This window comes from Vanessa atalanta, chromosome 14, assembly GCF_905147765.1.
Source record: "Vanessa atalanta chromosome 14, ilVanAtal1.2, whole genome shotgun sequence".
Classification (NCBI taxonomy): domain Eukaryota; kingdom Metazoa; phylum Arthropoda; class Insecta; order Lepidoptera; family Nymphalidae; genus Vanessa; species Vanessa atalanta.
In genome coordinates, this window is record NC_061884.1 from 9,981,216 (window position 1) to 10,053,304 (window position 72,089).

General features: G+C 31.9%; 2 protein-coding genes across 3 annotated transcripts; one reads left to right on the forward strand and one right to left on the reverse strand.

Annotated features, from left to right (window-relative positions):
* Positions 1-1,403: 1,403 nt before the first annotated feature.
* Positions 1,404-16,546, forward strand: LOC125068649 (insulin-like growth factor 1 receptor). Of its 2 annotated transcripts, XM_047677911.1 has the most exons (9): positions 1,582-1,605; positions 4,784-4,878; positions 5,880-6,007; positions 10,748-10,967; positions 12,274-12,414; positions 13,200-13,405; positions 13,816-13,962; positions 14,054-14,216; positions 14,296-16,546. In XM_047677911.1, the coding sequence occupies exons 3-9, from the start codon at positions 5,985-5,987 to the stop codon at positions 16,144-16,146; spliced, it is 2,751 nt and encodes a 916-aa protein (XP_047533867.1). In that variant the 5' UTR covers positions 1,582-1,605; positions 4,784-4,878; positions 5,880-5,984; the 3' UTR covers positions 16,147-16,546. The 2 variants fall into 2 exon arrangements, with proteins under 2 accessions (XP_047533866.1, XP_047533867.1); XM_047677910.1 differs by lacking the exons at positions 1,582-1,605; positions 4,784-4,878 and adding an exon at positions 1,404-1,545 and having other exon boundaries at positions 5,796-6,007.
* Positions 16,547-47,094: 30,548 nt separating this feature from the next.
* LOC125069010 (odorant receptor 85c-like) lies at positions 47,095-54,776 on the reverse strand. The gene is made up of 9 exons (XM_047678412.1): positions 54,518-54,776; positions 54,082-54,234; positions 53,364-53,552; positions 52,056-52,251; positions 51,438-51,534; positions 50,565-50,669; positions 49,811-49,899; positions 48,053-48,119; positions 47,095-47,160 (listed from the first exon to the last, which is right to left on the reverse strand). The coding sequence occupies exons 1-9, from the start codon at positions 54,774-54,776 to the stop codon at positions 47,095-47,097; spliced, it is 1,221 nt and encodes a 406-aa protein (XP_047534368.1).
* Between the last annotated feature and the right edge of the window lie 17,313 nt (positions 54,777-72,089).

The window sequence follows — 72,089 nt, forward strand, 5'->3', positions numbered from 1 at the left end:
CACCTGATGACGATATATACCTTAGTTACTGTGTGCTATCACCCCCGGGAAACAAGGTATTCCCTTCATACTGGAACATAATAAAACTAAGTATTGCTGTATGGCAGTAGAATATTTTATGACGAGAAGGTATATATCTAGACGAGTTTGTACGAAGCTCCACTATCTCTTATGCAATCAAATGTAATCATATAGGGGCTTAGATTTGTGATTGAAAATATTAAGAAAATATATTCCAATCAAATATTCGTCTATATAAGTAACGTAACAGAAGGTATTGTTTAAAGTATGCACTCAAAACATAGTACATTCAAGCGGGACACAAAATGCAATATTACTTGTTAAGTCCACTTGACCCGCAGGTCCCCTTATACAGGCTGTTTTATTACAGTGCTTGACGATACCACGAAATTCAAAAGAGGCCGTGATAAGAAGCATAATGTAGCAAGTGATGAAACTTAAGGTTTTATTAACACTTTAATAACGGCAGCCTTAATGGATATTAAAACGTCAACCAGATTATCTGACAATTTAAAATTTAAACCCTGACACAAAAGAACATGCTTAACTAAATGTAATTAAAAATGTTTTAGACGCTGAATTAATTCTTACACGACTTTAGTGCCGCAAAGGAGAGCAATGAATTACCCACTTTACTCTTCTCGTAACGCCTTTGACCTCAAGGTTTGAAACGTTTGATTAGACGTTTTTACTTGAAATATGAAACGGAAAATCATAAGCGCCGTGACAGCCGTTGTTAGGCCTAAGATTATTTGCAGATTTCTTTAAATTTTTATTTAGTCTATTAAGATAAAATAATCTTAAAATAAAGTAATTACTTTTATGATGTGGGTGGTTCTCTGACGTGACATTAATCTCTTCTGTTAAAAATGAATAATATTAAAAGAAAAAGTTTAATGTCACTATAACGAATTTTATGACGTTCATCAAGAGAGATAATCTGTTTGTCTGTATTTATTTATTTCTTATATTCTTTTAAAAATATCTTATGTTTATTTAATCTATATTTCATTAAAACGATTTCTCTGAAACCGTATAAAAGAGGTTTTGTTTAATTATTCTTTACACAATTATTTAATAGAAATAAAAATATTTTTATATTGGTTTAAAAATAGAATAAGGTTAAATTAATACTGATAATATTTACAATATACATATACCGATATGATGATAACTTAAGCATACGCCTTATTAAATGAAAATATCATAAATAAAAAAAAAAGTCCGAACGTGAATCATTCAAATTTTGAGTGAAATATCTCGCATCATTCTGTATAAAAATGACCTTTCGAGATCGAGGTCCTAAATTAAGAGTCTATCGAATCTTCATGGGCATAATTAAATAATTTGCACTCATATGGTCAGTTGTAACTGTTGCTTTACTTTGATCGGGCGCAATAATACGGCATTAATTGTTCGATTCACATTTTCCTTGTAGTGTCGATAGTATAATTTATAAACAATAAATAATTAACTTTAAAACTTTCCAGACGATAGTGAAACGGGAACTAAGTGCATAATTCGGTAGTTTAGGAGACTATTTATTACTTATAGACTATTGTCTGTCTGTGTTTTCATTGAAAGGTGTTATTGTTTATTATTGTTATTTTTATATGGTTATTTTTAAAGTGAAAATAATATATTTTGTGATATATCACTAGTTACCTACGATTTTTGTTTACATTATGACTATGAATGTAAATTATTTTTAAAATGAATTCTACATTTTTAAATCACAGAGGGTTATTGTTATGCGTTTTATAAATATATTCCGAAAGTAATTACTACGCGGTACATTGTCGTTTATTTTTCTTATATACATCTGATCTTCGTAACTAATCGATTTGATTTTTTTTATAGCTTAAACCTTTAGGAAGACTATAGACTGTTTATCATCACGGTACGACTTTCGAAAGCGGAGCAGAGTAACTTAACGCGAAGTGACTAAGTGATTAAAACAATAGGAATAGACATCGAAGACCTAAGAGGGACTATGTTTAAACTTACAATTTATTTCGTTCTGTGGAAAGATTATCAGTGATGGATATTAGATGGAATATACCGATACGGAATACCGGAAGGATAACGATCATGTTAATTAAGCAATCAGTAGACCAAGTATAATAAAGTAATCTATACATAAAGAACTAAACTGTCATATTCTCTTAATGTAACTTGTTACGACGCCTTTGCTAGCCGGTGAGATTTTAATGAGCCGTTAATTTAATATTTACTTTAACACTTTTCATATTAGCTTCGCATGTAAGTTGACTGCCTTGTTGCTCTAGAGGCTTATGTGTCTGCAAATCTCAAGGTCAAATCTTCAGGTCGGGTGAATAAAAAGTTAGTGAATTTCTCAGTCAGTTAATTCTTTGAAATTAGTTGACAGAGTGTATTTTAAAAAAATAAAGCAAAGTAACCGTCTGTTAATATTCCATTGTTGGGTTAAAATCTCCTGGATAAGGTTTGGATTAAATTCCACCACGCTGTTCCAATTCGGGTGGATATATACACATGTGGCTGAATATCATTGAAATAAGACACATACAGGTTTCCTCACACTGTTTTCCGTCACCGTTTATCTCGATGTGAATCATAAACACATTACGTACATGTAAAATTAGTGGTGCTTGTTTGAATTTTAACCCGCAAACATCAGTTAATATGCACGCGTTCGAACCACTGAGCCATCTCGGCTCTATTTAGAGTTAACAATGTTTTGTCTAAATTATTTCCGGTCGTATGGGATTTGCCGTCACATTGCGCTGTATAGATGTAATGTAGTGCTCTTGTTTTTACACACACATTTGTGCATAATAATTTGTTCTGCGCAGTTGGCAAGCCACCCTTGAGATAGACGCCATGACTAAAATGACATCGGACACAAAAGGGTATTATCATGTGGATCAAAAAAATACCACAGTAGGTTAGCACGAATATAAAGGAAGTCAATTATAGCCTACTTATTTTATATCGATGAAATTTTCAAATAAATATAATTTGGATTTTAGTACAATAAATAATTAGCATTGATCTAATTTTATAACGGAGCTAGACGGATTTTTTTGTAAAATAGGTTGGCAGACGTTCAAATAGGCCAGTTGATAGTAAGTGGTGATCATTGTCCATAGACATTTCATAGGCACCGTTAAAAAATTTACCATTCCTTATCCAATGCACCATCAAACTTGGGAAGTTAATGTTATACTAGGTTACATGGGTTTATACCGATTACCCCTACCACCAAATAATGTAATGGAAGGATGAAGTAATGGATGGAGAAACTCTTCCCAAACCCTTAAATTAGGGTTCGTTAGGTTCGAGGAGATGTGCACTCCATGACATTGTTAAAGGATTTTTTTAATCATGATTTATTTTATTCAAATAAATGTTCAATATGCTATTTACATAATAATGTCTGAGAGTTATTTATCTTACTTAATGCGTTTGCGTAATGATTAATATATATTTAATCATCGTGATTGGAATTGTACATTTATTTAAAAGTGTTGTCCACAAAAACTTCGTACTAGTAGGTTTTAAGCCTTGTAATAAATTATAATATCATATACTTATAATGTTACTACTAGCGCTGATTCGTATACAATTGAAGTTTAAAATTGCAGTTATAATTTTTATAGTTATATTATTCGCTCCAAAGATTGGTTGTCCGCGACTTTGTTGTATCTTATCTTTAATTTGTATTTTTTTTAATGTTTTTATTACTGGGCAGCATCACAGTTTAAGTTTTAGTTTTTTTTTTTTAATTATTTACTTTAATACAAATACATGTCAAAGGACACTGATCTTTCGTATTTTAGTTTTTTCTTGTACATTTTTCTGACTTCTATAGATTATACTTATAGCTTATTTTTAAAATGTGTTTTTACTATAAAATTATTATTTCACAGTAATTCATGAAAAAATCTGTTATTTTGAACGTACATATGTAGAGACACAATTTTATTTATTTACATAGAGTAACTTTACTCGATCGTGATATATGTTATCCGATTCGAAAATGATATTCAGCTCTTAACCGTTTATAAGTGTTCCCTTAATGGATCGTCTCAACATTATTAGGTATATATTACTATTAAAGTGTGTAAATTATTGTTCTACTTGAATATTAGTTTCCACTCAGAAGCGGAAACTATTTCTTCTATAGGAGTGAATACTACATTCGAATTGATCGGGTAGATATTGAAAGGCCCATAATACCGGTTTTAGGTGATATTTGTATGGAATATTTAGAACAAAAAGATTGAACTCGGCATCACGTATGTATCGTATATAGGTACTATATTATATTATTAAACATTATTAAACAATAATTATTCGACAAGACTTACGAGCCCTATTTAAAGTAACATATTCGTATAATAACATAATAAAATATAATTTCACGTATTTACACAGTCTGTAAGTGCTTTATGTTTTGATAAGGCATACATGGTCAAGCCTGATTTTTGACATACAAAATAGGTAACTTAAAGTCATGTGGCATTTTAAGACCCTGTAAGAATTCCTTCAACAAAAAATGAGTCAATCATATCAACTCACTATGACAAAAATTAATCGTAATTGAAGACCGTTTCTATTTATTTATATCGACTACGATACGATTTCGTTTATATTTCGATACAACTTTTACAGACCCGCCACTGGATCGTTGCGTTTGTAGATTAGGTACTCGGCTGAACGGCAACGATCACGTTGATTCGTACGATTCGATTGCGATTAACTGTCAATTTGTTTGTAGAAATGGAGCGCAGACCTTTACATATGTGTAATCTTGAACGTTACGAACAAGAAGTGAATTTTGTTAAGGAGGCACTAATACACAATTGATACAAGGTAATGTGATATAAGAAACACAAGCAATGTAGGTAAGATAAACACCCAGAGGTATGTCAAACTGTGTCTGCCATATTAAGTCAAGAGAGAATATATATGAGTTGGTTCTATATTTATTCAAAAACAAAACACGTTCATACTTTTTCCGAGATTTCATAACCAAAGGCTTCGTATACATATGTATGTAGCTGTGATAGAGCCTATTGGTCAAAATAAGCGTATTATACCGAATTGTATTGAATTACGAGTACATTTAGAATTTTCAATTAATAGATACTATAAGTTACTACGGAGCTGAACACCTACTGCATTCGGTAACAAGTCTTTATGTTGAGCTCAATGCCCATATTTTCCCTTGACGACCAAAGATTATCAATTCAGTTGTATGCGATTGAAATTAAGAAAAATATTACTCATAAAAATGGGCCTAAGTATAATTATGTCGCGTCCAAAAAAAAAAACTAAAAAACGCGTAGATCTGTGAAAACGCGTTTATTGTATGACCTGTCGTATTGCTGCATCCTGTCATAGCATGGCTTCAAGTGGAACCCACTGTACATAAATTCCAATAGAATTAAAGTTTCTTGAACAACGTCCACGTTGTCCAATCGTGTTAGTGCATAAGAGTGTAATGTAGGTAGACGAAACCAATTCGAATGAAATCGAAAGGCCCGCGAAGCTCCAAGTCAGATCATGACGGAGTTAGTCAAACTCTGTATAAAATATCTGGGTAAATGAAAAAAAGTTTGTTCGCCCTTAACATTCGACCAATTTTGATTTGTCATAAAAGGTTTCAGCATAAAATTACGACTAAAATAAGTTTTTGCCAATTAATAAGTAAATTCATTGCTTCTGCATTGAATTAAGATTTTAATTTGTCAGTCTATTTTCTTTAAGACTTAGACCTTTTGGTTTAGTTTTAGTTCTTAAAATAAATAAAAATATAATTTATACAACAACACTACAAGCGAAATGTGATGTATAATAATGTGTTTTCTAAGTGCCGCAACGTATTTAAGAATTTTCCGACATCTCATGAGAAAACCTCGATCAGCTCGCAAGCAGAAGAAGTATAAAAGATTTGGTGTCAAGAAGCTTAAAGTAACATGGAGAAAATCACGCTGATTTGGTAATACTTTATTTCCTATTTTACCCATTATAATATATCCCTAGAACTTTTCTTGCAATCGATTTTTATATTTTTTACATATTATGATATTCATTAATCCTTATACAAGTACTGTAATAGTAATTAATAAATTTAATTTCACATTTATGTTTATTTTATTAATAAGGCTTTGTTCGACTGTGATACATTTCACACACGACATTCGCAGGGCTGAGAAAGTTTGTTTTAAATTGTAGCTCCTGTATTACATTAAGCTGTTATCACAGTAGCGATTTGCGAGCTAATTCAAAGCATTATCCATATTGCAATTCGTTGCGAACTCACGATAAGGGCGCGTTTTCGCGTCGCTTTGAATTCACTAGCAAATCACCAGTGTGACAATAACCTTACTTACTTTTAATGTATATATACTCCTTATTCTCAAATATGTAAATATACGAGTTAAATATGCTAACATTTAGAAAATATACTGCTCTTTCTTCTGCAAATAAAATATTTTATTTATTATATGTTAATTTAAAAGCTTCGTTTCCTTAAGATTATTGTAGTCGAATTATTTCTTTCAGATTATTACTTCCCTGACTAATTATATTGCAACATCGAAGGTAGTAACTGCTTGCAAACTCAGTAGTTTGACAATAACCTTACTTACATGGTGCCAGTGCATCTCTTACATCCCTGATCAAAGCTTTGTACGTGGACTGCTCTGAGCATTCTTTATTGCCTCAAATAAACACTATCCAACATGTTGATTCGAGATTTCCGCTATTACTATACAGATTTTTATTTTTATATACATATAATTGTTCATTTTTCGCTATTTTCATTGTAATTACCATCAAATTACAACGGAATATTTCAATTTAAGAATGGTTTTGAATAAATTCAATTTTACATACCTTAAAATTACAGAATGTTTTTAGAAACAAATGACTATATATTGTTGAAATATCTCCCAGTTTTTAAATAAAGTAGGCGTTATTTATTATTAAACTGTCTACGTTATATATTTCGGTTTGTATTAAATTTCGACAAAAATATATATTTTAGTATAAAATACGTCATAAGTGATGAAGAAATCAGTGCTAACTTGTGTGACTATGTGTGATTAATAATATAATAACTCTATTTGTCTCTCTGTAACAATAGACCAAATTTTACACGACAAAACCACGAAAAAAAAAATGGTATGAATCGCCGCCTAGCGATGTAAAAAGTCGTATGATTGAGCTGACCCTCTGGGCTATTGTCGTCCCCACTCCTAACTCAAGTGATAAGTTTAAAAGGAGGGGTAAATAGGAATATTATTAATTCCTTTATTAATTTGGGGTATTGCTATAATTCTTTCTTTTTTTAAACTTGTACTACTCATTTTTTTATACGAAGCATTTGACGATTAACCCCTAAAACGCGAGTAAGTCGCAGACTGCAACTAGTTTCAAACATGTTTTTAAAGCAATGAGCTGTATTTCCATATATGTAAAAATGAAAACATATTATGAAAAAAACCAACGGCATAAACTTAATTAACTGAAAATAGATAAACTAACGTTATAATTAACAAAACGTTATCTAAGAAATGTAGAATGCTTCACGTAATGTTTATATGTAGGGGAGAAGTGACATGAAAGAGCCAGTTTACTTAGTTAGCTTAGTTTTAATTAAAAAAAAATGATGTTTTTTTCCCCTGTAGTATATATACCTCACTAAAAAAATTATAAAGAGCAAGAGTTAATATCAAAACATTTTGTTGTACATATTTTAGACGATGTTTAGAAGAGTATCTTTCATTTCAGGCCACACACATATGTACATGGTTGGTTTGGCTTGTTGCGGTCTGAAACATGTAACAAGACCATCTCGATATGTATCATATGTAATTTATCTGATCACAAAAGGGACAAAAGCCAAATTATCAACATTTAATATCTAATTGACGTGAAATCATTGGTTGTATAATCATCATAGGGCTTGAATAATCCTTGACTTTCTATATGGATTTACTGATTTACGAAGCTGTTGTCGAAAGTTTGGAAGTAAATGTAAAGCGGATATAAGTAGTTAAGTGTAATAGTTGTAAGATATATTAGTCAAGAACTGTTATACCTTGTACAAGATAGCTTGATCTTTTTGACATATGTAAATTTTTCTGCTCGACATAACTTTTGCAAAGTGACGATGACGAACGTATTTTTTTCTTAATTTAATGATTTTAAAAATTGTAAAAATATTTTAAAAAATACGTATAATACAAAAGTCTCTAGAGATTCGAGCGTTATACGAAAATTTTAAGTCTTTTTATTGTTTCAAAGTAAAATTTAAATAGAAACACTGAAAATAATAGACACTTGTACAATGTTACATCAGTCGGACGCTAGGGACACGAATAACAGGCAGTAACTGTTATAAATATCGATTCCAAAAAATCATAGTTAAGTTATTGTTACGAGTTTCCTTTAGGTTGGGGGTTTTTTGGCTAATGGTTGGGGTCTCTTTAGCTGGTATAAATCTCTTTAGAAAATCGGGTAAAAAAAAAATTAATTTTAATTTGAATTACGTATTCCGTCGTTCCATCGACTGTTATATATGTTATATTTTCTTTTTCCCATCACTAGCCCGTCTGTCAAAAAGATCAAGCTAACTTGGACAGGGTATAGTAGTGCACAATATAGCTGAGCTTTGAGCAAATCGCTTGAAATATATATATCTCAGATTTGTTAATCTTAATTTTTCTTTTAATTTGGAATGGACTATACAAATATTAATCTTATGTACACGTGCGTATGTTACTTCTAAGCTGCTGGACCGATTTAGATGATTTTTTTGTGCGTTCCTTTGTAACTCCTTTAAATGTAAGGCATTTACATTGAACTTTTCGCGCTGAGATTATTAACAAAATATATTTTTTTAATTCGTACGAAGTCGCGATGGAGCGCTAGTTATATTTTATTCAATAGGTATATTAAGTTCTAAGAAAAATATTTTTAATCATTTTAAAACAAGTATTAATTAGAAGTGTTATCATACTTCCTTTTTCAAATGTCGTTTAAGTCTCTTTATATATTTTATATTTAAGTAGTTACTTAGCTCGTTATCATATTAACACTATGGCGGCTAATTTTAATAAGCTTGCAAATGATAATTTTTTACGTTATAAAATATATTAATTATGTACGTTCGTTCCTGAGTACATACTGTTGCTATCTGAAGCAAAAAATTAATATTCAAAGGTGAATCTATTCTATTTTATAACTATTTTTATATTTTATATGTTAATGGTAGCAGAAATAATTAGGATTATTTAAAAAATATACATATAATATAGAGCCGAGATGGCCCAGTGGTTAGAACTCGTTCATCTTAACCGATGATTTCGGGTTCAAGCCCAGGCAAGCACCACTGAATTCATCTCGTGCTCGGCGGTAAAGGAAAACATCGTGAGGAAACCTGCATGTGTCTAATTTCAACGAAATTCTGCCACATGTGTATTCCACCAACCCGCATTGGAGCAGCGTGTTGGAATATGCTCCACACCTTCTCCTCAAGGGAGAGGAGGCCTTTAGCCCAGCAGTGGGAAATTTACAGGCTGCTACAAAAAAATATTTGCTTAATTTTCAATGTAATAAATGTAAACTTTATATTAAAATAATGAGCAAGACTGAGTGTCTTGAAAGAGATAGTCATTTTTGGTTTACCCAGTGAGGCTTTAAGACGGTAGAGCGGTTCAATTTATAGGATACACGTATCAAAATGGCGTATCAACGTCGGCTGTCAACATTTCACGAGTGACATAATAAATGAATACTTACAGAATCAGACTGCTGGCTTCAAATTAATCTCACTTAAATAAATAAATTTTGTTAATACATTTAAATTTAGTACAAGTTCTATACATTGTCGATCATATTCACCATAAGACTGTTCTTCTTATGTTTGCTTGATGACTATCAAAAGCAACCATATTCGGAAGACAATATCATCTTTTACGCAATATATTTTCATTAAATTCAATAAAGTATTTAATAAATACACTAACCTTCATTTTTTTATGTTCACATCTGTATCTAATAAAAGAAAAAATACGTGTTATGATGAATATTTGCCTAAATTTCAGATTTTAGTTTATTATATAATTAAGAAACGTTGACCAAATATACCTATCCTTCCTGGAGCACGTTATTAGTTTCTATAATAAGAATCCTCAGTTATTTTTATCTTCGTCAATTAAAAAAATTAAGGCTAATTAAAAAAAAAAACAGTTAAATAAGGCATATTACTCAATACAAGATTGTATTAAAGATAACATAAGCGTGGTAGTATTTATTAATTTCTAGATAGGATATATAACATTTATTAATAAATAAATAACAAATTTAATTGTTCTTTACTGACTTACTCTGTAATTAAAATGTTTGAATAGATAATATATAGTTAATAATAACTATTGACTTTCTTACCGGTTATTTTCAGTGGGATCTACTTTCTGAACCGGTGGTTAATTAAACACTGTAACATGTCGATTCAAAAGTGCTTTGATCCTACTTGAATAAATAATATTTCGATTTTGATTTATCGTTAGTTTACACACACACATATATATATATTTACATACATATATTGTTTTTAACATAAACAATATAAATAAAAAAAATTAGTTTTAGGTATATCTAAAAGGTGTTTCTACCTATGCTAGATTTCTTCCTTAATTAATATAACTAAAAAAATCTTTTGTATCCCCAGGTTAATAATAAGTAGTTCGATAGCCTCTATGTCATGCGGCCTCAACAATCAAGATCCGATAGAGTACCATGGACTATGCGTGAACATGTTCTTAAATCACATTGAGAAACTGAAGAAGTTGGAGAATTGTACCATCGTAGTCGGTGATCTAAAAATTTCACTTCTAGAAAGAACGAAACCAGAAGACTTTAAGAACCTCACATTTCCTAAATTGAAAGAGGTTGGTATGGATACAATAATTAATATGATTTTTCTTGCCGGTTCTTCTCGGTAGAATCAGCTTTCCGAATCGGTGGCAGCTTCACTTAATATAGTTTGTTAAATGACGATACAAAAGTGCTTATAAAAGCCTACTTGAATAAAGAGTATTTTGATTTTGTTATTTGTCTGATATTTCGAGCGTATTCAAAATTATACGTCAATTCCTTGATTGAAATAAAATAATATGACATATTATTTTGAAGAGGAAAGGGTTCCATAATAATTGTTATAAGCTATGATGAAAACAAATTCAAATTAAACTTTTTCCGATCTTATTAAACTTTCCAACCCTTAAATGTTTTTTTTTTGTAAGTGAATAAGTGACTGCAGAATTGTAAAACATTCTAGCAATTAAATTAATATTGGTATAATTACAAATTAAAAGTTATTTTAAATTGTTTTACTTCAAAACTAATTTGAATACAATGTTTTAAAGTACTATTGTTCTTAATAAATATCAAACAATAAGTAACAAAACATTGTTTACAAAGTAAGACTTTCATAATTGACTCAAGAATGGCTACTTGTTATTGTAGCCAATTTCTTAGAAATATATTCAAATATAATATTAACAAAAGTTCCATCAATAAGTATGAATATAATTTCTTAATCGCTTCGATGAAAATTGCGGATCCGGAGGTCATAGATTCCCGAGTGTTTAGGTCTAAGGGAAAGTAAATTCAGCTGTTGGTTCTGCTGTACATCTCATCTGTCAGTTTGATTTTTGTTGATATTTCTAAGAAATTGGGCATAAGGTATTATGCTTGGTGACACACTAGTGCTTGTCATGTCTCACGTGCTAGTTGAATAGTTTTGAAGATTAGCTGTCGTGCCTGAAATCCGGTCAGGACTTGATAAAAGGCTTTATTCAATTCTCCCCAATATAACTCACTGACTACAATATTTTGTAATTGATTTTTGCTGTGTACCAAGTTTAGTCAAATATAACTTGTGTATTTTGCTGGTGCTACAAGGGTGCTCATATGCTATGCTATGCTATACAAACAATAATGCTTTGTCCTATTATGTACTGTTACAGAATATATTTTTTAACTGTTATTTATTTAATTTATTTTACGAGTACCGACGTCAAAAACATGGTATTGATTCAACAAAGTAAATAATTGATGATTGAATATATGAATCAATAAAATTTGTGTTTACGTATATGAAAAACTCAAATTGTCTAGTGCAATATTTATTCACCTGCTTTTTACCTCGATGAATATTTTTACAAGCTATTATTAATATTTTTTATCCTTCAGGTTACAGGATACCTGGTTGTTTATCGAGTTGCCGGTTTGGAAACACTAAGCAATTTGTTACCAAATTTAGCGAGGATACGAGGGAACACACTTTTGTATAACTATGCTTTAATCGTGTATGATGTAGAACTTTTAAGAGAGGTGGGTTTATTTTGCGTACTGAATGTTATATTTATTTTTAATTATTTTTAATGAATCAACACTTAAAGTGCCAGAAATAAAACAGATACAAAGCATTGTCAAAATAGGTTTATTCCAGAAAGTGCTTTGTCAAATACACCTAAGATGAACCACAAATATATTTTTATGATTGTATATGGTCTTAATGATAATATACAATAAGAAAAGCAAATAACTCCTCATCTAAATATATTAATTAAAATAATATGAGATCTTATGAAAATAAAGTTTAATTTACAATAGTCTAGTATAAAATTAGACAAGTGATGTATAAATAACGAAGGAACTCAAATGAATTTGAAGTCATTTTTAAATTTTATTAATTTTTGTATCATTGTTACAAAGTAATTTGAAAAAAAGGAAGTTTATTTCAGAAGATCCATTAGATATATCATTATTAAGATATATATAATATAGTATAATTCAGAACTATGACGTCAAAATTTTCGATATAGATAAATTCCACTTCACACATTAAAACAAGCCGTCACTTCATGTACTTAAATGAACATGTCAGTTTTAATTGTTACCTAATTTTTAATTCAAGTGTGTGCAAAATTTTAGCATAAAAATTCTGTTGCAGTATTTGACTAAAACACTCTAACAAAATTTAAATAAAAGTTTATAATAACTGTATTAACCGCGATGATTATAGTCATATTATAAATGGATAATTTAAATTCTCTAGAAAAAGATCTTCGAAGTAACGATTACAAACAACAGCTTCATATCAAATATTGTTACAGATTGGCTTAAATAGTTTGCTTAAGATAGACAGAGGAGGTGTCATAATTTGGGGTGGGCCCCTCACCTGCTTTGTAAATACAATCGATTGGAATGCTATCGCTCCTAGATCTCGACATGTTTTAAGCAAACCAGACAAACATGCGCAATGCAATTTCCCTTGTACATGTACGTCTAATCCAGCAACAAATCGCTGTTGGAGCAATAAGTATGTATATACGTATATAATTGTAGAAATACAATTAATATATATTCTTTAGTGCACTAACAATAATCATGCCCCACAACTGGGCAAATGTCTATTCTCTTATTAGTTATAAGTTGTTTTTCAATGCAGATGTATCAGAAGATTTTTTTCTATTGTTGGGCATAAAATTATAAACATTTAATTTTAATGAAAACTCATATGATATTTGCCCTCATGTAAATCCCATGTGTTCTATCGACTAGGTCATTGCATCTTTACATATTAATTCAATATGTATACATATCTATATGAATAACTTCCAGTATACATAGACCTGTTAGGCAATTTATTTTGTTACTTTTTCGAATGCGATTTTTTATATTATTAATTGGTTTTTAAGTAAATTTGCTAAGGTAATGGTATTTTTTTAGAAAGTGTCAGATCTTCCTCGAAGGGCCAGACAGTTGGAATTGCAGTAGTGAATGTATTGGATGCCGTAATACGAATCCAAAAAGTTGTACTCTTTGCAGACATTACACATACAAAGAAGAGTGTGTATCCCATTGCCCAGAAAATACGTGTGTACTAAGATGATTTAAATGTTAACAATGATTTTAAATCGTTCAATGGTTCAGTTAGATCTTAATGTTTCTTATCAATAATTTTCAGTCTTCTTCTATCAGTAAGCAATCATTGTATTACAAACGATGAATGTGTTCATTTGAATCGTTGGGAATGGAATAACGCATGTGTATCAGAATGTCCTAAGAATTTTGTTCAGTGGAATGAAGCTGGAAATACGACGTGTGTTCCTTGCGATAACTGTCATCAGGTATGTACCTCTAATTAAGTATTTGTAGATAACTAAAAGAGATACTCAACTTAAATTATATTTATGTTTCTATTTTCAGACTTGTGGGAACATGTCCATACAAACTTTAGACACAATTCAACTTGCTGAAAAATGTGTATATATCAACGGGTCTTTGAGCATTCATATTTGGTCTATACCATATGCTGCCAATGAACTTAGATATTTCTTGAAAAATATTGTAGAAGTAACAGATTATATAGAAATTTATGGTTCTATTACACTGACTTCGCTTGATTTTCTTTCGTCACTGCAAAGGATTAGAGGTCGTCGTTTATTCAATGGAAAATACAGTTTAGCTATCTATGACATGCATAATCTTCAATCTCTGTTTTTACCACAGATTATAAAAGGGCTCAATGTAGAAAGAGGAACTGTAAGATTTTATAGAAACCCCATGCTCTGTATGCATCAAATAAAAAAATTGACGCAAAGGTTTCCAGTAGCGCCAAATGAGCTTGACATACCACAAGGTATGAATGGTTATAGTGGTAGTTGTAATGAAATGTTTCTTAAACTAACCATACAAGTAAAGAACGAGACATTTGCTATTGCATCGTTTTTTACTAAATCGAAGGGGGTGCATTACACAGTTTTGTACGTGAGGATTCCACATGGAACGAACGCTTCAATTGTACCAGAAACATGTAGTGACTCAGAGTGGTTTGCAATTACTGTACCAGATACTTTTAATGATTTCGTTCATGTTCCATTGCCGTCTCTTCGTCCTGCGTCAACTTACGCTGTATGCGTAGAAAAATATGATCCATCAACACGTCATCTGGCACGCAGTAGTATCGTTAAATTCGAAACTCATGTTGGTAAACCTGAACCGCCATTTATTTTAGAACTGGTCGCATCCTCCTCTAATGTAATCGTCATCAGATGGTCTGATCATATGGACTACCGACCGTTTATAACACGCTATGAATTAGATATTAATCTGGTCGATATTAATTATAATATTATTACCAGAGATCATTGCAACGTTAATGATGATGACATGTTTGATATAGATTATACACGACATGCAAAAGTAATGCGACCGCCAAAGAATTATGAAAGAGGTTGCGAAAGTATGTGTGGAATATTATCTTCTGTAACTATTGGGGCTATGGTTGAAGATTATTTTGATGTATGCGATACTATTGGTAAATGTGACGATGATTCTGAAAGGTCTAAAAACACCAGTATTAACGGAAACATCATAAGCTTATCATTAGATATTAGTGGTCAAAGAAATAACTTTCAAGTCGGAGGTTTAGCTCCATTTAGAGATTATAAATTTCGTTTAAGAGCTTGTACCAAAGATGTATGTAGTCGAACAGCTAAAGATGTCGTTCAAACTCTGCACTCAGAAAATGCAGATATAGCTTCTATAACTCATAAGAATATTATTGATCCTGGGTTAATCTATGTAAAATGGGAACCACCAAGCGTAACTAATGGACCATTATTGGCTTATACTATTGAAATTTATCCAAACGTTAAGGTAAGTGATATGAACCATCTGGTGCCTCAAACGTGGTGCGTTCCCGGAAATGAAACAAGCTTAACTGTAAAATCAAATAAGGCTAGTAAATACTTAGTCAGAATATGTTCCACGACGTTAGCCCACCCATATGCGTGTAATGACTGGATAAAAATTGATGGTTTTGTAAAATATGAACTGGTTTGGTGGTGGTCTGGAGTACTATTTGGGTTATTCTTATACGTTTTTTCATGGGTTATAGGCTGGCGATGGAAAAGAAGAATATTTAGAAGTGATAGTATACCACTATTTGACATTACATCTAGTTACCGCCAAGAAAGTGTACCACCAGCTACCATGTTATCAGATTTTGTGTCTTTGCATAATATTTCTTTACGCGATTTACGAGATTTATCTTAAGCTTAAGCCATATATGTTAAAAGGCAAAATTAAAAAGTTAAATTTTAAATTACTTTCTAAAGATTAATCAATTCGTTCATCATTGAAATGGATAATTTCTTCGATATTATGCATAAGCAAAAAAAAGGTATTGTTTGATGAATTTAATTACGTTAAGCTTTTGAAACAAGATATATATTTTTTTTCGAAAATTTCAAGTTAATGTAAAACAAGAGGTATTCCAGACGAGAGAACAGAGATATCGAGTTTAATTTTGTGTAATGGAACAAAAAATAAATGTTTTTAATGTCTCTTAAACTTTCTAAAGTGGTTGTTGTACGGTGGACATTTTAAATTGTTTTAAAGTTTTACTGAACAAAATGACTACTGAATTTTAACAATGTTTATAATTTGTCGAAATAACAAGGGAGATAATTAATTAAACTCTATTTATGAGAACTATTATATGTGTATATAATGTATGACCATAAGTTACGAAGTTGACATTAGCTGTACTATTCCATTTTGTACATCTATCAATAAAATTAATCGTATATTTAATAAAAGTGTTAAATTATGGCCGTTATTTCCTTCGTTCTTTACCGTACAAAATACATTTGCTGCTTTTAGGATGTTGAATTATATAAAAGTTTCATTTCAACATCAAATTAGATGAAACTTCGAGAGATTCTCAAATGAAAAGTTTTATTACGGACATTAGTCAAATAAACTATTATTTAATGTGAAGGAAGAGTGAGTATGGTTTTTATGAAAATTCTATTATTTTAGCTGAATAGCTTTTCGTACTTATTTCATATTGCTTTTCATAAATTTTAATTTAGTTTTGAGATGTTATTACTTATTTATATATTTCTTCTTGAAAATCCTGACCGATATTTGCAAATCCACGCAAGCACCACCTTATTTTAATGTACCGTAATTTGTATAGATATTATCATTATTTTTATTATGTAGGTGACATTGCCAAAAAATATATCGTTGAAACTGACATATTTCGTTTCAAAAAACTGTCAGTTGCCACACGTCTTTCAACCAACCCAAATTTGAATTACGTGATGAAATAACTTCGAAGTGTTCCCGAGCAGGCTTTGGCTTAGCGGTGGGTCATTATTGCTGTGACACAGAATATCATACGTGTTTAAACATACATACCACCAATTTTTTTATCACCAATTTTTAACAATACATTTTGTTGAAATTTAAAACTTTAAAATTATCTTAAAGAGGTTGGCTAAAGAGCATTATAGATTAATTCCCGTTGCTAATTATAAGTCCTCAAGTATTTAAAGTTGATATTGATATTCCTTACACTACAAATACAATCATAAGTAATTTGATCATCGCCAGGGATAGAAAGAGGGTAAGTTAGTATTCACAGGTTTTAAAATATGAAACATACCCATTTTAAAATGCGTATTCTTACAAGCTTCATGGGGTAGCTGACACTTGGCAATTCCTGTATAATGTAAGTCATTACTATATAGTTTTACGAGTATTGTACGCCAGGCTTTGCCAGTTATTAATATATTTTTGGTGTATAGTTACCGCAACACGAATTATAATAAATATTTATGTTCTGATGGCATTCTGATGGCATATCAATAATATGTTACTTCTAAATGATTATAAATATATATATACATATATTAAAGGCCTATATTATAAGGATTCTAATTAATATGCGTTTTGCTGACATATCGAAAGATAAAGAGTAAACATAAGAATAACGGTTATTTACAAATATTCATAACAAAGAAAAATAGAAAATTGTGTGCTTAACAGAATGAAATTTTGTACAAGAATTTTAATGAAAAGTTTGTATGGAAATTCGTCATTTCTGATGTTTGATATAATGATAATCTATTTTAAGGCTTGTTAGTGAGGTGAAGGCGGATGTTGCTGTTTTTTTAAAACTTACTAAACTAAACTTTTACTTAATAGAGTGAAACTTAGAATGAAAATTTGTATCTGAAGTTGTTCATAATATTGTAAGGTTACTAACCTTATACTTATATACTACCTTATATACAATATTTAGGTTTTTGTTTATGCGTTTAAAGCATTTCTTAAAATTCATCACACAAACGGGTGAAAATGGGGATGAAAGTTTATATAAAATTTGTATCGAAATCGGTAATCTTTAATTAAAGAGTAAATGACGGTTGCTGTTTATTGAAAATTCATCATTCAGGTGGATGAAATTTGAGATGAAAGTTTATACGAAAGTTGGTAGAGTAAAAAGACGGAAATTGATGTCTTTTGTTTAAGATTTATGTTACATGATTTTCCGATGGGAATGTTTAGTGTATAAACAAAATCACATTATTTTCATTCCATAAAGTGTAGATATATGTATATTATAATTTTTAAAATAATGCTTTACTGACACTGTTTCCATAATATTACTGCCGTAGTAATTTTGATTGAAATCGACTGAGCAATAAGATTAGTGTTAATTTGTTAAAATCTCATTTCATTTTCAATCAGCATTTTGAAATCATTCCAATAATATTCCGCAAAATTTCATGAAATCGGTAGAGCAATAAAGAATTCCCCGTCCCTCTAAGTCCGTCCGTCGTTTTGTGTTTTAATCCGACACTATCTACAGAAATTCGGTAGAGCAAACGTCCGTTTGACAGTCAAGCGTAAAATCACGGCTTATCTCAATTCAGCAGATCTTCCCGGAGCTAATTAAACCCCCGAGCATTTACAATGTTTCGGTCATACAGCGTCGCTTAATTCTTAAAGGTATATTTGTTTTGGATTTATATTAAGGCGTTTAAGTAAATAACACATTAATTGCTTTAAGTTCAAAGCGCATTAGATGTATTACATGAAATAGTTATTTATATATACAAAAAAAGTACAGTAAATCCTAAGACTTATTATTATGCATTGGATGATTTCATAAACTGTTTATTATTAAGTCTCCGTTCTGAATTTAAAAAAAAACATACTTAAAAGTGATGCATTTGAATGTTTATTTTTAGATACGAAATAGCCTCGATTGGTCACAGAAGTAAGGTTTAAGTTCTATCTCATTATGATTTTATAATACCTACTGTGTATTTTAAAAATGATATTGCGGAACAAATTAATTTCTTCACAATAAACAAACTATAAAAAACATTAATTATATCTGTATTTTACTAAACGAAATTTATAAAACATTACAACTTATAACCCACAAAACCGTCACCCCCCAATAATACCCCCTTCCCCGGGGCTCAACGATCTCCATACCAAATTTCTTTTAAATCGGTACAACGGTTTAAGCGTGAAAGGGTAACAGAATTTCTTTTGTATTTATAATATTAGTATAAATGATTATTCGTCGGAACTCGCATATTTTTTGGTTTCAGAAATCTCTATTGCCATAAAACAATAGGGATTTCTATAAATCGAGTCCTGAGAATCAAAACAATCTCTTCGTCCATATTTTGCTAATCCATCTTTACGTTTTTTATTCATAAAGTTATCTTTTATATATTCCAATTTTTCTAGGTTGCCTAACTTTTTATATTAATAATAATAATAAAAATTGCTTCAGACTTATCCTTTTTTTATCGTAGTGCTATTGCAATACATAAAAGTAAAATAAGGAAACAGTGTTTGTAATCACTGCTGCGCCATTTCGTTGGAGATTGCACCACTAGCAGTCAAGCTTGATTGATATACAAGCAGTCAAGTCTGCTGGGGATTATGCTGTTGGTACTGAAACTGATTTTACGCATTAGGGTAACGCATCTTTTACGCATCGTGGCAATAAAAAATAGACCAGATTCTACGGGAACATTCCTGACGCACAACAGATTTACTTTTTGGTATGTTACGTTTTCAAGTCCTTACTATTTGATCGCTTATCATGAAATTTTGTTAGAACATTGTCATCGTAACCGAAAAGGTACACACCTACAAAACACCCACAAACGCGAGCGGAGCCGTGCCCAGAAACTATTTACCTATAAATATTATTTAAGGAGTGTTTAAGTTAATAATAATGTGTCTTGTTCAGTCGAATGTCTAAACGGTAAGGACTGAAAGATCATAATCAGCGTTTAACTAAGCAATGTTTACAATTAAGAATGTTAAATCTTTGCTGTGATATTTAAAAGCTAAAATAATACAAACTACATTAGATTTTCTGTGAATATTTAATATATAAGTCTTGTTGTATCTGTTATCGTTTTGGCAGCGTGCGGAACGGACCGACAATTCTCTCAGACGACGTTGACATGACCTATATAAAATGTGTATTATAACAAATTTCTCCTGAAGACTTGTTCACTAAATATAAGCAAGTATAAATAGTAATTTACCAAAAAGCCTGATCTGTGTACGAGTATACAGTTGCGAAAGTGACGTTGTCTGTTTGTCTGTTGCTCTTTAACGGCCAAACCGTTGATAGGAAATTGATGAAATTTTGTATGAACCAAGTTGGAATCCCAAGGATTTACTACTTTTTTACACCAGAAATCTGACGACCAAGCCCTAGACAACGAGGACGCGTGTGACAATTAGTTTGAGAATAACATTTAGTTCTGAGATTATTATTGGTTTCCAAGTACCCAAGTTTGGCACATTGGTGATATATTTCTCATAGTCACAATGTCTAAGGCGGTGGTAATTGCCAGCCGTTAGATAACCAATTTGCCAATCAACCTACATATTTGATAAAACAAATAAACAATACAAAACAATTAACTCATTTAATTATCATCGTATTTAATACTGTACTTATTAGTAACATAAGTTAATTAATTCATCTTGTTACATTGTTTCTTGTGATTTCTCCTGGTAACAATGTTTAAGTACGGATTCTTTAATGAAGAGCAATTAAAGTTCTATTACTAGAGACAATTAATTTAACAAGTAAGTTCACGATCTTTTCAATTTGAACTCTATCAGCGTAGTCTCGAAGTTTCTTAATATTAATGGTTTTTCTAACTTTGTACGATGTCTTATTTAAGGTTATCTTGGAGTACCTTTTGTATCGTGTTGTAGGAGAGGAGAATTCGACATTTAACCTGATGAGAAATATTAAACAATTTTTACATCTTTATTTCACTTGGTTCTGTGCAAGTCCGTCCAGGTGAGGTAACTACTACCAACTCTTCAAATATTTCCTACAATTTTTGTACTACTATTTTAGTGAGCTAATATAAATACAGATATAAGGAATATAAAATCTTAAGTTCTATGGTTAAATCGAATACTAAGAACTGTTCTTTAGCGGTAAAATAAGTAATAAATGTGTATTTCCAACCAAAAAGGTCTTGCGTAAAGCCAACTAAGTATTACTTTACTTTAAGAAATGTTATTGTAAATACCAGAAAAGCGTTCCAGTACCTTTTTATATTTGCTTTATCTCATGTATCTAAGCTAATTAAGCGCTGAATATTCTGCCGATGTCACGTATAATACAGATGACACGTAAGATCTTTATTTAGAATCTCATAATGCCCGAGTCCTATATTCAAAACAGAATTCGTTTTATTTACGAATATTGAAATTGCCAATTTTTGGTACCAATTGGAAATCGTTATATATTTTTTGTTACTAATATGAGGTGAAATTTAGAATGAATCTACATATGTAAGTGTAAGTTTAAAATTTTAGAAAGCAAGTTACTATAAATATATCTGATATTCATGTCATGTAAATATTTAATATAATTAAAATGAGAAAAGCTTCCCTAAATCAAAGTGATAAGCCAAAAATATCTGAATAAATGAAATAATAATAGTAAATTTAATGTGGATAAAATATAACGAGTATAATAGACGAAATCCTTTTCCTAGCAGATTACTACACTCTGTATACACATCATACACATATCTATATTAATAAGGTCCACTTAACAGGCCGTAAAAATCCTATTGGACAAACGTTTCTTCAGAATAAGTTTATTCCACCTTGCTTTATTGTGGCAAACTGCGCTCGTCACATGCAAATGGTATTCTGTTATTTCATAACGGCCACGATACGCTCCTGATTCCACGTCGATGGAACTTCGATCAAACCGCAACTGAATCGTTGTAATAGTGGAATAGGAAAACAGCTAAACGGCGATAATTATGTTTCGATTCGAGTGCAATAAAGTGACATTTTTGGTAGAGTTAGTGTTCAGGTTTGCTTGCGATTTATAATAAATCAAGTCTGCGGTGAAAATCAACTTGTTTTACCCACAGGACTATTTTATTAACTTTATTTATTAAGGGTTCTTTAAACAAATGATAGAATATAGATTATATTTAAATTAGAGATTATATTTAAGTTGATTCATTATTTCATACACGTTAAGAGGATTCGTCATTTACCCATCACGGGTTTTTATTTTTTGGACGTATTTCATGGTACATAAGGTTCACGATTGGTGAAGAATAGAGTTTTGTATTTGTATATGTACGACTCGAAAAAAAAAAATGTATTCGTCATGTGAATATACCCTTGTACTGTCGAATATTTATTTCCGTACAAATTCCTCTCGACTCATTTCATATCCCATTTCCATATATAGACAAGACCTTATTCGTAAACTCTTTGTAAATACTTTTCGTGTTTCACGTCGAGTATTCAAAATTATATTTTTACGCAGATCAAATTATTTCCATACGAGTAACATAAAACCTTTTTGGTAAGGTAATAATAAAAGCAAGTGGTTATCAAAGAGTTTTATTATTAGCGGTGTTGTTAGTCTAAAACGGATATTACGTTATTTCTTCTCGATTTTTTGTCTTAACAGTTATTATTTTCGTAATATTTCCAGATTAAAAGTGATTGATAGCTCCCCGAACGAGGGGTAGACCCTTTCCATCTTTGTAGCCATCAGAGAAAAGCCAACTTTGTAGTAAATATTGTAGGATTTAAGTATGTGTGTAAACACAGGTGTATTATCTATTCCCTCGGTCACATAATCCGATGGGACGGAAACACGACCTACAATTCGACACGACCGGAAAGAAGGCTTAAAATATTTTCCAAGATCCGCTGTTAAAAACTCGAAACTTGGACCTTAAGTAACGAAGGCAATTAGACACAAATGAAATATTTACAGATAACATACGATAAGTATGCTTCTCGTTTTATTCTACTTCAAAGGGCTGTGTAAGAAAATTTCAGCTTTTGAACCTAAGGATCTGCAGTATTGTAAGCTGCTTACTATCTAACGAGATACAATAAACGATATATTTCTTTATTTAATATATATGTTTGTTTTTCCCTTGTTCGAGAGATTTTCGTTTCCTTTATTTTGTAACGTATACTGAATTTCAGTAGAACAGTTCCCTTACAGTCTCTGTTTGCCATTTTCAAGTTATAATCCCAATGTAAGGATATTATATGAAGCAAGTAACAAGTCATGTATTTGGTGGTACGACATGTAGTCTTATGATTTTTCAAAGAGGAAACATATTACACCAAAACTCAATACTATGTCGATGGTTAATAATTTTATGTGTCGTAATATTTATTTAATTTAATCTTTGTGGTAGGGTTTTGTGCAAACTCGTTTGTTAAGTACCGAGTAGCATTACTTAGTATTGTTGTGTTCCCGCTTGAAGAGTAACTACAGGTACAATCTTAGTCGGCGATGTAAGGAATGATTAAAATTTCTTACGAAATTGGCACACAAAGGTACACAAAGGTGGCACAAAGGCCCGTCCTAGATTACATATGATTACAAAAAAAGGAAAATATTCGTTTTTAAAACAAAATATACTTTACATGACTAGTCAACTCTAATCAATATAAATATATCAAAAGTTCGGAATGTAAATTACTCGTTTTCATAATACATTAAATATGAATCGTGAAACGTAACCGAAATTGTGGCTTCAAACGGAGGCAACCACCGAATTTTCCTATGTAATCAGTGTTTATAATTCCTGTCGTGATCGGCAGTCAAAAATACATCGAGGCTAATGAATTCCAGCCACATGTGTATCCACTAACCCGGATAGGGAGCAATTGGAGCAGCTAAGTGACATACGCTCAAAATCTATTCCTCAAGAGACATTTTCTCAGCCTCGGGGTATCTTCAGTTACTTTCCTTTTGTTTTTAGTTCACACTATAAATGTTTGCATATAGTCTCCATTTCAATACATATATATGTTTGTAAATTGTAATTATATTAAACCGAACTAACAATTGTGTAGTGGAGAAGTGTTTGTATTTACCTTTTCAAGAGTCGCAGATTCAATTACAGTGAGTGACAACTATTTATTGGTTACACAAGTCTGTTGCGGTCTTGGGAATGGCAGCTGTGTCAAGCTATGCGTTGCTAATTTCCTACCAAATGTCACTTCATCTACGTGTATTATACTTATTCACCTTTAAAGCAACAACTTTCTGTGATTAGAAAATGTGATCAAAAGTCAAAAATCTTTATTCAATATAGAAGTTGTTGAATGTTGTCAAAAATCTACCACCGGTTCGGAATTTAACACCTCGGACCTGAGAAGAACCGGCGAAAGAAACTCAGCGGGATATTTTTTTTGTTTTTTTTTTTTCCATCTTGCATGTACAATAATAATTATATTTTAGTTATTTGAAACAGCCTGGAGGCGATCATTTCTTTCCCAAGGTGTGCAGTCAACTAAAAAGTCATTAGTGTTGTAATATCCTTTACCATACAAACGCTCTTTAACGATTCTTTTGAATTTTTTAATTGAATAATTTTGAACGTTTTCTGGGATCCTGATGGGTGATGTCGAAATTACCACATCGATAATGTACCTAACGTCCAACGCGTAGTCGAAGTTTTGCACAGGAATTCCTCATATAACGGTAGTTGAAGACTAAGGGAAGATTTTTCAAAGTTCATATCCTGATGAGGTTAAACAGGAGAGAAAGTATCTGATGATAGAAATGTGAAAATAGCTATAAAAGTTTTTGTGAATGAGTTAAAGACATTTATTGAAGCTCTTTGAAAATTCATTACCGAAGATGAAGTTAAGTTAACAGTGTTAAATATTAAGGCACTTCTGAAAAATTCATGGCCTAAAAGGTGAAATTTAGAATGAAACTACATATGTAAGTGTAAGTTTAAAATTTTAAAAAGCAAGTTGCTTTAAATATGTCTGATATTCGTGTCATGTAAATATATAATATAATTAAAATGAGAAAAGCTTCCCTAAATCAAAGTGATAAGCCAAAAATAGAAGTTATTCAAACATTCGTGGATTTTATCAAGGATTTAATTTTAACCCTAAGTTCCTTATATTATTTGGAAGTAGTACTAATTTTAGAGGAACCAGCTCCAGGGATGGATGTCTAAGTACGATGGTCATTAAATGCAGAGGTGTAAGGCTGAATGTTCTTGAGCGATATCTAGATATTTTGTGCATTCTTTACTTTTTGCTGTGTTATTTGTTTGAGTAAAACATTTGGAAAAGGATGTGAGATAAATGTAATTTACAATTTTAAGAACATATAGACATGTTTTGTCTTTTCCAGGATTTAGTTATGTTTTTTTGTTAAAAGGATATTTTAATTAATTAGCTGAAAATCTATTAATCTTCAAAACAACTCACGCCTTAAACACAAATATTAGCAAATTTATTTACTTTACTTATTTTATATTATACTAAATGTAATATTTGTTTTTACTTGCAAACACATCTCTTGTAATCGTTACGTATGTAAAAGTTTTTTATTGATATGTTCTTAATTAATTAATTTCAATGTCCTTATGAGGTACACCTGAATATTTATAAACTTTTAATATTAATTTTTTTCTTTATAAATAAATCTGAATTTAAAGATCAACGTAATCTCTAAAAGCTTCAATGTTCATTGTGTGGGCAGACCATTTTTGCTATCATGAATCGGACGATAGTTCTGCTTTTATAGTATACGTGGTGAAGGATTAGGCTAACGTCTTTGCAGTGAATTGTTAGTGCCCTGAACGCTTGAAATTGTATGAATGTCTGTTTCGGTGAGTTATGGCGGTTTCCGTAGCATAGGATAGGAGTAAATTCAGGTTTTAGAAACGCTTAAATTGTTCCAATTTGTTAGATTTCTAGGTCATATCTAAAATCGATATTTTCTAGATATTTTTTGGAATTCATTCACACCACACATGTAAATATTTAATATACATATTTTGCATTAGAGGCGTTTTCTGAAAGTTCAATGATATAAATACTATATTTTCAAACAGTCTAAAATATTTGTTGTAAGTTAATTTAAGGAGAAGGTTTATTTAACGGTGTGGCTTCTAGCAGAATTGAATAGAGTTACCACACTTCATCCCACGGGTGTCGTAAATGCCAGCTATGGAAAACTTTACGTTCACTATATCCATCAATATCAAGTCATCATCTTAACTTTACGTATAGTTGGAAACCACCTAACCAAAGAGCAGGTGGACAGATGTAAACGTCTGGCAAGCTTTTAATCTTTAAGTTAATTTATTTTAAATAATCATGCCTACAGACATAAAGATAAGATAAACATATCATCTATACGATTGAAGTATCTCTCTTTTTATTTGTATTCAATAATTTTGATGTACCTCCACTTGGCTAGGTCCAAGGCCGTTGGGGTACATGTCAGTCACCTCCTCGTGGTGTACCCTGGGCAACGGGGCCGGCTTGAGCTTGCTCGTCGGCCACGGCTAAGACTGGCGGGAGGGATGCCGCGGGGCTGCTCCTGGTACGTCCCTGATCGGCGTCAGGGCGGACCATGTGAGTGGCCTCGTTGGCTAGGAGGGAGTGGGAGGGCTCGCTACTCGAGCCTCCCAGGTGTTTTACACCGGCGGTCAGCGGCGGAGCCTACCATCTTATCCGCCGCAGGGCGTCAGCTTCGTTGACGCCCAGCCTCCAGTGGCGAACTCGGGGGAGTTCGCTACATTCTTACGTGGAGGATGAGGGGGAAGGCGCGCACTAGGCGCGCTTTCCATGAATATTCAGCCGCCTTACGGCGGCTGCCGCTGGTGGGGTCGCGGTTGCATGCCCTTGGCGATCCCGTGGCCTCACCACTCGGCGGCATGGTGGAAACCCGAGGATGGTTTTAGTGGGTAGGACAGGGCATTAGCACTAGCGTGCCCTGGCACGGGGCATTAGTTCCCGGTTGAGTCCCACATACCCGTCCCGGTCCCCCGACCGGGCGGCATGCGTAAATGCATTTCCTCCTCGTTAAACAAAAAAAAAAAAAAAGGTCCAAGGCCGTCCTAGTAGTTACCGAACTTTCACGATATATTCTACCGCCAAATATTAAAGATAAGAAAAGCGTGAACTTAGTATTTATTGATTTCTAGCCAGGATAAATAAAAAATATTGCATTTTACTGACTTATTATATATTTAAAATGGCGGAAATGTGTAACTACTCAGTTTCTTGCCGGGTTTTCCGGTAAAATGTATTTACCATGTATTATGATGACTCAAAAGTGCTTTTATGAGTGATATTCAATTTTAATTTCGCATTAAAAATTTAAACAAGTCTGAAAAATAAATGTTTGTCGTATTGAGAAGTTTAGATAGAAGCAATACTTTTGACCAATCCCTTAAATTTATCTTTCAATGAGAATCCCAAGGTTTATATAAGACTATTTGAACTAATTAGAAAAAAAATCAATCCCATTTCATCATCATCAAGGACGTTCAATCGCAGCGCCAATTTGCTAATTATTTGAGTAACGATTCAAAGTTATTTAGAAAAGTGTGTTTTTGCCAAAATTGTTAACTATAATAAATACAATTCGAATGCACATGACATAATAAAATTGACTTGGAAAATTATTAGTTGTTAAACTGGCAGTCAGCAGTCGCAGCTCCAAATTTACCTTCTAAAATAATGATAAGCTCTTAAATACTGAACGGGAAGTTACCGCAGTTTTTGAATTTTTTTTTGCTGACGTACCAGTTTTACAACTAAGTTACTTATTTCTTCTCCAACGGTTGTCGAGTCATAGATCAAAGAAAATGTAAGAGAGTGACAAAACAAAATTTAATTCTACCAAAGTAGATACCAATGACGTAATACGTACGTTTAATTCATTGGATATTAAGAAAACTGACAATCTATGGGGTATTTAAATTTCAAATTTAATTTGAAAAATGTGATTTAATCTTGTCTCGCAACAAAATTTAATAGTCGTGTCAATTGTGGATGAGAGATGGAAGGAGTCTAGAATCTTCTAGTAAATACATCACTGATTGTTATTGATGATTTTCCGTTACTATTAAAATTAAACAGCATAAAGAAAAAAAAACTATAAAGACTATATGTGACTATATATGATAGTACATATATTACTATTATACTTACTTATATTACTTTTATATAAAATATAATACGCGGTATTGTTAATACAGTATCAAAAATATTTTACTTGAAACTATCTTCAATTTCCGCGAATCAATATTGATATATCATATGGCCATGCAAATATTTCCTGAAGTTTGACGTACAAGTATATTTGCGTTGCTTTATATTTATCTTTACCAATATTATTCGTATATGATGCGGTAGTTTTATTCGTATTTATGTCGATAAAGTATGATGCCATGTTCATAAATTATTATAAAACTAGTTGTGCCCGCGACTTCGTGCGTGGTTGCATTTGACAAAACAGTTATTGTTGTAGCATAAGTTAATCCTTATTACATCAGCTTTTTGCCAGGGAAAGTCCCGTCAAAATCTGTCTACCCGTTTCAGAGATTAGCCAGAACAAACAAACAGACAGACAAACACAAAAATTGAAAATATTATATGTACCGTGTATAAATACATATGCATTTAGTAAGAAGCGGTATATTGTAATATTCCGAACAGACAATCCAATTTTATTATATGTGAAGATTTCATTGATAATGTTTAAGTAGAGAAAGCATAGGACAGAGCACGTGAACCAATCAATAATCTTGCTAGTCCAAACTCATATGAAATAAGTACCTTTGATTTGAGTATAACGAGATTATTGTTCTAGCAGCAATGGAAGCTATATTTGCTCGAGGTGTAAACTGAAAACGGCCTACGTAGCTGTATGGTACTTACGATCTGTGGATGTAATTTAATTATTGACATTATATTAATTTAATTTTATCAAAAAGTCGGAAGCAGATTTACAAAATAAAATTAGCGAGCGTCGAATTCGGTTACATTTACCAATTTTCATATTAATAAAGTCATAAATGAAAGGTACTTATTAATGTTTGTTTAATAATATGGGGCGATGGTTTTCTGGACAGTTGGCTAAATTGGATGTTCAACCACATCGAAAACCATAGTTTGCGTTCAAAAGCATAATATTAATAACGTACCGCATATGTATTCTATTAACTTTCACGTTAAATATTAATACGTAATGAGCTTTATTTGGGTATATTTTAATTGTCGTGGATGTGCGTGCCATCTGTTCTTGTATTAAAAAAAATTCAAGCTTATTTTACGATATTATTGTCTCTATTTTTCACGGATGGAATCTACATATTATTTTGTCTAGTGCCTTTTACGGCTTGTTTTTTTTTCTTTTAAGTTTCTTCAGTCCCATAAAATGGTACGTACGTAAATCCGTTGGTCATACGTTTGATTTCTCTATCGATTGTGTGGTGTTGTCTCTAACTGAGCAGAGATGGCCCAGTGGTTAGAACTTGTCATCTTAACCGACGATTGCGGGTTCAAACCCAGGCAATTTACATGTGCTTAATTTGTGTTTATAATTGATCTCGTGCTCGGCGGTGAAGGAAAACATCGCGAGGAAACCTGCATGTGTCTAATTTCAACAAAATTCTGCCCCATCTGTATCCACCAACCTGCATTGGAGACCTAACATTTTCAAACCTACTCCTCAAAAAGGAGAGGAGGCCTTAGCCCAGCAGTGGGAAATTTACAGGCTGTTAATGTAATGTAATGTCTCCGACTGTACTATGAGATTAAGGGAATAAAGAGTGCACCTATGTTTGCCTATATTCCTACACTGTAATATCTTGTACGCAGTTCTCAATATCAGAACACGGGACTATTTTCTTACGTTTTAAATGAAGTTGGCATTCAGACAACGTGGTTTCTCTGTATATTTAGAGAATATAATATTTTGAACATTATATAAATACATTTATTAAATTACAACTTGTAGTAGTAACTATAAATTTTATTTAATCTCGTAAAACGAAGATCTAAAAGTGCCCGTAACAACTAATCTATTTTTATTTGTTTTATATTATTGGTTTTATTATAATTTAGATAAATCTGATCAAAATATTAATGAAATCAATCAAAGGTGAAAATCATTTTATGTATGTAGGTAATAAATAAATTTTGCATCATAAATCAGTTAAAGTGCGTCTAGACATAACATAGTTTAGAATGGGCGTGAATTAATATCAACAGAGCTGTTATTACCATGTTTTATTGAACAAATCTTTATTGGTATTAAATTACAACCAGTTAAATGGACAATCCGAGCGTTAATTGACATTAGTTATATATAACAAATTACCACTAATACCAATGCTTTCCGATTTGTATTCTACGAATCTTATCTATTGAGTCAACGAAGCATTACTTCGCAAGCGAAGCTACCTATTCGAAATAATATATTTTTATATTTATTTCAATATAAGCTTATTTCTCATAACATCTTATCTTATAACGATGTCCACCTCACCGATTTCGGTCACGGCACCGTTGACAATTTTCTCATTTACTCAACGGTAAGTCAATTAAATTTATCTATTGGAGATTAATAGATAAAATTAATGTATCTGAGGTTAGCATTTCGTACCTACCTATAATGTCGGTACGCACAAAATACTCAATAATTATTTTTTGTAAGCAAGATTTCTTTAATTTTATTATTTGCAACATGTTTTGTTCATTCGGCTACATACTCTGATAGTTAATTATCAATTTTAGTCGCTATGTTGAAAATGCTGTTGCCAATTACGAAAACACATATTAAAAAAATATAATTAAAAAACACATATTAAATATATATTGGACAACATCACATACATTACTCTGATCCAAAAGTAAGTAGCTAAAGCACTTGTGTTATGGAATATCAGAAGTAACGACGGTATCAAACACCCAGACCCAAGACAACATAGGAAACTAATGAAGTTTTTCTACATTGACTCGGCCGGGAGTAAAACCCCGGGACCTCGGAGTGGCGTACCCATGAAAACCGGTGTACACGTTACTCGACCATGGAGGTCGTCAATTATCGTAGATAGGGCATATAAAACAATTTTCTTAAATTATTCTGTCTGAATTTTTTATCACAATATCTAAGCAACTAATCAAATTTAAACTAAATTTATTTATTTTATAATTTAAACTAAACTAAGAAAATCCACAACAGCGCGATTTTTAAGACATTTTCTGCCTTGCACAACCACTCTTTGGAACCAGCTTTCGCCGGCGGTTTTTCCGAACCGATACGACTTGGGAACCTTTAAGAAAAGAGCGTACTCTTTCCTGAAAGGCCGGCAATGCACCTGCAAGCCTCCCGGTGTTGCAGATGTCCATGGGCGGTGGTAGTCACTTTCCATCAGGTGAGCCTCCTGCTCGTTTGCCACCTATGCCATAAAAAAAAAAAAAAACTAATCATTAGTTTTAATAAAGATTAGTAAGTTTTCGTCTGTGGTTTTTGAAAGCCCATTTGATGTCGACCCGTTGATCACAAATTTGGTTACTGACAATCAGCATTACTTAAGTACAGGTGCAAAGGACACAACATCTTACTTTCCAAGGTTAGGGACGAATTGAATAATCTCTTTGAGAACAATTTCCCCATATTATTCCGTATCTTAAAAGTTAAATCATTATTTAAGATTTAAATTGTATCGTTTATTTATAAATGCTATGATTGATTTATAATTAAACTGTTATGTGTCGATCTTATAATATTTTGTTATTAATATTTGAGATAGCTAACATGTTCTTAACTTTTGTTTGTTCGCCATTCTTAAAAAATACCGTTATTATTTTCTACGTATCTCTCGAATGGATTAAAGATGAATCTTAAATTCATTCGGGATTATTAATAGGAAAACATTGTCGTTAAAGAAATAGAATATAAAAACGTACGACGGAAAGAGTTCTGTTTTTATTTGGAATTCGAGTTTAAGCCACTGTTTATAATCCGACTATGGTAAAGAGACAAAATATACATTTTAAAGTTTTGTGATGTATGCGGTCTAAGCTTAAGTGTAATGTATGTATGTGTGTTACTTTATTCCACTCCAACTTATACAGATTTGAATGTATTCGGTATCATTAGAATCCCTATCATCCCAAGTGAGACAGTTATTTTTAAGTATTTAAAGTAAAATGACGATATGGACACGGTTAAAACTTGCATAAATATCTGATATCTGAATTTTAGCTATAACGTAAAACAAACTAAGGTACTTGAAATGACAAAGCTTTAACCAGCTTTGACAAAGGAGTCTTTATATAACGATTTTATTTTAACATGCTGCTACGTCACAGGAAATATTGTCACCGCTATCAGATTTAGTAGATTTTAAGCTTTGAAATTGTTTGTTTATATAGTTTACAAGCATGAACATATTTTGTTCAAAATACGGTAAATATATGTCTTTAGTGATATTCTGATAGAGATGATCAGAATGCTGAATATATAAAACAGTTCGCGAGCTGATGTTCTATTGCTCTAAAATACTTTCAATAATGTAAAATAAACAGTCTGTAAATGTCCTACTGCTGGGTGAAGTACTCCTCTCCTTCTCTAAAGAGAAAGCAATCTTTCGGTTAAGGATTCACGTGTTCTAGTCACTTAGATCGTCGCGGCGCAAATTTAGTATAAATAAAGTTGTTCGCGCCTACGACTACTAATTTAGATGTATATATAATACAGATCATTGTTTTATTTTTAAATAGCATTAGTTTCTATATAATCAACCTTTTTTTTCAACATTTTTATAAAAAAAGAATGTGTCAAAGCGAGTGTGTTGTTTTCCTTCTTTTGTTTTTTTTCCACTTACTTATAAGCCATCTTATTAGCAACGATACAAGCTGTACTAGATTACAAGAATATATTATACTAGTTTTTGAAGCAAATTTTGTTTTATTGAGTTCGGTATCGGACTCCAGTGTCTAAGTAATAGACAAAAGTATTTTAAAAATATTGTAATACATAGGATTTTCACTATTTATATCACTCTATATAAGTACCAATCAAGGTATACAAATTTAAAGGCGGAGTGGGAAACGGAGGCGTGCCTGAATAGCCTACCTCAGGAAGCTGTGCAGACTAATCAGAGGACGCTTGGGAAATAAACTTATAAATTGAATCTTGAACAAATCTAGGAATAAGTATGTGAAAGTTTTTTTTTATTACAACTGACTGACTTAAATGTAAATAAAAGTGGTAAATAGCTATTTTTTGAATGCTAGAGGTGGCTAATGAGCGGGAGGCTTACCTGCTGGAAGCGACTATTACCGCCCTTGGACATCTGCAATACAGGCGAGCTTGCAGGTGCGTTGTTGGTCTATATAGTTGTGTTCTCTTGAAGGAACTAAGTCGTATCGGTTCGGCAGCACCACCGGCAAAAGCTGGTTCGTTCTGTGTCAAGGAAATAACAATTTAAGTTAACAATCCCGATTTCCCCCAGATATAGAGTATCTTGCAAAGATCTCCGCTGCTGCTAGAAACAGTAGCTAACTTATAAGACTAGACCCCAAATTTCTGGGTTTCAATTCCGATTCTTGCCACTAAAACAATAAACCTAAGACACACTTTTACACTTTTCGTTTATTACATTTTTTAATAATAATAACGTACAAATATTTTTGGTACTACAAATGTTCACATACACAGTAGTCTCGATAGATATCTTTTTCACATCTCCCTATAAAATTGAATTTTATGATGCATCTCAATAGCCATAATAAATTTTAATTTAAAATTTTATGTCTCTGCATTTCGATTGCCTCGCTCGAAATGCACTGTATTGAAAAATGGTGATTTTATTTTGTTTCAAAAGTTGAACTGTAGTTCATTGTATCTCCAGGTAGTATGGAAATTCGTTTCGTAATAAAACTTTTTAAACCACTTTGTCTTTGTTTTAGTATATACGATTTAAATATACGTATACTCTATTGAAGTATTATTATAAGGAATAAAGAAATACATGAAAAAAATCTTATATTGCGTACTTAGTTATCGGACTTTTTATTAGAATGTTGTTACAAAATTAACACATCATTTTCTTACAGTGCATCTTATTGTAAAGAAAAACGTTTAAGAAGCCTTCTTAATTGGCTAGCATCCTCTTATCAGTTATATGATCTGTTGACCTGTTGACCCCATCTGTAAGAAACGAATGGACAACCGCTGCTAAATAACTAGGTTCCAGAGTTTGCAGCTGAGAAAGGCCAATATCGATCCTTAGGCATTTGTGGAATGGTTGATAAAGTCAAGCACAAAAACAACTTGCACATCGTTAGAGCCATCCCATCGGCCTTCGTATCCTAGATGAAACAAAAATTACGGAATGGAAATTGATCCGTATGTGTCCGTGGTCCGTGATCCGTATCCGTATTTATGAAAGTATTAGCCGGTCACGATTATATTGAATAATTCGTATGTAAGATTTAATTCGAAGCTGCAATTATGTGCTACCACTATGATGCGAAAGGGAATACAGCTCACACTAGAGCTGAGCTTAACATGTAATGCAGGCTCGTGAAATAGAAGAGAGGTCACTTAGGCAGTCACGTTGGCTATTATCTTATGGGAATCTTCCATACAATTTAGAAGAAAACGGCAAAGAGGGACCGAAAAACGGTAAGAGAAGACGAAAACGTCGTGACGGTCCTTTCACAGCCCCGTTATCTAGAGTCTAAAATGTATAGCGTTCTTCGGGCCTATTCAGAGCTTCCTAACAGAAAAACCCATTTTTTATTTGCCCGACCTAATATTCAAACTCCTGAGCAGCCGTGTAACCTCACTACTAGATCATTGAGCTACTTAAAACACCGAAGAAATTTATACGAAGACGACGAGATTTACGTTTAGAAATAAATATAGAACCAGTCTATATCAGTCGAGACCTATGACACAATTACTTCCTATAGCATCCTGTCACGTGTCATATACAGGAGGCAAGCTATATCTATTATTGTGTAAATAAATCGATTAGATTGCTGAAGGCAGGCGCTAATGGAGCTTGTCATGAACACTGTCTCACTCTCCGTTGAAATTGAACTGCATGGTCTTGAAATACTCCCAAGAGTTTTTATTATATTTATAAAGATATTTTCTAAGTTATTTTTTAAGTTCTACATTTTTTTAATATATACCTGAAGTAGAATTCACTAAAAAAATCATTTATTAATTTATGGTAGTGAGATATCAATCCGATCTATCCATTCAGTCGTATTCCGTTTTATCTCATTAACTATCATTTAAATGTGGTAACAACTACAGAATGTGTTTGCATATTAAATAAAGGGTCACCATAAGCATTTGTAGTATATTGCACGGAACACTCGACTCTGTTCGACTCAAGCAACCTTCTAGATTATATTTATGTAGTATGTACCATAAAGAACAAAAGAAAAGAGGATAAAAAACTTTACATAGTTTCCAGAAGAATCTGCATCTCTGCTGTTAGTCTTTTGATCAATTGAAATAACTATATTTTACATGCACATATATGTCCTGTATGGAATCAACAAACTTCCCGCTTTTTTTTACTGAGAAAAAAAGGGCAGCTCTGCATTCGGCCCGTATTTTTGTATATTTATATACCACGATTTTCTCAAAAACTACTGATCAGACCAGAATGAGGTTTTTGTTATTAAATGCACATTTTATATATAAAGTTTTTTATCCGCTTTTATTTTGTTCTAAATATTAATTTAACACATTTTTTATAAATAACTTATTAACGAAGATAATTTTCACTCTTTGTTAAAGGCAAAAGTCACATGTAAATAAAGTATGTTAATAAAAAAATCCTTAAATATAGCCATAGTTGCTTTGTAACCTCATTTTAAAACCGATAAATTAATTATTATTATTTACTGCAAGTGTTACTTATTTAGTGTGTGTGTTGTTATTGTACCAAGTAAATTAATGCTCTTATCCAAGTCTTGATATAACGTCACGTGTAGGGTAGGTATTCACTATTATTGTCCTGTGCATAAAATCGATTAGCTTGCGAAAGGCAGGTCACTAACGGCGCTTGTCATAAGCACTGTTCCACTTCCAGTTGAAATTGAACTGTTTACAGGACACTAGAGTCAAATTGTCCGAATAATGTTACGTAGAAAACAGTTTAAATTAACATTACCATAGCCGAAAGTATAAGTCGGAGAGCTAGCAAATTTTCGCTTGTAATTTATTTCGTGCTCGGAAATGAAGCAAAACTTCGTGAGCTATGGGTACAACTGCGTGAGTAAATTCTTGCCAAATATGTTTGATTAATCCGCATTGGGGCAAGGTGGTGGAATAAATCGTAAACATTTTAGGCCCAGTAGTGGGTCCTGTTTAGATATTAAGTCCCATACTCTGCGGTAAAGGAAATCACGGTGAGGATACCTACCTGTATTTTTGTCAAAAATAAAAAAAAAACATTTGGTCACTTTGGTATAACTCATGTAAGAAAGCAAGCCTTTAAGCTAATATTAAGCCGATACTAGTCAATCGAAACTTCAGTGAATTCCTCATTCATCGTTTCGAACAGGAAGAGTCAGCTTCGCATCATACGTGATTAGGAAAGTTGGACAACTATCTAATATTGATAATGGCCGGTCCATTGATACATTGATCATTTTCATTGGCTTCTAATGCTTTAGATATTAAACTATCTTCGTTACATAAAAACTACATTTTTTTTTATGTTATAAGGGGTAAACGAGCAGGAGGCTCACCTGATGGAAAGTGATTATCACCGCCCATGGACATCTGCAACACCAGGGGAGTTACAGGTGCGTTGCCGGCCTTTAAGAAATAAGTACGCTATTTAATATTTAATAAAATCAATTTTGATTCATTCTAATTTCAAATAAAATTACAGTAAATAATTTAAATAAAAACTGACCTTAATTATAATATAAAACAGTTTATATATTTATAGTATACTCTTAATTTGTATGTAATATTTGTAAGTTTTTCTAAACTCGTTGCTGATAGGAAACGTTACCGTTTAGAGAAACGAATTCTAAAGTTTCTACCTTAAGACTTACGACCTTTAAATTTTCACGTGGATGCTCACGTATAAACATTATTCTTTTAAAGTCGTACACCATGTACCAGTATAAACTATTGTAACGTTACCAGCTGAAAAGTGCGTACGAAAATTTAACTCAATCTTACGGGAATTGATTTAAATATCAGTTGTAAGTTTTTACCCACACATACTCGTAAAAAACATAGCTGACCCACACACGTAGGTCAATTCAATTGTGTCAAACATGAGAGTGAATTTAAATAAAAGTTCGAGTCGGCAAATTTAATATGAGTTTAATTTATACATTCCTTTTTAGGGTTCCCTGTCCAAAGGGTACAAACGGAACCCTTTTACTAATAATTCGCTGTCAGTCCGTCCATCTGTCTGTCACCAGGCTATAACTCAAAAACCGCGCTATATACCGCGTTAGACAGCTGAAATTTTTACAAAACGAAATAAATACTTAAGGATGGCTCCCATGCAAAAAACGTCATTTTTGCATATTAGCAAGCTTAATCCCTCCCATTAGTCAGTGGTACGGAACCCTTCGTGCGCGAGCTCGACTCGCATTTGGCCGGTATCATATCATACATCCATATACTTATTTCAAATATTACTAGAAAATAAATAACTATATTTAATTTTCTAGTAATATTTGTTTACTAATTTTACTTTTTTGTTCATATTATTTTTATATTACATGATTTTTCACACTATCAACAATGTTTTAGTATTACGTAATCCGTGTACATAATTGAAATTGGTTAATATATCCAAACGTCAAATTAATCTTTCATTAGTAAACATTGGTTGTAATTAACTTGTTCTATAAATCCTATCTAACGTATATTAGTTGTTAAATTATTAATAAGATATAATTGAAAAGAAAAGGCACGGATGCAATAGTTCATGGAAAATTGACTAAATATATTTCTAAAGTGGTCCGTTACTTAAAAAAAGTTTTAACAAACGATAAATTTAATCATGTTCTCAGCAACACTTAACACAATGTATTCTGAAAGTGCTATAATTTACACGAAACACGGTTATAAATGTTACGCACCCAAAACGCAAGGATGTACGCTTGTAAGCCTAAAACATCCCATAAGTTCAGTTCTGGCTGGCACGAGCCACGGCCGGCTTTTAGAGCCATTAGAAGCGAGTGGTTCCCTCGTTACGAGCGTTATAAACACTGTTACAATATTACCCACCAAAATCGGACGTTTCAAAGCAGATTTTCCGTGTTTTCTATCGCTTTTTAACTCATTTAATCTAGTATATTACATTGTACAAATTTCAGTAAAACTCATGCTTATAAACTGCTGGTTCGCTTATATTTTATATGGGAATCCAGTAATAAAAAAATGGGACTGTCACGGGATGCCTGGAATTTAAATGAAATGAAAAATAAATAAATAAAGACATAGATTCATTATAAAAATAAATATATATTTCTTATTAGTAAAGTAATTTAATTTTTTAATATTTTCGTCGTTACGGAAAGAGTGGGTTTTATCTCGATATTGTTTTAATAGATGTTTTAAATCGAAAAATACGGTGTGCTGAATAATTGATGAGATTGAGAGTATCCAAACGAGCGCACAGAGTCAAACCGCGCTATTTAGTTTTAAAAATAAATTGTAAATTGTAGCCGTATTCGTTGTTTAGCCTGTGACACTGATTTCTCTTTCTGTCATCATTGATTTGATATTAGAAAGAAGAGGACAAAGCCTTTGACGACATCCGTGGTCGAGTGTACACCGGTTTTCATGGGTACGTTACTCCGAGGCCCCGTGTTCGATTCCCGGCCGAGTCGATGTAGAAAAAGTTTATTAGTTTTCTATGTTGTCTTGGGTCTGGGTGCTTGTGGTACCATCGTTACTTCTGATTTTCCATAACACAAGTGCTTTAGCTACTTACATTGGGATCAGAGTAGTGTATGTGATGTTTTCCAAAATTTATTTATTTAAAACTTTTCTGAATCACTGTGTACTTATATGTATATTAAAAAGTTTATGTATTTATTAGTAGTATATTAATTATTGTTAATGCACCTTCAAATTTGTTTCATTGCAAATTTGTAATCCTAAGTTGTCTGGCCTAAGAAATCGCCATTAAGATATTATTGTAAGTATTTATAAATGTCTTTTATACACGTACATTAGAAGAATGTCTATCTATCTAACTATATTTCAAAAAAATGATAATCCTTCTAACGGAACTAACAAACAACGACACAAGAATTACGTATTTCAAATAACATTGTGTATGCTTGTAAGCCGTAAACATCCCATCAAGTTCAGTTCTGGCTGGCACGAGCCACGACCGGCTTTTAGAGCCATTAAAAGCGAGTGGCTCTCTCGTTACGAGCGTTATAACACTGGTACAAATAAAACCTATCGAAATCGGAAACTGTCAAAATAAATGTTGGAAACGAAAGGTGAATTTTATAGACGATTCTAAATCTATATATTTTTTAATAAACATTTACGTAGTGATTTATTTCGGTTAAAAAATATACGATCATATATAAGCTATCACGACTTTACGAAGATGAAAGAGAAATTTTATTACTATTTTTTAACCAATGAGATATACACAATTGCTATCCGATCTATTCGTATCTATTGTTCTAATGCATTGTGTGACATGCATCGCGAGGTACACATATATCATCTGTGATCGAGACGAAATAGATATTTCTTTTTATAAGGTGAACCTATAATAGATATTATGGATTATACTAGTAATACTATACTATATAATACTAGTAGGATCAAATTATTAAAATAAAATACTATTAGTATTGCAAACGCAACGAATGAATTTTATGATTGAACAATTATAATAATTATATACAGATGGAATGATATATAAACCATAAATAGATTTCCATTATATACTATATCTGACTTAAATGTATCTACATAGCTTATCCCCTCGTTGACGATGTAATTATCCATTTCCCAATAGATAATCGAAACTGATCCTTCTTTAACATTAATTGGAATCTAATTTCGAACGTTTTTACCCCAATACTAACCCATACTTGTTTGATGTAAATTATTAAGAAACAAACACCGGATTTGTATCTGAATCAGTATAAATAATGTCTATAATTTTGAAATTATTGGGCAATATTGTTGAAGTACAATGTACCTTTGTAATTGTAACATACGTTTGATTTTTAATAGTAAATTTGTTGTGGTGAGCATAGGTACGTTTGGTTTATTTGCCATAGTTACATGGACTGTCAAATGTCCTAATCAATGGTATGACCACTACCTAGACCACTATATATGTAGATGTTGGATAATTAGAAATATTAAGCATTCCTTACATGTTATCCTTGCATAAAATTCTACGAAGAAAATAGGATGGTGACGTTTCGTGCATAATTGACCAATTCCACAGAAAACGCTTTTGTCGAGCATGTTACAAATGAAATATTGTTTTAAATTAATTTGGAATTTGGCGCAGGTGGCTCGTAATATACAATTTCGTTTTCCTTTATAATAAAGGCTAAGGATACAAAGTCGAGACTCATTGGGTCTCTCAAGTGTTTAATTTGTGTATACTGTAACTCCTTGTTAAAGAAAACATTCCAACCTCATTATTTCAAAAGAAAATTTCTGAAATAAATATACCAAGCTAAGAAGTATTTGAAATCCTTCTTAACAAGATAGATGGCCACTTGCCCAAATGTACGACATTTACGGACTGAAATTTAAATTGTTTTAACGTCAGATAGTTATATCTACTAGTAGATAATACTTTAATCTCTGTTAAAAAGTTACTCTGTGTTCTACATCAATTTACGGTCAATTTAAAGCGTTAAAGCACATACATTTTCATTCAATTGTGTACTGTAAATTATAGAGTACTGGAATTATTATTTATTATATAAACATCAGTTATTTAATAATTACATGCAATAAAATCATCATCTTGATTTTTTTAAACGTGTAATAAATTTAGTGATTATGTTACATTATAAAAATAACAGTCCGCTTAGAATACAATTATTTTTTTCAATTAAAATTGAAAATAATAAGGTTGTATATTTTTCTGCAATTATAATAAATCAGAAATTCAAAAATCTATTCATAAAAAGATACTCTCCAGGAAAAACAAAACTGTATTTAGCGGCAGATAGACGAAAATCTGAATTAAATTACGCACACAATCCTAAATCGGAACCAATTTTCGAAATGGTTGTAAAATAAATGAACTCTGCACGGAACCGGTAGCGTGTGCCAGAACAATAGAGATTGCGCTAAATAAACATTCAGCTTCTTTTCAGAGTATTCTATTTGACAAAAGGTAACATGTGACCTTATTATCTAGTTATTTATTGGATATCGACATAATTACCAGTGTTAAAGGTTTGAATATTGGCAACAGCGACAAGGAATCAAAACACAGAACCGAGTTGTAGTGTTTTCTTTAAATATATACATATATTTTTGTACAATCTTACAATGTTATCTTCTGAATGGATATTAGGTTTTTTATTTTTCATACATTGAAATTCTTTAGAAAGGTATAGCCCTTGCGTGGGGGCAACGGGTTATGTGATCCCAATTGCTTCAATCACGTGACTCAGGTCAATTATTGAATGCATCTGAGACTATGACCGACACTGAATCATTCGAAGATCTTTATAGGATATAATTGTTTTTAATTACGTTGATCCTTTATTTGCCGAGGGAAGAGTGAGTAACAGTTAGTTTAATGTATGTTTAAGTAGTCGTAGCTAGGTCACTTTAATTATTTATTTTATACTTTATATTCATATTTTTTACTTAAAATACATATTTTTAAAATAAAACGGGTAGACATCCATTAGTCTGGCATAAAGCTATAGGATATGTATAGATTAGGTATTTAGTATGATTGATTTAAATAGTTCTTTTTTTGTGCACTTTGCAAGCCCGTCTGGGTAGATATTCTACTCATCAGATATTCTACCGCCAATAAGTATTGTTGTGTTCCATAACATCTTAGTTCCCATGTGAGGAATGGTTAATATTGTAACGACCACTAATGGTGACGATCACTTACCATCAGGTGGCCCACTTGCCTATCCGCCTACCTATTACATATATAATAATAATCAAAGCCAGCACAGATTAAATATTTTCTGTATTTATGAATGTATGTAAAAATTAATCTGAAATGTTTATTTTGGTTAAGTGTTTCAAAATTAATGTTTCAATATTTTTTTATACATAGATTTCAATTATTTATTCTATTCCATTCCTGTAAATTGGAAACCGCGGTACTCTTAAAACATTGATTGTTTTGACAAGGGTCGACTCACAAATGAATTACTGAACTCTGTTATTACAGACTTAATTTCTTGGTTTTATGAAGGTACTGTTTCTCTCGATATACATGTATAGGTATCTAAATTTACCCATAGATGCCTAACTTTATGGCACAACTTTTGTAATATTCACATATTCTGTTTATTATTAAGTACCTTTATCAGTGTGGAGGGGCGAGATCAACTTTGCTCCCCGAGGAGAGCTTTGCCTAGTGGAGTACAGTACGGGTGGGTTATATCACGATCCATCACAGTGGATTTAGTGGGTAAGAATCCCACATAACCCTGTTTTAAAATCATCAAACAGCCCCACCCATTCAGAAGCCCGGGTGCTTTACTAAAGGTTACCTTTGCGTGAAGAAATAAAAGAGATTTAACGTAGAAATTCGTAGCATTTTATTTGTATATCAATATTTATAACTACATATTATTATGTAAACTCTTCTACCACGTCTGTCTGTGCATCTGAACTTGATTAATTGTAAAATTACCGAACGGATTTTCATATGGATTTCAGCAATAGATGAATGTTATATTAGGAAGGTCTAGGTGAATAGTTCATTAAAGTTCAAAAAAATGAATTGACTGAAATATGAGTTTACTACATTACTAACTTAATGTTATTGGTGACAAGCGAGCAGGTGGCGCATCTGATACAAAATAAAACAAAATAGTTGTTCATGAAAGTATGCAATATTATTAGTGTATTCAAAAGAACTGTCGATTTGTGTGAATACTACTACTGATTATTCAAAGCTTCGAAAATATTCTTTCAGAGTCTGTGCTGAGCATTAGAGTCTTCAAGGCAAATTTAAAAATGTGTATTCAGTAACATTAAAAAAGCGAGACAGTTCTATCTTAGATCGCATTAGTAGTTAGTACTCACCATGAGATTGTGGTCTCTTGATAATCACGAGGTGCCCGGCAGATGTGCGATATCGGAAGTGATGATTATTGAATGAATTTATACTTCAAGAAAACCAATTAATAAAATTGGAGTTATTAAATTAATAAAATAGTAGAGTTTCCCTAATACAATAAATACATGTATTATCTTTTTATTATATATATAATTAGATAACAATGTATATAGTATAAGCACAATCCCTTATGTAGACATTCAGATTTTTTTTCAAATTGATGTTTAAAATAGCAAATCACTTTTAAGTGTTAACACCGATTGCTATAAATAATACAACAGGCGTTTTATACATTGTTGATAAAAAGTAATTGAGTTTTATAAGGAAGTTGGAAGTTTGTACACTCCCGTAAAAAAAAGTCTCGAAAGCCGACCGAAAATTTTCGTTCGTGTCTCATTTTCGGTCGTATCGAATTATGAGAGCACACCTGCGTTCACGAACACACTTGCACACACTTTATATATGTAGTATATAATGACAATTCTAAAGTGCTTGTAAAAACTACTCGAATAAAGTATATTTTGATTTTACACATATAAAAAAGTCGTTTTTGGGTTTGATCGCGTATCTTTGTAATATTCACGTACGTATACTGAACCATCTTATTCGTCTTATAACTGTATATTAAATTGACGCATTCATATAGATGTAAAACCTTTTACGTAACCTTTTGTATGTCGTATAGAGATCGACGAAAAGGGTAAATATTTATATTGGAAATGAAATGCTTTGATCACAAATTAGGGATATAAAAAGATTGTTATCGTTCAACGGTGTATCTGTAAGAATTGTCTTCGCATTTTACTCTTTAAATGTTGATAACCGACTTACGGTGATACGTCATTTTGACACTTGTAATCTATAAAATCTATAATTATTATAGTAGGTTATGTCGTTTATCAAATGCTGACATTTTACGCTCGTTTTCTGCGGTGAATTTAACTACAAATTATAAGAATGTTAATCTTCCAAAAGAATAGTATTAAAAATTTTGCTTCTATCTATAAAGATAGAATAAAATTAGAAAAAAGGGAAATATTGCGATGTTTGGTTCTATACCATTTACAACATTAGAATCATAAAAGTTATATATTTCAAACAAAACATTTTTTTTAGCAAAAATCTAAATATTGTATTTGATTAAATTTTTTTTAACTTTGTATCACACGAATTCAATTGATCAAACAAAATGTAACAAACTCATTAATATTGAATGTTAAATAAACAACGTCCAAATATTTGTTAAGCCCTTATGTAGCTTTGATATCAGTTCGTCGAAATAAAATTTTGAAATAATAAATTTATACACACGTGATATACAATCGTTTCAAAGCGTAGAGCAAATATTGCTCGCCAGACCGCTTTTAGGATTCACTGTGTCGAACTGTTGAGATGACGGGCTATGAACACAGGGTAAACATTTTGTAAGCGATCAAATATTTACTCGTGTAAGAAATCGTACTCGTGACGTAGTTTAGGATTAGAATTCAGATCCAGTGATAAGTAAGATTTAGAAATCGTTGAAATAAAACATTTTTTTTCTTAAACATTTCATCGTATAAGCTTGGACAGGTTTGTGATGGAGTATTGTCTGTGCATGATTTATTTCTAGTCTGCATGATAACAATGTATGTAACGAAAAAAATAATAAAAGTTGCTTTTGCTAGATTATATTATGTATTTAATAACAGACACAGTGAAATAAATTAAAAACATTTAAATATAACTAAATAATTATAATAAAAATTAAGTCTAAATAGTGATAAATAAAACCGTACATAAGAGAAAGAGACGGAAAGATCGCCTAGAGGAGGCATAACACTTTTTACTTACGTGACGTTTTCTGCGAGTTCACTCTACTGTAAGCAGAAACAAAAGAACTTCCTTGATGGTGATGTAAAGAGGATGTAGATTCTACCAAGAAATTCAAATTAATTATTCCCTATTATTTTTTTAAAGAATACTAGCACGTACCCAATTTAGTAAGGAATTACTAATATTCCTATTTAGCCCTCCTTTTAAGCTTATCACTTGTATTAGGAGTGGAATAGCACACAAGGGACCAGAATCGTCCTGCGACTTTTTACATCGCCAGGCGGCCTGTAAACCATTGCGCTATTGACGCTTAAATTATCATTGCACGGCCAATGTCTGAGTAACCGTTACCTCACTTCTTCTTACACTTCAATCCGGGCCGAAAGAATACATGTACATCTACATGTTTGGATTTGTAAGTATTATCTAACTCGTCCGACCGTCCTGTGTCTTGGTAGACTGGTCACAGCATAGCACGCATTTTTGTCACAGGCACAGAGGTCCTGTGACAAAAATGCGTGCTAAAGATTGTTATGTTTCAAGGGTGAGTGAGACAAAACAACCAAGTTGGCCCATCGACGATGTAATTTGGTTAATATTTCTTACAGAGCCAATGTCCATGAGGAATGATGACTGCTTACAAGTAAGTTTAAAGTTGTTATCTTCATTCTAGGAAGAGAAATACGACAATAAGACACCTCTTCAAGCTTCGCAAAGTATCAAAGATTTTAAGTATATTTTATTTTATACAATTAATAAAGAACCGAACGTTGATGATTCTGCACAAGATTGTATAGAAGATTGAAGATCTCGGAGTTAGTATTCATTAATTTGCATACAAGTTAAGATGATGTACATTTAATCTTATATATTAATGTAATAAGTAGATGATTATTTATTGACGTGATTATGGTACGATAGCTGCATATAAAAGATCGGTTATGGTCTCATTTTAAAGAGCTCCAGCCGTAGATGTGCAGAAAATTAAAGAGGATACTTGATTGCAATTTTCTAAATTGTTACAATTGTTGAAGAAGGTTAAAGTTGGGTTAGGCTGGTTAGAGAGAAGTGCTACTAAACATGTACGATGCAAGCTTATATTTTTCTTGAATTTAATTATATTTCGATTTTTGATTTGTACATTCATTTATTTCATTGGTCAGTATAATAATAAAGGCACGGGATAAGATGACAGGAGAAATAGGATTAGAATGAGCTAAATAATTTGGCTTGATTATATTTATATTTTATTTATATTATTATATTAAAATTCGAATACATTTAATTGTGAATATTTTTCATTACCAAAAAAATAAGTTTTACTTCTTCCGTTAAATACCTATGTCTAAAGGCGGTGTCTAAAGTGATTGTTATATTTTATTCTATTGGCGCAACTTGGGGGTAAGATATTTTTATGTCGTGACCACAACCGGTATGAGTCATTACGCTCCGTCGTATTTGCGTTTAGCGTGTATACTTTAATGCTACATATTATTTTAATACTAAGATATATATATGAGTTTTCTATAAACGAAGCTCTGAGTTCTTTCATTTAATTTAACCAATATTTATTTATTTTAAAAACCATTAATTTCGATGTTTTATTTTTGTCGGGCTTCTCATGACTGCGACCTCTTTTCCTTGTGTTCTTTCTATTTCCTCCTTTGCACTAAATTCTATAGCTACTTCTACTAAGTATAAGTTATAATCATCTATGGTATAAAACTTCTCTTTATTCGATTTTATCGGAATACAGACTTCTTGCTAAGGAGAAGTAGGACCAAGTTGTACTTACGACCTGAAAAATATACATATTTTATGTAAATTAATGTATTTAATTTTAACTTTAATAATGATAATATAATGTCCTCCAGACCGAATTTCGATCAACCAAACCAAACTAAAGCGGTGATCAACGTCCGTCTGGACTTTCTCAGGTACAATATTATAATACGAATTTTGGCTGTTGTGTAGAATTCTTTAATCTTAAATTTATATTAAATCAAAGAGGATCTCATATAAATTATATAAGTTAATTGATAAACATAAATGTCTCAGTATATATTATGCAAAGTCCCTTTGAGTGGTTATCGAGATAAAAGGCAAGTTTCCTTACGATGTTGTCTTTACAGAGCACGAGATGAATTATAAACACAAAGCATATAGGAATATAGTAATACTTGAATTATATAGATAATACCCATAGGGGTATATGAATAGAAATATTATTAGATTATGAGCTGGGAGAGGTTAGATACTGATCTTTTCTGTACCCCTGACTACAGGTTTGCAAAATTTAATGATGACTGATTAAGTAGCTAAGATGTCACGTAACAAACAAACGTACGTAAACAAATTGACTTTCCAATTTATGTTAGTTAGGATATGAGATACTTAACCAACGAGGAAAATTTGTTGATCCATTTTTGATTTAAATAATTTGATTTAAGATAATTTCATATATTGTTGTATTGCAATAAAACGAAATTTGTCAGCTGTTTTTTCATCGGTATCGAAGTTGACTAATATAAGCCGACGACAGATATTTCTGAACGTTTTACCTTTCCCGAGTAAAACCTGAATGGGCTATATACAGTTCAATGATCAGACCACACATCTCTATATTCCAGGTATTCTTGTCAAGTAAATCCTGTTCATTCAACGTAAAATATATCTTAAATACACTTTACCTTAGTGAATGTATTCAGAGTTATCGAAACGTAATTCAAAGAAGTCAGGCAGCAAGGCCGTTGAGACCTGAAGGAGAAATACTTGTTTGAACTATGTGTATACGTATCTCTCATTGTGATTGAAATAGTTTAAAATTTATTTCCAGCTTAATCTATAAATGCTTAAGATGGGAATATTTAAACAATGTTTCTTAATTATTATACGCACAAGGAAAATCGCACAATGACGAGGACGAGGACGAGGACGATGACGATGACGATGACGATGACGATGACGATGACGATGACGATGACGATGACGATGACGATGACGATGACGATGACGATGACGATGACGATGACGATGACGATGACGATGACGATGACGATGACGATGACGATGACGATGACGATGACGATGACGATGACGATGACGATGACGATGACGATGACGATGACGATGACGATGACGATGAAGATGACGATGACGATGACGATGACGATAAAGATGACGATGACGATGACGATGACGATGACGATGACGATGAAGATGACGATGACGATGACGATGACGATGACGATGACGATGACGATGACGATGACGATGACGATGACGATGACGATGACGATGACGATGACGATGACGATGACGATGACGATGACGATGACGATGACGATGACGATGACGATGACGATGACGATGACGATGACGATGACGATGACGATGACGAGGACGAGGACGAGGACGATGACGATGACGATGACGATGACGATGACGATGACGATGACGATGACGATGACGATGAAAATATCCGACACAGAGAAAAGTTAATCTTTACAGGAAGCTAAGTTCTTTAAGAGTTAACTGTTTATTTATTTTAGATGTATTGATGATTCTTATAAATGACAATTCTGTGACTTGTAAAGGCCTATTTGAACGTAGTATATTTTGATTTTTTGATGTCTTACACCTAATGTCCAACTCCTAAAATGCGAGCGAAAACGCAAGCGACGACTAGTTTAGTAATATAAAAACATATTTCTTTTATAACTTTTTTTGCAGTAGTATTAAGAACAAAAAACAACTAGTCTTAACGACTTCAATGCGTCACGACCTTTGGGATTTATAAGTGAATATTATTATAATTCCTCAATTACTCTTCAAACTGAAACAGAGAAATGTAAAAGTTTGATGTTTGTCAATAAAATTACTGATGCATGGATCAGGTTTACATAAAGCCCTATCACCAATAAAAATACTACGAATACTTTTTTTTACAGACTGGCTCTCGTTCTATTTTGGGTCAAGCGTAATGAGAATAATACTATAATAATTTGAAAAACGTTTACTATATTTGTAATAAAAAAAACTTCAACTTAGGAATGTTTTCATAGTTTGATTGGTTTTTAGAAGCAGTTGAACTGCGGTGCTGATGATATTGCTTACGTTTTTGCGCCTACGCATTAAGGAGTAACTCTTTCGTGGATTTGACCACATTCAAAAACATCGTGTTCGATAATTACTGCATTTAACAAGTCATTAATGACGTCATGTTTTTTTGTGTCAAAATTGACCCAGTGGTCATTCACTCTCAAACCGTAACACAGCAATACTGAGTACTGGTGTTTGGGTTTAGAATATCTGATAAGTGGTTGGTACAGACGGACTTGTACAAAGCTCTACCATTAGGTAAAATATTTTCTCTACAGCTGTGGATTAAAACTTGTAGATTTAAATATACTATTATAGTATATTATAAGAGTTTCTAAACTCGTTACCTTGCAATAATAAACTGGATAGTCTTCTGATAATGTGTATCGCCATTATACCATAAAGTTTCATATGCAGAATCTGCTATTCCCGAACTCTGTATGGAAAAAAATATCGTTAAACGACTATTTTGTATTTATAATAGCTATACAAAATAATATTATCTTTAGATTAAGAATAAAGAAAATACAAATTTAAGCTTTGCAGTTGATGTAACAACTTTATGAATTGATTTATTTTATTCCAAATTGCAAGAAAATTTAATATGTCTTACAGTGGACCAATGCCAAAGACCGATCTGCCAAAATATTAATAATAAAAATTTATATTTTTTAATGACGACTAATTTTACGCAATTTTATTAATTGTCATTTCTTTATGCGGTAATCCTTGAAATACAAACGGAAAACATTGAGCAGCTGGCTAGGTTGAATACATCTCTCCGCCTTCGCCTCACATCTACAAAGCTTTTGTTGTGCCATGAAAAAAAAAGATGAACGTGCTATTAAGTAGCATGCTTTTATTTTAATATATTTATTCTATAAGCATATTATTTGTTTGCTACGAATTAGTCTAATTGAAATTAGAGTGCTTCTATGCTTATAATGTTTAGTCTTTACTAATATACAAAAATATGAACAATTTTATAAAGAAAATTAATTAATGTGTACGCACGAAAGCAGAGTATTTTTTTTAATACATAATGTATATAGGGATGAACCATTATTTCGATTCGATTTAAAATGCCTATATTATACTCACCTCAACTTTCAGTATTTCCGCGTTGTAACAAAGTATGTAAATTGGCAGCAATAGAGCCAATACGGCTATAAAATTATTGGCGATGTCCACTGCGGCATATGCTACCTTCAATTACATATATTACAAATTAAACTACGTTATTTTAACATTAAAAGAGGTTATTTTTATTTAAAATTGTTTCGTCGTTTCTGTTCATTCGTTTTCAATTTCAATCTCTATATTATCTGTGTAAGCATTTTGTTACAGAAATGAAAGATTTTTATGAAATTATATATTGAAATTTATTAATTGATTAATTATAAATTTTAATTAAATTTTTTATAATTTTCATATCCCGCTGTTCGTCGTTGCTTTTTTATAATTAAAAAAAAAATGTTCTAATCCATAATATAATTGAACTGCTATTTGCTAATTATTTAGTATGGTTTCGAATGTGATTAAGTAACAAACATTAAGGAGCTGAGATAGCCCAGTGGTTAGAACGCGTACATCTTAAGCGATGGTTGCGGGTTCAAACCCAGACATGTACCACTGAATTTTATGTGCTTAATTTGTGTTTATAATTCATCTTGTTCTCAACGGTGAAGGAAAACATCGTGATGAATTGCATGTGTCTAATTTCAACGAAATTCAAACGTGTGAATCCACCAAGCCGCATTGGAGCAGCGTGTTGGAATATGCTCCTAACCTTCTTATTAAAGAAGGAGGAGGCCTTAGCGCAGCTGTGGGAAATTTACAGGCCTGTGACTATTATATTCATAAAAATACGTTATAATATGTAATATGTTTGATAATAATGTGACAGATGTTTTAATAAAACAATAATTATTGCATAATTAATATTGATTAGACGTTTATAAGTAAATTCTTTACCGTGACGCCCAAGCCGAAGAAGCACATAATCACTGTGACAAATAACATATCAATGAAGACCATTAGATTAAATATGTGATTTAAAGAGGCCGTTAATCTGAAAAAAAAACAAAGCATCTCGAATGAGATGACTGTTAATACACAAGAGCAACATAACACTTGAAGTTGAAGTGTTATGTTGTTCTTTAAGTATTATATCTAGTATAGTATTAACACTAGGTGACAGCTTCACTTTTAAATAGTCTATACTAATTTAAGAAAGCAAAAGTACCTGTCTGTACGTTGCTTTTTGACGACCACTGTAGCGAATTTAATATAATTCGGTATGAAGTTAGTTTGAATTTCAAAAAGAGACTATTAGAGAGACTATTATATAGAGAGTACACTATAATCATAAATCAAAACAATATTTTCAAAGGATCGAAGAAATACAGATATTCAAAGGTTCATAAGAATTCCGTGACTCGTTGAAGGACCAATTGATTTAACAGCGTCAATGTTGAAGACCCAACATTGGGAATTTTCTTACTTTCTTCAGTCTGTCATATCCACAAAACGTATTCAGTAATAATACCAATTATATTTTATTTCATCACATAACTAAAATTATTTACTTACTCGATCAGTTTTTGGTGATTCTGTATAAAATTCCTTATTGCATCATCATCGTTCGCCATTAAGGTATCAGGTTGGTTTTTTCTAGGTATGATCTGCCTAAGATCTTCTCGGAGAAGAGCAAATTCTGTGCTAAGATGAGCACAGATTGTTATGATCACAAATTCTGTGCCTATATAGTGAAAAATCACTGACAGCACTTGAAAGAGAAAGCTCTATTCATTATTTGAGACAAACATAAAGATATACACGACTATTATTTTTCTCTAATTTTTGTTAATGGTCCAAATTTATTTTTTCTTTTAAGTACAACTCGCTTCAGCTCGATCCTCTAATGTCTGTAAATCCTATGAGTCAAACATTGTGTTGGACGGAGGGATCAAAGTAAAACCAAAGAAAAACCTTGTCGATTGTGAAGCTTTTTGCTTTTCTTTATTAATTCTATTTCAATTCCTGTACTCTGAGGAAATTTGTATTAGCGAGTTATATAAACATACTTATATCTGTTATGGACCAAGTGATTTATAAAGCATTGCATGCGCCGAAATTGTGAAAAATTGCCGAATACAATTATTGGGCAATTTGATAATACTATTGAAATAATTAAGTTGTTCGGGCATTATACATAATGTATATCACCTATCGGGCAGAGTTATAAAAATATTCCTTTTATTACTACTCATATTATTTCCGTCAGTAAAAATTTTAAATTCTATTTCGTCGTTTTATAGATGTCGTAACCTATGATTATCACAACTTAAAATTTACTACACTTTAAACTATTTGAATATTCAGATTTAAAAATATGAAATCATTAAAATTTGATAAAGAATTGATTCGGCTCTCGACTGTATGTGGTATTGTTGGAGTGAGAGTATTTTTATGAAACCGTGAACACAGTCTGTTTCCCATAGCGTATTCTAAGCCAATAATTGCGTTTCACAATTGTTGATTATTCTACGAACAAGAAATACTTGCATCATTTTACCATATTTAGTATACTGAAATAATGGTAATATTATATAATATCACTAGATGTTTTTTGAGTGTGTGGTACCTACTCAGATGGGTTCACACAAAGCCCTACCACCAATTAGAATTAATGGTATTCGAAGAGTTTCTGATTTTCCTACAACATCAGATCAGATCATATTGCCCGAGGATCACGTAGCAATATTCATAGCTACCAGTCTATAATAAATAATATAATATATAAATAATAAGCACGATATAATTTGTCTTTCTTTATAACTAGTCACTTGGTCTAAAACATATAGTTTTCAGTAAGTATAACATAGAATCCATACTAACTTGCAAATGATTGAAATATATACACCGCAATATAACGAAACCAATTTTTCAAAGGATCGAAGGGATACACATATTCGAAGGGCAATAACAATTTCGTGTCTTGTTGAAGGACGAATCGTTTAAGCAGCGTCAATAGTAAAGGTGCCAACATATTCTGGGATGTTGCGATTAAACTGCCCCAGTAAAATACTATAAAAAAAGAATTATTAATGAAAACGAATTATTAGAAAACTAGTACGTAACTTAGAAGTTAATCTGTATAGGACGCGATACGAGAAACATCACCCGCGTATTCATTGCCTTAGATCATAATGTGGACGCAAGCTGCGTCTCTTGTGGAATCAGTTAATGCCCAATTGAGGAAGTAGACAAGACTGCTGGCTAACAATAGTCTCTTGAAATTAACATCACATTTCTAAGGAGATTTTTTTTTATCTTTTCATTATAATTGATTTTATTAATTATCGATTAGATTGAAATTACACTCCATCTTTCATAAAGAAAATATATAATGTAAATTCAAGTTCATTAATTCGGCCATTTCAAAAATTATTTAAGCATTAAATGCGTTATAGTTGATTTAAGTTTGCTACATTTTCCTTCGGTTTTTGTAACTTTAAAATAACGTCGTTATTATTACTTATTTATTTTGTTTCGCCTCTAAATTTATACATTCATATAATAATGAACGTCAATTAAGGTCTGTACTCAATTTTACCTGCATGGAAACAATTCAGTCTCTTCAGCAGTTGATTTTTCTTCTTCAGTTGGATATCACTTAGATTGTCAGTCTTCCACAACTTTCCAAGATTTATAACCAAACTAGCAACTTTATCCCTCTTCGGTATAATAACAGCAGCTTTTAAGAATCCTATAAAAAAAAAACATTTATAATTTCTAGTAGATATAATTATTTAAAGAAACATTATACGTCGCTCCAAAATGGTTTGTTTCTGGTCATGACCATATCATGACAATATAAAGAGTAAGTAGGTATAGTTTCCATAAAATGTAACGAACATAATCTTTTATTTGAAAGGGACATTCAAATAAAGATGATATTTGCATGAGAGGCACGGCGTAAGCCTTGTTAAGTCATTAGATGTAATAGCCGGGATAAATTCTTTGGCAAAGTGCCACTGAAAAGAGCATACCTTGAGTTAAAATCAAGAAAATAGGAACCATGTAAGCCAGCTCCGATATTTTGATCTGACTTGTAAACACACGACTAACATATATAGTTGTTGAAATGTAATGTATTAAAACGCATGGAACTATAAAGAAGGAACGCCAGTATTTTTGTAAAAATGGAACGTTGTCATCGAAAAATCCGATATTGCATCTCTTTAGTAAATTGAAACATAGGAGTAGAGGTTTTGTGAATTCATACGGAAAATCTTCCATTTCACCCATTTTAGGACGCAGTCTCCGTTTGTATATGGAATAATACGCAGAGGAAACAATGCTTTCTTTTATTTGGGATTTCACGTTTTACATAATACATTTCAGAGATCCGTAACTATTTCGCTTGAATGAATTTGTGTTTTGTATTTTACTTTACTTATATTATATTACTCTGCCTGTCTGGATGTCTGTCTGTTGTTCGGCCAAATCACTAAACCGAACTTGATGAAATTTCATTTTAAAATAATTCATACTGAAGCAAATTGGAACTCCAGGGAAGGATAAAGGTTACTTTTTATGCACCTGACGAACTATCCCTTAGACGCAAGCGAAGGCGCGGACTCCTACTAGTGGTTTATATTTGAGCGTTATGTAAACTGCTTTTCTGCGCCGTACAGAAAAAAAAAGTTTTAATTATTTGTTTCACTTCAAAAAATACAATACATACTAACTAAATAAGATCGTCTAAGGATCAAAATGAAATATAATTAATGTTTACGTCGCGTGTAATTGTGAAAAGAAAATTAAAAAAAAAAATCACGTTTGAATCGTAATTCTAAAATTGAACGAAAATCTTTGGAGCACTTTGTGTGTGATATTTATTCATTAGAAATTAAAAGATTTCATTTAAATGTGACGTAAACGAATTCGTAATTATTCCTTAAATAATATAGAGTTAGGTTTTTCATTGGTCTCGAGATGACTTTGATATGTTAAACATATACATTACACATATATAATTAGTTTGCAGAAGAAAATTTAAAACCATATACGTGCTCTTTATGAACTTATGTAAATTGAATAATGAGCACATAATATGGTATTATATGCAGAACCACAACGAACAGACAACAAACATTTGCTAATAAATAATACAAGGTGATTTAAATAAATCTGTCTGTTACTAGAATTTTGTGGGTGTATTTTCATTCAATATTTTTTACTTTTGCGCTAAATTACAAACCGATGGAGTCTTTGTGAATAACGAATGAAGTGATTAACGAGAGGTATCCTATAATAAAATGTATTGTTAAAAAATTGCGAATGTAAAAAATAACGGAGTATTAATCAAACTATAAGCTGCTACGTTGGTTGTGGTTCGTTATAATATTCTATTCGAATTTTCTTTTATAATAGCTTGAGTATTATTTTATGTTTTTATTATATCGACATTATATAAAATTGGATTTTTATGAACACTATTTTTATTTTTTATTTTTAGGTTTGTTCCTTCTTTCTTATTGGGTATCCCCGTACCAGTTACGCAATACTTGTTCCAAGAAGTGAGCGAATGTCATTATAGTTTTATCTTAAATGTCATGGTTGGCGACCATCTTAAATCGATTTTAAAAGGTTTTTATTAATGATGTAGGTAGGCGGACAAGCATATGGGCCACCTGATGCTAAGTGGTCAGCACTGCCCATAGACAATAGCGCTGTAGGAAATATTAACAACTCCTTATATCGCCAATGTGCCATTAACCTTGGGTACTAAGATATTATGTCCCTTGTGCCTGTAGTTACTCTGACTGATTCACCCTTCTAACTGGAACACAACAATACTGGGTACTGCTGTTTGACGGTAGAATATATGATAACACAAAGCCTTACCACCAAACCCTGTCCGTGTCTTAGGATGAAGTAAACGTTAAATAGTATTACGGAAAAAGAGCTTGTTCAAGTTAAACTGTTGATCTTTTTTCATACATTTGATTTATGAACAATATAATTAACAACATTAATCTCTGATTTATTAAAGACGCGATAATAATTTAAGTAACCACAATAATGCCATTTAAAGGGAATATCCATAGTATTATTTTTGGGTCTTTTAAAGATGAATTATTTAGCACAATATTAGTATTCAATGTAAAGCTAAGATAATGACGTTATTACACGAATACAAAACGTTGAGAATTGTAATCTCGATATCTGTGAATTTGAGCCGCTTGATGCAATGATATTTTTAGGGATCCATAATTAATCCTAAACCATTTTTTGGTTTAACACATGACATTAAAATTGTTATTTTTTCATGTTATGACACTTATCGATAGTCCAAGCCGAAGTCTATTTTGCAAAATAATAGGTATTTTTATGGAAGACTTGGTTATAAAGTAATTATAAAAATATAACTGCATTACAGTGTGGTTTTTAGTTATTGTGTTGGATTCTAAATTAATTATATCTGAGCCAGACAGCAATCGTGTCAACGTAAAAAATAATCATAATATATAAATAATACAGAAATGTCCGACTGTGATTTCGAAATAACAGCCCCTTTTTAAAGTCGATATGACTATTTGTAAGTTACAAACAAAACAAGAGCCACCATATTGACATTTGTCTGTCCGCTTATTCTAGGAAATTTCAAATGAGGTAAATAATATTATAAATGTAAAAAATAAACACCGGTAATACTAGACCCTGTACATAGTAGTAGGAAACACACACATATATATAAAAAATATGTACCTATAATAAAATTACTATATACCAACATTGATTATATAAGTGTTTCAAATGTTAAGCATGACTTATCAAAATATTTTCTTAAATAGAGATCATATTGTGCACTTAATATAAATAAAGCTATGTACAGGATGTAAATATTTTCTTGATACAACATTTTTTGTCACTTAGTAAACGAGGAATGAGTGTAAACTTGGTTTTACGACATACTTTACATTCCACTTCTGATAGGATACGACATTCTTCGTTCTAAAGGACGTGATGTTTCAACGAAAATTGCTAAAAGGAGCCTCGAAAATATTTTTTGTTGTGCTTCTAATATAATTCTAATCTTTTGAGAAACTTATTATTCTAAGATATGAATATCAGGAATATTTTTTTTTTATATAACAAAAATATTGGCCGATTGGCAAATAGACCTCCTTGTGGTAAGTGGTGACCTTACGTCTTCAAAGTGCCCCCATCCATAACTTAGATGTTACACTGTGGTTACAGTCGCTCACGTAATAATAATAATAAGTATTGCTTTTTGGCAGTACAATATTTAATAAATGGATATCCATCCAGGCGGGCTTGTACAAATACGTAATATAGTGTAAACCTAGTTTGTTTATTTATACACATCTCCACCGTTAGTAATCATTGGAACTGTAGTACCTGAACATAAATCATTTCTTAAACTATGGAATTTCAGATGTAATGACCCTTGAACCTGTGCAAGCACGTAAATGTTCAACTGCTGGGCTAGGGCTATAGACGAGAAGTGGCGTCTTGAAGAGAAGGTTTTTGGAGCATATGAGATCATGCTATTCCAATGTCGGTCGGTGGACACTCATGCGACTGACGTTCGTCTGACGACAGGTTTCCTCACGATGTTACGACTAAGAGATAAATTAAAAATACAACTAAAGCGCAGAATTTACTTTGTAGCGTTGGCCTGAAATTGACCCTACAAATTTCGGTCAAGATTCACCAATGGGCTAAATCAAATTATAATACATCAATATTTATATATAATAAGAAAAGCTTATACAGTCATGACTATGGTAAGATGGAGTCTACTAGTAGTATTTAACGGTAGTTAACATCTGTTAACGTCCCTCTAATAGACGAAGACTCTCATTCCAGTTACGTAATAAAATAATGGAATTTGTTCCAATCAAAGAATAGGAATATAAACATACAAGCTTATATTATGTATAATAACATTGTGATAGATTACATTTGAAGTATTTGATATTTGTTATTATATACTAGTAGCTTTTTTACAGTAGTAAAGATCCGTTAAGGGACCCTAAGGGAGAAAGATTTATAATCCAGTTACGTAATAAAATAATGGAATGTATTTCAAAGCAATTTTAACTGAGGGACGACGTTTCGTAAATTAAAATATTTTAAGCTGATTCTCATCACCATATAAATAATACATTAATTTAAATTCGTATTTCAAATATATAACTTATTCAAAGTTTAAAATTTATATAATCTTCAAATACTTGATATTTGAGTTTGTCTTTTTACAAACCAATTTTTGTTTCCTGTATCTCGATGGTTACAGAAAAATGGAGAATTCATTCCTATTATTTTTTTAGCCAATTATGAATTCGGCGTCGTTTCTTTTAGGCGTCGTTGTTCTTCGATAGCTTCATCAATAGTGAATACATTTAAATGATAATTTTTATTTGACAGTTTTAAAATAGAGAGTTGAATAAGGTAAGTAAACTTGTAAAATTTTTGCCTTTTCTGTGCATAAAAATCGATATTATAACCGAGTGTAAAAATATTCCAATAATTCTTTTTTCGTTCGCGCTATTAATAGATGAGTTTGGATATACAGCCTCGAGGGTTTAAAATGCCCTTAGGTAAAAGGATTTAAGGAAAGTAAAGTTGTGATCAAACCGCTTGCTCGACATTTACACCAATTGTAAATTGAATTGAGATATTAGTTTTATTATATAATATAATGTAGGTAGACAGAGGGGGGACAGAGGGAGAGGGAATATAGGGTCATCTGTTGGTAAGTTGTAACCACCGCCCGTATATACACATTATATATATTTAATACATATTGAGAAAATGTTGAGGGTTTCATCAAAATTGATGACAAATTAACTATCAGGTTTGGTTAGGATACTTTGTATATTCTTTTTGTTCTGTATAATAAACAATATAATAATTTATTCGATTCGATAGTAACAGTTCAAATTCGATAGAGCTTGAAGAACTAATTATTACAGTGCGCAATCTGTATAAAATCAGTGAGGGAGAAGAATTGAGCAATACAGTGCACAAAATCAAAATTTTGAAAAAGTTGTGACACCAATGTCCTTTGTCGTAGATGTGTTGGAAATAGTCCCAAAATTAAATATGAAAAAAAAAACCTTACTGCTAACCTAACCTTTGTAAATAACATCATATAGTTACGTTAAATTCTATTACACTCAGTATGTTCGATTTAAATAATCAACTGACTTGACAGCAGCCAAAACACCGACGAACGCTCGTCACTCAACACTATAACGAAATGCTCAAAATCGAATCATGGGTGAGGAACTTCCGTCACATACTTGGTTGTAAAATAAAACAACTCACGTCACAGTGACTTCCACTATATTAATAAACCACTATATTAATAACTTTAACAGCAAAGTCAGCAAATATTCCGTCCTTTGTAGTTTTACCTCTCTCTTGCTTTTTCCGCGGATCCAAAATCCCGCGCTTCTCCGTGCCAGGCAGTACCAGCTCGCCTCACCGCGCCACGAGACCGAAGTGGCGGGAGTGCAACAACACGTTGTCGATAATCGAATCAATAATCATACTTCATACATGTTATTTCAATTAAATAAAAACATATTTAAAAATTAAAGCATTACTAAATATTATTAATTCAATTAAAATTATATAAGTATATTTTTAAAAGTCATGACAGATGTAACTTATTTAATAATTAGGTAATGCGTTTAGATAAAACTATTGTAATGACACTTAATAGTTTTTAATGGACGCTTGAATTGATGCTGATTTAAATTTATTTTAGTGTGTATATTTCAATGTGCAGTTAGTATTGTTAACAAAATTGTTTAATTCGTCAAAACAACCAGTGATATTAGTTAAACAAAACGTGGTTTTATAAAACTTTAAGCATGGACAAGAATAAATTAATTAAACTGACTACTTTATTTTAGTTGCTTTTAATTACTACGCAAAGAGCGAAAGGTACTCCAAGAACGAACTAATAAATAAAATAATCCATAAGCCGATTTTAGAATCTATTTTGGGGTTTGGTAAAAGGTTCAAACCTAGGAACAATGAGGCGTTTATCGGATGTATAAATTGGCCGTTGACTATAAAATTTATATTTGTATATAACGCCACGTCCTCATTAATTAGTTGTCTAATAAAATTATTTAAAAACGTTACATGTGTTAAAAATACTTATACTCTAATTTTTATTTATAAAGATACAGTCTAAAGAGATAATCTGAAGGCATAGACTTGAAATTCAGATAAAATATTAGATTATTTGCGAAGGATTTATTTAAAAAAACCTTTTCATTATTTATTACTTTAAGATGTAAGCTTTGTGATGACATTCGAGTGTTGGCAGTTGAGTCGAAGGTCGAAGACATAAGAAGTGTCAATTAATTTAAATTATAATTTAAATATTTATTTCAAACTTAGTGATAAACGTTTTTTTTTTATTAATTAGTATTTTAGTTCAGTTAAGAGTGGAAAGGACAATTCCAGTTCTCAACAAAATGTAAAATTATTTTTAATTTACTACTAGTGAAACCACGACCAGAAAAGCTACTCTTTATTTATAAGATAAAAATGGCAGTATAATCTAAAATATATGTATAGTAACGTAACGTTACAATTGTTATATGTGTAAATATAAAATTTTTCCTTTAACTCTAAATCATAAAGGATGGTTAGACATTGTTCCTGTATTAATTTATTGCAATAACTGTAAAAAATAAATTGTTATCTCTATGTTGGTAGGGCAAACTAATTAATACGTACTGTAAACCCCTGCCCCCTCCAGACGACCTTTCCTTATCTTTCCCCGTGATTCTTTCTTTTACATGCGGTTTTATTTAAACTTAATTTGTGTTATCTTTTAATTCAATACTATTATTTAATACATAGAAATGTAGCGTAAGCAACTTCGTTCCAACCAGTCCCACTACACCGCTCGTTTTTGTAAATTTTTAGGAATGATCATTCGATATTGATTTTATTCCTTTGCCTTGTATTCCAATTGTTTCAAAGAGGTTTTATATCAATAATATTATTATCATTCGTTATGACGTTGTCAAGTAAATGTATGTAGTGTAAGTTCAGTAGTTGGGGATGGCAAAATAAAATTATGTTTTACAATGACGCTCCAATCTCTCTATATTTCTCTACAATCCCTCACAATCATCCAATTGTTTTCCTTATGACAGCTCAATCATTTTTAAAATAAGAAATAGTGTTACATGCCAGTATTAAATGTTATTCCATATAAAATAATATATACTAAAGTTGTACAAATTATTGATCAATTAATTACAATAATAATTGTATATATTTATAATAATAATAATATGATATCATTAATGATATAATTAATTATGATATCCTATGACGTAGCACCGTATTGGAGGCTAGGGCTAGTCTCTAGCAGTAGTTTAGGAAATTCATCTATTACTACGCCGTACGATGAACGTGAGTGTATTCATTTATACGGAACTCAATCAGTGGAAGTCCGCTCGTATATCAATATACCCTCCGTAAGCCATAGCATATGCAAGCCGTGTATTAAATACATTTGCACACTCCGACGACTTTCTTGGAGACACAGATTATTAATATAATAGATAAAACATCTTTTTTTATACATAACTTTTATTTGTTCGATAGTGTTTACAAAATGTAAATATGTAACGTAATATTTAACCCACATACATACACATATAATAATATAAGCATACGAGAGTATAAAATTATTTTACCTATTTTGATATTAAATTTACGTATAAAGTTTTTAATAATTTTCTGAAATAAATGGTATGGAAATAGGTTTTTTTTTCATCTGTTTGATATTGGATTCTCTGATTGAAATTCGAATTTACATTGTTAAAAGATATATTTTTATTCATTTTAAATAAATACTCACGATCGAATAGTCAAATAAAAGATTTTCTTATCGAATTTTGTATAGAAATGCATTTAAGACGAAATTGCACAAAAAAATTAAAGTTTAATGTTACTTACAATCGATATACACACATAGCACAATCTTCTTAGGATATATTTCTAATAATAAAAAAAAAACAAAGAGAAAATGGAAATGTTTTGTTTTGAAAACCTTAAAAGAAAATTGTTCGAGGCGTTGAAATGCTTAAGTTACATGGCCCGGTAATAACAAGTCTCGCTTTTGTTTTCGTATAACATTCGCAAAAAATTGTGACATGAAGGTCTTACTGAGGTATTTTTTCTTTGCCCTTTAACGCCTTGACCTCTTTCAGCGTTTACCCATTTTGTTTATATGTTAAGCCTTTCCCTACATGCCTTCAACTTTATCAAAACAAATAACAATTTTTCTCGTTTGTAAAGACAAAGAGGTTTTTGTATAAAAACAACGAGTGACCGTTATTTTGTTTTAAACATAATAGGAAGAGAAAATGGGATACCTGAAGATAAATGTTTGCATAGGCAGGAGCGTCGTGGAAAATTTCGGAGCCGAAATTATAAGTACCTTTTCTATGAAAATTTCACGTATTATTCGCTTTCCTTTCAATTCTCAGTTTTATCTTAACTGTACTTTCGCATATATAATCTTGTGTTTTATTTATTCTCAACTAGAGATACGCGTAAATAACTATTACTTGATTTCAAGTCACGGAGGCGTCTTCAATTCAAATTACAACTACCGTCGCGACGACAGTCACTTTCGTAAATAAATCTTTTACAGTAAAGTTTGTATTTCTGTCAACCAGAACAACTAATAACTAACGAACCAACGTTAGAAGTTGTCTGCCATGTATTATTTACTACAACCTTCTTTAAAACCTACTGCAAATTTTAGTCAAAGTTTTATGTATATAGTATATATTTTCAGTTAGGTAATCCAATAAATGTATCATTATAAATGCTTTTATTGTTTTATAGAAATCATGTTTAAATATTTCTCTGTTCATTCATTAATCTATACTCGAACTTCATTGAGTTGTGCGAGTAAATTTTGTTCAGGTGGAAACATCTTGAGTTCCTTATCATTTGATTGTAATAATTTGAATAGCTTTGAATAGCTTTGACTCCGTCCATAGATGACGATAATAACTGTTTTCATATAGTTAAGTAACAAATTTATATCTCGCTACATTATATAACACAAAAATAACTATAAAAATACTATAACCACTGAATTTTCGTTTATAATTCATCTCGTGCTTTCATAAATCTGTGGAGGATGAGATTTTGGTACTTGTATCCACCAAGCCCCCATAGAAGCAGCATGTAAGATTCGAACCTCACTGAAAAAGAGAGTAGGACTTTCTATAGAAGTGGAACATTTCCAAATTCTTTTTATATTCTTCGTAATAATCTGTGAAGATTATTAATAACAAAAAAAAATATTCTCCTTTAGAAGAAGCATCAAAGGGGCTTAATGGATATACATGCGACGGTATTTCATTAGACACATGAAAGTTTCTTTAGTATCTGTTCCTTCCCCTCTCTTCATAAAATTAATTATGAACACAAATTAAACAAGTTCGGAACCTTTTATTACGAACCTCGTATTACAGTTTATTTTGCTCAGAACCCTTTTTGTGTTCATATGTCTGATGTGTTTGAATTAAGTACAAAACTTGAAGCGAGTACATGGCCCAAATAGGTGGTAGCTATTAAAAATGGTACTATTGTATTGTTTCAAGTTAAAGCACTCTTATATATAAAAAAAATAAAACATTAAAATAAAAAATACAAGGCTATCAATGTTAATCGCACGTGAATCTTAACTGATTATTTCGAGTTTAAATCGGGGCAAGTACCCTAGTATTTTCAAGTACATTGTTTGTATTTACAGCCTATCTCGTGGATGGTGAATATCGTGAGGCTACTGTCATGTGGCAGATGATAATTTCTATAGTGTATACTGTAGTAGAATGGTGGAGTGGTAGAGCTTACCCTTCTTCTAAAAAGGAGGAAAGGCTCTTGCCCAGCAATGGGACATGTTACTTTTCTTTTTATTATTTATTTCTTTTTAGTATTGTGTGATTTTTGACGATCATTAAACAAGTAATACGTTCGTTCCAATTCTTTTGGTTTCGTAATTTCCAATTAGATTTCAGTCAGTGGCACTGGTCCACATGGGATTCAACAAAACTCTTCCATCGAGTCCAGAGAGTATGATAAAAATGGGTACGGTCGCCTTCAAGACTCTTCAACCTTGCTTACGTTCTCGAACTCTATTGATTTTGAAACTTTCATCCATCCAACTTCGACTATTCGAAATGGCGTCGAATAAAACTATTTGACATTTATATATATTTGACTTTTGAACTTATGATCGTGTTGGCGGAAAATTTTGCATTTTGCATTATAATACTTTTGAAGTACAGTAAAATCATATAGGATTTTGTTGAGATGATTATTACTTTCAATGCGCAAAGACGAACAAAGAATCAAGTGATAAGTGAAAGTCAAAAATATTTATTCAATATATAAGTATAGCACTTAATTTTTATTTTTTTAAGAAAAAAAAGTGCTTCAGATTCATTAAAATACAATAGACCTGAGAAGAACCAGCGAAAGAAATTAAGCGACATTGGTTTTATATAATTATCAGCAATTTTATTTGCATTGCACTTTTTTCACATTTGTATTTGAAGCGGCCTGGAGACCATTCTCTCATTCTTAAGGTGTATTATTATCTAAGAAGTCACTGGTTTTACTTTAACACACCAATGAATTTTAACGACTTTTTTTAATTGAATAATTTTGAACGTTTTTTGCGATCCTGTAACATTCATAACTAGCTTATGTTTATTCTTCGTACTTATGTAACTGAACTCCTTCTAAACGGTGCGTATCGTATCGATATCGAGTGCATTACCACAGAGCAGCAGATATGCGATGGATATATTATACAATTAGTGAATTTATATTTGATAGCACACCTTGAGAATGAAACGATCGCCTCCTGGCTGTTTCTATTCATATACAATTATGTATATAACTAATTTGACGAAAAAAAAAACCCGCTGAGTTTTTTTCGTCGGTTCTTCTCAGGTCAGGGTGTTCCTTTTTCCGAACCGGTGGTAGTGTTTAATTTGACCGTTAATAAGAAAGTGTAATGCTTCTATATTGAATAAAGAAATTTAAATTTGAGTTTGAGTTGCGTTGACGTTTCTCTATAACAACTAAGATGAAAGTGCTTAAATATAAGATAATTGTGTGGATGAGTCTGTGTCTAAAAAACTTTGTATCCCGTCAGCAGTACTACCCTCTCAACATTTATTATAACCATGAAAATAAAATTTAAAAGTATTGCGTGGCGCATTGATGAATAGTTAATATGTCTAAGCAGCGATGAGTGGTAGCATTTCTAAATAGTGCAAATATCAATGGGTGGTGGTGACCACCTGCCATTTGGTCACCAAATTATTGATTTGCCGGTCCGTTTATATATTCTAAAAGAAAAACATGCTTCCAATGAAAGTGAATATCTTAAATATAAAATTGGTCGTTGGTACATCTATTTAGGATTAGTAGATATCAATACCATTTAATATATTACCATAAAAATTGTGTACTTTTCATGAAGGAGGTTTTCATTCTGTCTACTTAAGCGTAACTCGCCGATAGATAGACAGGAATTTCACTGGCAGATAGCTGATGTAAAAAGGAGTAACTTAGGTTACAACAATAAATTTTTATTAAAATCAAACGCGCACGAAGTCGCGGGCACAGCTAGTATACAATAAAAATATGACCACGTGGAACGGAAATATGAACTTCAACAGGCCTTCTCCCATCAGTGGAAGCAATAAGACGGATGTTAAATTTCATAGAAAAATATTTGCCTTATTACTCCCAAGTGTTTCAACTGCAAGATATAATTTGGGCACATATTTGAGCAGTTTGTTAGAAAGTTTGAATGTTGACATAATTACAGTATTTTAGCATTTAGTGAACTCTTGACTTCGCCACGCCAAGATAAACGTGTCGCACTGTGGCTCCAATATATGTTTTAAATTTTCCACAGAAATGGTTGGTGGCCATTGCCAATGTCCCAACGTTGGATGTAAAATTAATTAATTATTTATATGGAATTTATGTTGGTATTTCGGAGCCTTGAAGTGAGGACGTTTCTAATACCACGTCTGATATAAGGGATTATAACAATATTACGTAAAATATATATTTTTTAATAAATAAACGATAATATATTTATACAGATATGGGTTACTTTATTCAAGAAACAATTCGCATCGTTTACGGTTTACTTGCGACGCGAAATTCAAATGGGTATTATGCATAATTTCATTAATCAGTTTAGGTTTTGACACACACACATACTTATACATATATAAGGTTCAATAAAAGCATTTAAACTTTACGTTTTATATAGTGGATCTGAACAATAATCAAAATAATAAATTTATTAAATAATTCGGTTTAACACAATGTGTCTTTACTTGGTGGTAGGGCTGTGTGCAAGGCCGTCTGGGTAGATGTCATACATCAGATATTCTACCGCCAAACAGCAATACTTAATATTGTTGTGTTTCAGTTTGAAGGTTGAGTGAATCAGTGAATCAGTTAACTACAGGCACAAGGTACACAGCTCTCATGTTTGTTGCTGCTTTATGTGAAATAATAAATGGTTATTATTTCTTACACTGCCAATGTCTATGAGCGGTGGTTATCACTTACCATGAGGTGGCTCATATGCCCGTCCGCCTACCTCTTATATAACAAAATTCTATACAAATTTTAAAATCAATAATGTATTTTGACATTTTGTTTCAATTTATTGAATGGCATAATGACAAGATATCGTTCATTTGAGCCTCATTTTTCCTATCTTTCGGATCAATTGTATCTTATATTTTTTTTTTTTTTTTTAATTTCAATATTTGACCTTTGGTCGATCACTAGTATTAATTCATTTGATTTGCGGAAAAATGTTTACGCAATAGTGTTAATACTTGTTTGAATTCAAAAGCGTTGTAAATAAGAAAAGATCGCGGTGACGGATGCCTGTTTTCAAACCGTATTTCTCTTTATTTTATTACCAGCCTTTTAAGCATTCTGTATAGGAGAGAAAATTTCAACCGGTATTTTATTACGGGTTGTGTACTTTACTTTTAACGTAATTAAAACGTTTTATTTTACTTTCGTATTGCACGATGAATCTTTAAAACGAGGTAGTTTTGGATTTATTTATATCGATACTTTTTTGCCCGATAGTCTTTATTATATTAAATATAAGAGCCAAGTGTATAAATTAAAAAAAAATAAAGTAACCGCTTGTTAATATCTCACTACTGGGCAAAGGTTTCCTTTTTCTTTTCAGGTGAAGGGTTGGAGCTTACTTAGCAGATCCTCATCCGCAGCTTGTTTCCTCACGATGTATTCCTTCGCAGCTGAGCACGAGATGAATTTTAAACACAATTTAAGAACATGAATTCAGCGGTGCTTGCCTCGGATTTGAACTCAGAATCATCGCTTAAGATTCATTTCTTTTAACCACTGGGCCAATTCGAGTCAAGCCGTAATGTCTAATTTAATTTGTATATTACGTTAAATATGTTCACGACTAGATTTATTATTTTCGTGTCTTAGTGAATGTGTGAAAGTGACAATTTCACAAAGACAAAGATAAATCTACCTATTTCACTCCTTCTACTGGCGTTGAAACTATCCAATTACACTGTTCACTTATCAACTGAAACCTATGAATTTTAACATGTGACCGCCGTAAGTCGTATCCGGACGAACACCACTAACTTAATTGTAAGTTCATGCTTTGCACGATTTTGTCTTTCCCTGCATCTTTTAATAGAGGTTGCCCTGATCCCTTTGCGTGATGTATTTATTCCTAACAGACAATAGTTTTAACATAAACAAACGAAAAATAAAGTTAATTGTACTTATAAAAATAGTCCGCTACGGCTATGAAGACTTACAATTTATTTTACGTTAAGATTAATAAAAGATAAAGTGTTTGAGTAAATTTGTTAACAATGGAAACATATTTAATTTGGTTCATTAATAATATTAATCTTAGGCACTGAGTATATGGCAATGCTTGTTTGTCGGTTTGTTTTACCTGTTATTAGTTATTCTTTAATAAGTTCTGTATACCGTGTACAATAAATGATAAATAAATATATATAAAATACGCTCAGTGCATTTTACTTGGTGGTATGGCATTGTACAAGCCCGTCTGGGTAGGTACCACCCACTCATCCGATATTCTACCGCCAAACAGCAGTACTCAGTGTTGTTGTGTTCCGGCTTAAAGGGTGAGAGAGCCAGTGTAACTACAAGCACAAGGGATATAACATCTTAGTTCCCGAGGTTAGTGGCGCATTGGTGATGTAAGGAATGGTTAATATTTCTTACAGCGCCATTGTCTATGGGCATTAGTGACCACTTACCATCAGGTGACCTATTTGCTTGTCCTAACGATATCATAAAAAAAATATTCTGTTCCGATTTGAACGTGAGTGAGGCAAATTTGAAGAGATATAAAATCTTAAATCCCGTAGATGACGGCACATTAACGTTGTTCTTATTTCCTTCTTTTTGTATTTGTTTTTATGGGATAATAATAAATTTTGGCTTATATTAAAATTCCATTTGGACCTCTTGAGTTGCTCTTCCATTTAATCGCGTTTGGCTTAAGGAGTTTGGAATTCCGAGATTCTATTCAAGAATACGCTGAATGACATGTTTATATATAGTATAGTATACATATACGAGATATGTACATATCTATGATCTGACAAAGGCGAGCAACCACGTTAAATTATCGGCTTTTTAATAAAATAGACTTAAAAATGTAATCTGATTTGTATTTTTTTGCTGTCTTTACACTTTATCGTTTCACGCACACTGATTCATTTTGTAAGTACGACATTCACTCATACTAATGTACACCCATAATATATCAACATGGACAGGCGCAACTTCGTGAGTGAATAGATATATACTTTAGATATACTTTCAATTATCAGATCCATTTAAATAATTTCTTGACTGAAAGAAAACATGAATGGTACAATCCTATCAAAATTTAAAGTAAAAGTCGTAATTGTATATATATTTATGAGACAATTCTGGTTATAAATGAATATCAGAAAATCAGTGAATAATTTTGACCGTCAATCGTGGCCTGGTTCAATTTCTCTCATAAAAGCAATTTGCATGTTGTCTAGAAGTCAGAACGTAACTTAGATTACATCTCAGTTGGATATCTGACGAACCCTCGTGAGAGTATATGATATTATATCGGTTAAGAATACGACTGTCTCTCCAATGTATATATGTCGAGTTAATCTTGCTATGCCCAAAACATGCCAAGTATATTGAAAAACCTTTTTCTTATTAGCCGTTTTGATTGTTAGTGTAACAACTTGTAAACGACCTATTTTGAAAACTGATTAGCGACATAAGGTTAAACGTTTGTTAAACCTTTGTTCTTGCTTTATGTGCTACCTTTGTTCTAATCTTATAGATACGCCACTAATTTGCTGCAAAAAGTGGGAACTGGTAGTTAAGTTCATTTTGCCTGTAATTACACTGGCTCACTTTTAAAGCGTAACACAGCAACACGAATTTATATATCAAAAAATAGTAGTTAATAAAGTATCAGGGTTACATAAAATATCCTAACATAACATAAACTTGCCACGGCTGGGCTAACGCCTCCTTTCCCTTTTTGAGGAGAAGGTATGGAGCATATTCCACCACGCTGATCCAATGCGGGTTGGTGGATTACACATGTGGCAGAATTTCGTTGAAATTAAACACATGCAGGTTTCCTCACGATGTTTTCCTTCACCGCCGAGCACGAGATGAATTATAAACACAAATTAAGCAGAAAAATCATCAGTGGTGCCTGCCTGGGTTTGAACCCGAAATCATCGGTTAAGATGCACGCGTTCTAACCACTGAGTCATCTCGATTCGATTCATAAAAATATAAATTCGATTTTTTTATTTTCATGATCGTATTTCGAAGTGACTTTCGATATTTGTTCCCAAGAAATATCTCAAACGCTTTTATATTGTGTACAAAAAAATATAAGTCCGAACTGATGAATCTTATAATAATTAAAATCCGTATACTTTTATCCCAACATTGGGACATTAAGTACTTCATATAGAGCCTTATTCTATATGAATATTTAAATTATCTATGCATAAAGTTTCAGCGTATACAGAATGTTATTCGAAACCAGTTAAAAATTCCACAACATACATTTTTGATTCGTACATATGTGGATATTGTGTCGGCTGAAGCTGTTATAAATTTACTCTTTCAACGTACGTTATAGAAAAGTTTTGAAGCATGAAATGGGTAACTGATTGGACGATCGATGTGATATTCAATATGTATGTTCGATAAGTTTGCTTTTAATTTTTACAACTCTCTCTACATTTTATGTTACCCTGGTACTTCAATATATTATTTATATTGAGACAACAGGGCCTAATAAGACAGAACTTTATTTTACTTACTGATTATGGATTCTTACTGAGTTCGAGTTTAACTCATTAGTAACTGATTGGATTATCAATATTAATGAATTATGTACAATAATTTTTAATACACAAAAAACACAACGTCAATCTTCAGGGACATCGATCAAAACTATGAAATTTTATAATCAAAGAGAAAAAAAAAAGCATAGAATAACCTATCTTCTTTAAAAGTAATTAATTATTTGTGTATTGTGTGGTATTCAAAATCAACCAAGTTCGTATACTCACCCTTCAAACATAGTATTGCTGATTGTTTTATTCTGTAATATAACCACCCATGGACGGCTGCAACATCGGTGGACTTGCAGGTGCGTGCCTGCCTTTCAGAAATGTGTGGGCTCTTCTCTTGAAGGTTCCCAAATCGTATCGGTTCGAACCCACTGCCGGCGTCAGCTGGCTTTGAGTGATTGTGCGAGGCCTTAAATGTTTTAAAAGTCACGCTTTTTTTATTTATTTTTTCCAAATCTGACCTTCTGATAGAAAAATATCAGCAGCCGGGTTTGCAATTTCTCGTAAAAAAAGTAGTAGAAGATGCAGAGTGATCCAACATCTCTACGCAGAACCATAGGATCAAGCAGGTCGGATAGGGCTTTATCGTCGATAATTTGAGCTGCGTTTTATACGTCAAATAAAAAAGCTGGTGCTGGTTAGCTCCAGAGTAGAGAGCAGTACATCGTGTGAAGACTAATGTTGTATAGTTTTAGACGATGAGCCAACGTGAAGTGCCGTCTTGCCTTGCTGAGCACACCAAGCTTTGGCTTTGTCTTGTTCTCAAGTCGTGAAAATACGACAAATGGAGACTCTTAGCAGTTAACGTGCAAACTTGTGTCTTTTTGGTGTTGAATTGGACCAGTCCGAGACTTTGTTTAACGAAGACTCGATTTCAGACACAAGTTTGTTCCGCTTTTCGTCGACGTGTTCCCGAGAGATATTAGCGCCGCCCGTGTATAAGGTGTCTACGGTAATGTCGTCTAGCTCGTCGCAAAACAGTGAATATAAAACAGCAGTGAATATAAAACTTCTTACTTGTTATATTACTTCACAATTCTAATAAGTAGTCTAGGTTGTTCCATAATTCAACAAA

Excerpts from the sequence above, each read along its gene's own strand:
- LOC125068649 (XM_047677910.1), top strand. The coding sequence starts at position 5,985 with ATGGAGAAAATCACGCTGATTTG. Across the intron at positions 12,415-13,199 it reads ATGTAGAACTTTTAAGAGAG|ATTGGCTTAAATAGTTTGCT; the intron begins GTGGGTTTATTT and ends ATATTGTTACAG. Across the intron at positions 14,217-14,295 it reads CTTGCGATAACTGTCATCAG|ACTTGTGGGAACATGTCCAT; the intron begins GTATGTACCTCT and ends TTCTATTTTCAG.
- LOC125069010 (XM_047678412.1), bottom strand. The coding sequence starts at position 54,776 with ATGGGTGAAATGGAAGATTTTCCGTATGAATTCACAAAACCTCTACTC. Across the intron at positions 51,535-52,055 it reads AATCACCAAAAACTGATCGA|ATTAACGGCCTCTTTAAATC; the intron begins GTAAGTAAATAA and ends TTTTTTTTTCAG. Across the intron at positions 50,670-51,437 it reads TCTTCGGCTTGGGCGTCACG|GTAGCATATGCCGCAGTGGA; the intron begins GTAAAGAATTTA and ends ATGTAATTGAAG.